General features: G+C 34.2%; 5 protein-coding genes, 2 long non-coding RNA genes and 1 other non-coding gene across 10 annotated transcripts in view; 6 read left to right on the top strand and 2 right to left on the bottom strand.

The window, feature by feature from the left end:
- Nucleotides 1-5737, top strand: part of LOC130987920 (auxin response factor 19-like) — a 6632-nt gene extending 895 nt beyond the window's left edge. Inside the window, exons 1-13 of one of the 2 annotated variants that reach the window (XM_057911630.1) lie at nucleotides 1-5; nucleotides 878-990; nucleotides 1073-1168; nucleotides 1459-1515; nucleotides 1621-1776; nucleotides 1857-1941; nucleotides 2021-2111; nucleotides 2190-2354; nucleotides 2451-2646; nucleotides 2720-2858; nucleotides 3048-4795; nucleotides 4984-5174; nucleotides 5253-5737. The exon at nucleotides 1-5 is cut by the window's left edge and continues 895 nt beyond it. In XM_057911630.1, the coding sequence (XP_057767613.1) occupies nucleotides 1-5; nucleotides 878-990; nucleotides 1073-1168; nucleotides 1459-1515; nucleotides 1621-1776; nucleotides 1857-1941; nucleotides 2021-2111; nucleotides 2190-2354; nucleotides 2451-2646; nucleotides 2720-2858; nucleotides 3048-4795; nucleotides 4984-5174; nucleotides 5253-5433 (3223 nt within the window). In that variant the 3' untranslated portion in view covers nucleotides 5434-5737. Of the gene's footprint in view, nucleotides 6-877; nucleotides 991-1072; nucleotides 1236-1458; nucleotides 1516-1620; nucleotides 1777-1856; nucleotides 1942-2020; nucleotides 2112-2189; nucleotides 2355-2450; nucleotides 2647-2719; nucleotides 2859-3047; nucleotides 4796-4983; nucleotides 5175-5252 lie in introns of those variants that run through there. The other variant, XM_057911638.1, reaches the window with a different exon arrangement.
- A 465-nt stretch (nucleotides 5738-6202) lies between these two features.
- On the bottom strand, nucleotides 6203-8495 carry LOC130987936 (20 kDa chaperonin, chloroplastic). The gene is made up of 6 exons (XM_057911648.1): nucleotides 8304-8495; nucleotides 8002-8206; nucleotides 7305-7484; nucleotides 7069-7224; nucleotides 6796-6873; nucleotides 6203-6681 (listed from the first exon to the last, which is right to left on the bottom strand). The coding sequence occupies exons 2-6, from the start codon at nucleotides 8188-8190 to the stop codon at nucleotides 6508-6510; spliced, it is 777 nt and encodes a 258-aa protein (XP_057767631.1). The 5' UTR covers nucleotides 8191-8206; nucleotides 8304-8495; the 3' UTR covers nucleotides 6203-6507.
- A 17880-nt stretch (nucleotides 8496-26375) lies between these two features.
- Nucleotides 26376-27408, top strand: LOC130987911 (ethylene-responsive transcription factor ERF017). Its single transcript, XM_057911618.1, has one exon. The coding sequence runs from the start codon at nucleotides 26457-26459 to the stop codon at nucleotides 27087-27089; it is 633 nt and encodes a 210-aa protein (XP_057767601.1). The 5' UTR covers nucleotides 26376-26456; the 3' UTR covers nucleotides 27090-27408.
- Nucleotides 27409-28609: 1201 nt separating this feature from the next.
- On the top strand, nucleotides 28610-31321 carry LOC130987903 (uncharacterized). Its single transcript, XR_009089876.1, has 2 exons — nucleotides 28610-30777; nucleotides 30910-31321. It is a non-coding gene; the product is annotated as an uncharacterized LOC130987903 (long non-coding RNA).
- Nucleotides 31322-44016: 12695 nt separating this feature from the next.
- On the top strand, nucleotides 44017-44808 carry LOC130987886 (ethylene-responsive transcription factor ERF016-like). The gene has a single exon (XM_057911590.1). It carries the CDS (start codon nucleotides 44225-44227, stop codon nucleotides 44696-44698), a length of 474 nt encoding a protein of 157 aa, XP_057767573.1. The 5' UTR covers nucleotides 44017-44224; the 3' UTR covers nucleotides 44699-44808.
- A 502-nt stretch (nucleotides 44809-45310) lies between these two features.
- Nucleotides 45311-49368, bottom strand: LOC130987877 (beta-galactosidase 15-like). The gene is made up of 15 exons (XM_057911579.1): nucleotides 49192-49368; nucleotides 48914-49122; nucleotides 48738-48804; nucleotides 48555-48647; nucleotides 48314-48457; nucleotides 48121-48209; nucleotides 47906-48011; nucleotides 47742-47829; nucleotides 47523-47641; nucleotides 47280-47441; nucleotides 46990-47183; nucleotides 46780-46883; nucleotides 46581-46690; nucleotides 45783-46502; nucleotides 45311-45713 (listed from the first exon to the last, which is right to left on the bottom strand). Exons 1-15 carry the CDS (start codon nucleotides 49363-49365, stop codon nucleotides 45603-45605), a joined length of 2490 nt encoding a protein of 829 aa, XP_057767562.1. The 5' UTR covers nucleotides 49366-49368; the 3' UTR covers nucleotides 45311-45602.
- A 4327-nt stretch (nucleotides 49369-53695) lies between these two features.
- On the top strand, nucleotides 53696-57166 carry LOC130987896 (uncharacterized). 2 transcript variants are annotated; one of them, XR_009089875.1, is made up of 3 exons: nucleotides 53696-54410; nucleotides 56361-56420; nucleotides 56936-57166. It is a non-coding gene; the product is annotated as an uncharacterized LOC130987896 (long non-coding RNA). The 2 variants fall into 2 exon arrangements; XR_009089874.1 differs by lacking the exon at nucleotides 53696-54410 and having other exon boundaries at nucleotides 55599-56420.
- A 7297-nt stretch (nucleotides 57167-64463) lies between these two features.
- LOC131007466 (U6 spliceosomal RNA) lies at nucleotides 64464-64566 on the top strand. Its single transcript, XR_009096165.1, has one exon. It is a non-coding gene; the product is annotated as a U6 spliceosomal RNA (small nuclear RNA).
- Nucleotides 64567-72089: the final 7523 nt, after the last annotated feature.

Raw genomic sequence — 72089 nt, 5'->3', positions numbered from 1 at the left:
TGAAGGTTTCTTTCTTCATTCCCTTTTTTCGTTTTCGGATTTTCCATCGTTTTATATTACTGAATTTCAAGTGCTTAATGCTGGAAATCCCATCTTTTCTTTTAGGCTCAATTTTGCCTTTTTTGTGTTTACAATTTTGCACATATTTTCCTCTTGTTTGTTTCAAAAGGATGAAGACTGGAATTTTTAGCTTCTAGCTCAATTTTTTTTTTTTTTTTTTGTGCTGAGTCAAAACAGTAACACTATGTGAGGTTTGCAATTGGTTGTGATATAAGCACGATCTGCTTATGTTTATGTATTTTTTTTACCAGTATTAGTTTCTTGTATGTTAAAGAAACTAGGAGTTTTAAAGAAAGAACTTTGGCTTCTAGGATTTCGGTTTTTGTTCCTCTGCTGTAGAAATCGTTTTTTTTTTTTTTTTTACTCCTTCAAATTTTGTATACAAGTTTATCAGTTTTGGATCTGTTTTCATGGCTGATTCTTGATTTCATGTATTTGTCCTTTTACACTAAAGAATTGAATCCTACTGTGACATGTGTACGGAACCAGAGTTGGTATTCTTTATCTGGAGTTATGTTCTTTTATTTAGTGTAAGTAATTGAATCGCTAAAGTTTATTTTGAAAGTATAACTATTGCTAAATTTGATTGTATATCAAATATATGATCAATGAGTCTCTTTTGAGATGCACTTGACTGCCTTTGGCTTTGATAGAATGTGAACTCATTAAGAAGGTTGTTTCCAGAATGAATAAGTTTCTTCTGATTGAAATCTAAAATGATATAGTGTTTAGAATTAAGTGCTGTTTAAACTACTAAACAGTTATGAAATCTTGCGTTTCGCCGTTTAAAATTAGTACTTTTTTCTTACCAATTCAGGCGAAAAAAAGGTTATCAACTCTGAGTTATGGCATGCTTGCGCTGGGCCTTTGGTTTCTTTGCCACCCGTGGGGAGCCTTGTCGTCTACTTTCCTCAAGGTCACAGTGAACAAGTACGTTTCCTGTTCTCTCCGTTTCCTAAGTCTTACGTAAGATTGCTTTCAGTTTCGATGAATGATCGTTTTCTACGGACAGGTGGCAGCATCGATGCAGAAAGAGGCTGACGGTATCCCAAGCTATCCCAATCTTCCTTCGAAGTTGATCTGCATGCTCCACAATGTCACCTTACATGTATGGAAACTTCTTATGGCATTCACGTAGCGTTTATCAAATGAAAGTCCATCGTGATTAAATTTAGGTGCGAGTGCACACTTTAGCATGTTTTGATGCTCATAACTGGGATAGACTATGGTAAATTGGATTCTTGTTTTGTCAAAACTTAATCTTGTTGTCCGAGGGAATGGTCTTTTGTGAGTCATCTGCAATGCGCCTCTTCCCTTTTCTAGTTCAACGGCTCTTCACTCCCACCTGTTGTGTTGGTTGTGTTGTATGTATACGTGATGATATGATTGATTCATCAGGCTGATGCTGAAACTGACGAGGTCTACGCGCAAATGACTCTTCTACCGGTCACTAAGGTCTGTTACTTTGACATTGATCGAAAGTTTTGCAAAACGACCATCTTTTGATAGGCAATTCAGCGTAACTGATCAGAAACAACGTTTAACTCGTTTATACTACAGTATGACCAGGAAGCGTTGCTCGTGTCTGATATTGGCCTTAAGCATAACAGGCAACCTACTGAATTTTTCTGTAAAACTCTCACGGCAAGTGACACGAGCACTCATGGAGGCTTTTCAGTTCCTCGTCGAGCAGCTGAGAAGATCTTCCCATCTCTGGTATCTTTCATCACCATTGATGTGGTAGAATCTGATGCAGTGATAAATCTCTTAATCTTACCCGAGACTCGTTCCTGCAGGATTTCTCGATGCAACCTCCTGCTCAGGAGCTAACGGCTAAAGACTTGCATGACCAAACATGGACATTCAGACATATTTATAGAGGTATATTCCGTTTCAGATTCTGTCTCGTAGTCTCGTGTTTCTAAATTCGCTTACAGAGATATTTCGTTAACGTTTGCAGGGCAACCGAAAAGACACCTACTGACAACAGGTTGGAGTGTATTTGTGAGTTCTAAAAGACTTATAGCTGGTGACGCTGTGCTTTTCATAAGGTACCGATATATTAGATCGACGTGTAATGCATCGTTACATTCCTTCCTTCCCATAACTCAACACGCTCCACTATTTAGGGATGAAAAGTCGCAGCTTCTCCTTGGTATACGACGAGCAAATAGGCAGCAGCCTGCCCTATCCTCGTCTGTTATATCAAGCGACAGTATGCATATCGGAATTCTTGCTGCTGCAGCTCACGCTGCTGCAAACAACAGCCCGTTTACCATATTCTATAATCCAAGGTAAAATTACCTATCTTGAGACTACTATCCAACGCCTTGATGCTAATAATTTCGAGATGAAAAATAGAATGACGTCGATGTATATGGTCCTAACAGGGCTAGCCCTTCGGAGTTTGTGATTCCGCTTGCCAAGTATAACAAAGCAATGTACACACAAGTTTCGTTGGGCATGCGGTTCAGGATGATGTTTGAGACCGAGGAGTCGGGAGTGAGGAGGTACATGGGCACTGTAACCGGTATAAGCGATTTGGATCCTATTCGATGGAAAAACTCACAATGGCGTAATCTCCAGGTAATACTACTAAACTCACAAAAGTTGAACGTAGTTGCAGGAACAAAATGTTTTAACGAATCCTTGTCGTTAGGTCGGATGGGACGAATCAACGGCTGGGGAACGTCCTAGCAGAGTCTCGATTTGGGATATCGAGCCTGTCGTGACTCCCTTTTACATATGCCCTCCTCCATTTTTCAGACCAAAGCTACCCAGGCATCCAGGTTTCCCAGGTAAAGAAATGGTTCGATGTTGAAATGTGATAAGACGAGCTTGCGTTATACTATCATTTCTCAAAAGATAGTACTCGCAACGTGCGAACTAACACCTGTATGCAAATACGTCTAAATTTTGCAGACGTTCTTGCGATCCTTGTTTATTTCCTCGTCCCCTTCCTCATCTCTGACTCGTGCTATCTACAGATGATTCTGATGTAGAGAATATGTTCAAACGAGGCATGCCGTGGCTAGCAGACGACTTTGGGTTGAAAGATGCTTCGAGCTCGATATTTCCTGGTCTGAGCCTCGTGCAGTGGATGAATATGCAACAGAATAATCAGCTGTCGGCTAATCAATCGGGGTTGTATCCTAACATGGTCTCGTCCACTGCTCTACAGAGCAATCTCGGCAGTGATGATCCATCGAAACTGTTGAACTTCCAATCCCCCGGTGTAGCCGCACAGAATCTTCAAATGAGCAAAGGAAATCATCAAAACCAGCAAGCTAACCAGCTGCTGCAATCGAATGTTCCGTGGTCTCAACAGCAGCAGCAGCACCTGCAGCAGATGTTGCAGTCTCCAACGCCTGCTCAACAGCCGCAACAGCAGCAGCAGCAGCGACAGATGCAGCAAACGCAATCCCAGATGCTTCAGCAGACACAACAACAGCAATTACTGCAGCAACCCCTTCAGCATCAACATCAGCAGCAGCAGTCGATGCTGCTGCCTCCTGTAACGAGCGGCATGTCTTCTGAGCAGGCCGTGAGCAGGAATCTGCAGCAGACAGCCGTATCATACTCGAAACTGCAGCAGCAGCAACAGATACTGACAGGAAATGCACCAGTGCAGCAGCACGATGTCTCGTCTAACAGAACATCGTTTCCTGTGACGTCTCTAACTCAGGACCTGCCTTTCCAGCCGCACGTCGAACAGCCTTCTACTCTGCTGCAGAGATCTCAAGAGCAGCAGCAGCAGCAGCAGATGCAGTTTCAACAAGGCGGGTTGCAGCAGAACTTATCCCAAAGGCCCATAGTGCAACAGACGTCGCAACAGAATCTTTCCGAACAACAGCTGCAGCTGCAGTTTCTCCAGAAACTGCACCAGCAACAAATGTCTGCCCCGTTAAATCCGATGATGGAGCCGCATCTGCCTCAGAAACAGCAAGTTCAACAAATCCAGCAGACACAACATCTCTCTGCTCCTATGCAGCAAACGAATGGGAACTGCTTTTCTGCATCTACTCTTTTGCAGTCTCCACAGTTTCCCACGAACCAATTTCATAGCCAGCAAAAAACTCCACCTTTAGCCAGACAACAATCTAGCCATACTGATGGCGATGCTCCATCGTGTTCAACATCGCCTTCCAAGAACAATGTAAATGGCCTGCAACCGAGCTTCATGAAGAACCAAACAGGGACACCTGGGATGCTAGATAATACAATTGTTCATCCTTCTAACTTGGTACAGGAGAGTCATAACAAACTAGATGCTCGAATAAAGCATGAATTAGCCAACTCCAAGGTTCCGGAGCAGCCCAAGTTCAAGATAAATGCTGCTGATCACATGGATGCCACGTCGTCTGCTACCTCGTATTGCCTGGATGCCGGTGGTCTCCAACAGAGTTTCCCATTAACGGGCTTGGATGGCGATGTTCAGTCACATACTAGGAACGGCCTCCCTTTCACGGCTACTATTGATGGATTGGCGCCCGATGCTTTGTTGTCTAGGGGTTTCGATTCTGGAAAAGACATCCAGAACTTACTCTCTAATTACAGTGGGACACCGAGGGATATTGAGACGGATTTGTCCTCCGGGATCAATTCTCAGTCATTTGGAGTGCCAAATATGTCTTTCAAACCAGGCTCTTCGAATGATGCTGCTCTAAACGAGACGGGGGTTATGAACGGTGGGTTGTGGCCCAACCAGACTCAACGTATGCGAACATATACAAAGGTTGGTATCTTTCTCTCTACACAATCACACACACATACACATACTACTTACTTTTGTTCTTGAGCAAACCTTTTGGAAACTTACAATACATTTTGAAAATACGAAGTAACCAGAAGTCATGCATGAAGGCCGTTAGTGTTGTTACCCTTCACTACTGATTCTCTCTAATGTTTGGTGAAAATATGAAGGTTCAAAAGCGTGGGTCGGTGGGGAGAACCATAGATGTGAATCGTTACAAAGGGTACGATGAGCTGAGGAATGATCTTGCTCGCATGTTTGGCATTGAGGGTCTTCTGGAGGACCCTCAGCGCACCGAGTGGAAGCTTGTGTACGTAGACCACGAAAACGACATACTACTTGTGGGAGATGATCCTTGGGAGTACGTACTAGAAACAACTAGTCTTTTTGTTCGGGACATCAAGGGACAGTTGATAACAGTAAATGTTGTCTGTTGCAGGGAGTTTGTGAGCTGTGTGCAGAGCATAAAGATACTGTCAGCCGCTGAGGTACAGCAGATGAGCTTGGACGGAGATCTAGCTCAGCTGCCTGTGGCGAACCAAGCGTGTAGCGGAACGGACAGTGGTAACGCGTGGAGGGTGCACTACGACGATAATTCAGCCACTTCGTTCAACCGGTAAATGTAATGCTCTCACCGATTGACTTCATCTGACTGCGACAAAGAGAAGCTTGAGTTGTAAATGATGAGCCCTTTTGGCCGATGAGGGGCTGATTGGTGTAATTAATTTGAGGTGTTTAGGATTAGGTAGAAGATTTGAGACATATAGGTTGATGATGTGTTGTTGGTGGAAGACAAAATTTCTTCCCATTAACGTTGTATAGCTTCATGGGCTGAGACCAATTGAGGACTCTACTTGTCTCCCTCGCGCATTAGATTACCACGCTTTTATACACTCATTAAGTATTTTCTTGCTTCTGCCTTCATGTGCTCTTGTCATTTCATGTCTCTGTCTAATTTCTTGTAAATACATAACTATTACACTTTTTTTTTGTTTTTAAAGGTCATATAACCTTTGCCAAGATCTGAAAATTTTCAAGTGAATTCAAATTTGGGCACTGGATTTCAATTTTTGTCCAAATAAGGCACATCAGTATTTACTTCCTAGGCAATTCTTCAGTAACCAAAAAGTTGAACAATATGATTGGTTGATCCAACTGAACTTTAATTCAGATTACATTACCTTCAACTCAATGAGGGATATCACTAGCAGAGCTTTACCAGTTCGAGCATATTTTGTTCTTGAAATCTCTTGTTATTTAAGCTCGTTGCGCTTGTGCACAATCCAAGCTATATAAACAAAACGCCTTCAAAAGATACACTCATATAAAGTCATCAATTGTAATATAGTTCATCAAATTAATCATTTTGTGCAGCTCACACGCAACATATTAAATCGTCAAATAAAATGAACTCCAAGTATATAATTATTACGTCCAGCTCAGGCACAAAATATTAAAGCTGAATCAAATTCATGACTCGGTTTTAATACGGTAGTTGGAGAATGGATGAAGCAACACAAATCATGAGCAAGCAGCCTCCATCTAGTGTCTTGATTCTTGAACAATGCTACCAAATTCTCAAGAAAATTTCGTTACACTTAAATGACAATCGGCATTCGACCTACACCACCACGGTCTTCTCATTCTCACTTTCCCGGTACAACTTAACGTGCCAAAACTATGACTCGATATACCTATGAAAGGACAGCCATCACATCCGACGCCCTCAAAGCTATGTATTCCGACCCATCGCCACCCTTGAAATCATTCCCTGCATACTTGGAGTATAAAACTGAGTTTCCAGGTGCAACTGACAGAGGTTTCCTGTTGCCTTCCTCATCGAGGGGACCAGGCCCAACAGCAACAACCTGCAGTTGAAGACCAATTGAGTGATCAAGGACTCTCCTCCAGTCCGTTAACTATGCAGTCCAGAATGCACCACAAACTTAATGAATCCACTAGAGTTTAATGAAGCAACTTACTGTTCCGATGCTAGGCTTCTCCTTGCTCGCGTCGGTCAAGTACAAACCACCAGCTGTTTTCTCCTCAGCCACGGCTACCTGAACAAAATAATTGTTCCCGTTACTACAGCCTAAGACTAAATTCACACTCTTCAGAGGAATAACTTGGGAGTTCAAATTAGGTAAACAGTGATTCTCTCGGCAGCTAGCCCATTCTCATAAATTGACATAAATTAGTGTGAGAGCAGATAACTGATACGCTGGAATGAATAGAATGACCAATGCAAGACGTACCTTAATGAGGACTCTATCATTAAGGGGCTTCAAATCTTTAATGTCATCAGTTTCAAGAATACCAACAATGTCATCCTCTTTCAATATGAGATGATTGGTCCCATTGAATTCGACTTCAGTTCCTGCATACTTGGAGTATACCACTTGCGTCCCATTCTGCACAGAGGCACTACTTGAATAAGTCACAAGATCATCTCTATTATAAATAAAACCACCAAAGGAGACTATAATCATACCTCCAGACTAATCTCCACCTTGTTCTTTCCAATGGTCCGGCCCTCTCCTACAGCAACAACCTCGCCCCCCTGGGGTCTTGATTGTGCTACTGTAGGTAGCAAGATACCACCTGATGTCTTCTCCTCAGCTGTTTTGATCTTCACCAACACTCTATCGCCCAATGGCTTGAGAGTTGTGTACTGAATTGGTTCAAGTAAATAGGGTCAGCGGCATTATGACTCTTCTAAACACTGACAAAACAAGCAAAACGGTACCAGAATCATACAGAAGAAAAGGTGCACTCTTGATTCTATACCTATGGATATGGATTTGCTTCATAGAGGAACCGAAGATATCAATCAATTAGTAAAGATACATTAGAATGCCAATGCTTCGATTTTGGGATCCAGAGTAATAAGATACGTAAACAATTCTAGATAATTATGAACATTATTTAGCATAGGAAAGATTGAAGCATCCCACTAACCATTGTCTGATCTCTTATAATTCTTCTCGCACTAATTAGACTAATTACACGCGAAAATTTAAGCAAGTAAAATGGTGAAAAGCATCAAATTACAATCAGTAATTGAAAACCTAAAATATCACCACAAGTGCTCGGAAAATCAAGTCCATAACAGAATAAATTAGGAGAAGCCGCAGCGCCGAATTGAAAGCAGCACACATTAATTGAGTAGTTTTGAAGGGGAAATTTACCTTAGGGGCAACAGCTGTAGCCGCCTTGACAACAAGGCCACGGAACGACCTGAAAGATAGTCCATTCTGCTTCAGAGGTGAAAACGATGCAATATTCACAGACTGCGTAGCTCTCAGACCTTCAAATGAAGCAAATCCTTTTGCTGCTGAAATTGAGGAAGCAGCGGAGGTCAACTGTGCAGCTGCCATTTCTTCAGCTATCAAACTGACAATCAAGAAAAACTAGTTAACTATACATATCAATCAATTAATCAAGAAGCAGTTCAGAAATCCACTATGTTAAAATAAAACGAGATTGCTACCTGAAACAAATGAGAAAGGAAAGTGGTGATAGGCTAAGTGAGAGGAGTGTGTAGGAAAAGATATGGGTAGTAATGATAAAATGGTGGATTGGTTAAGAAAGAGGATAACAAAACCCTAGAAAGTTCAGGAGGGGGTTTTCTGCAAATAATAAGAGGGTTCTAGAATATTTTGGATGTGTTTTTAATGTTGGTAGGTAGTGTTCCGAGCCTTCGGTTATTCAACTGCGTTTGCGGGCTTTTCTGTTTGGACTTCAATGGGCTTATTGTAGTGAAAATGATAGTGGCCCATTTAGTCTTTTTGTAATAGCTTAAAAATTATTTTCATATCTGTTAGAGCCCGTTCAGAGGCGTAACAGCTTGGGCCGCGGGGACCTCTTTCTTTTTTTCTTTGTAGGATTATTGTGCACTTTTGAGCATTTACTATTATGGTGCGTTTTCTTTGGTTATAAATTTATCTTGGGAAAATGAGGGATAAATAAATTTTCACCCTTTAAATCCTTCATTTCTTTTCCCTCATTTCCTACTTAACCCTTATCCATTCCTCATTTTCACTATAAAGGAGGGATAATATTATCCCTAAAAAAATAGTGTGATAATATTATTCATCCTTTGTAGTGAAAATAAGGAATGAGTAACGGTCAAGTAGAAAATGAGAGAAAACAAAAGGAAGAATTTAAAGGGTGAAATTTTAGTTATCCCTCATTTTCTCATGATAAATTTACATCAAAGAGAACGCACCCTTATAAAAAAATAGTACATGTCAATATATTATTTACTAAAATAAATTGAAACTTTGTGATATTATAAGGTCCTTGATTTTTTTATTTTATTTTTACAATTTAAGCTAACTTGATTGATTCATATCCAATTAATAGGGACAGTGGAATAATCCTAGTGATAAAGATAAAAATACTCAATCATATATATAATCAATTATTAATAGCATAAATCCTCTTAGTTTGGGTATTTTATTTTTGTTTTAGTGCCCTTTTTCCTTTTTACTCCTGATGAGTGTGGTATTAGAGACTGGTGAATCAAAAATCAACATCTAACTATAAAACGATAAATGACTCGGGGATTTACGTGGTTCGATTGTATCGTTAGATCTACATCCACGAGTGAGTTTTGAGAGTTTTTCACTATACTTTGTGTGTTTACATTTTACATTGTGAGAAATGAATTGAAAGTCCCCTAAACTAATAATAAAATGTCATATTTATAGCCATATATAAGAGTAAAATTAGGGCACTTGGGTTCATTTGATCCTTAAGGCCCATTAATTTAAATAATTGGGCCTAAGCCCTTATTACACGAGTCTTGAGCTTGGAGCTGAGTCGTTGAGCTGCCAAGATAATCCTCGATTGATAAGGTCAACCTTGTCAAGTCAGCGCTGCACAAAATATTTGAAATAATAATAATAATTGTGTTAATAATAATATAGGAGAAAGATTTCAGCCATGTTAATTGCACAAGATTGATGCAGACTTTACTCCTCATCAGAGACTTAGAGTCCACTTTATTTACTATTCCCTACGTTCCGTGGAACATAAGTCGTTTCTTTTGGACACAAAATTTAAAAAAGTAGTATTTAGTGTGTTGAGTGTGATATGTGAAAAAATGAATAAAGGAAAAAACTTTTTCCATATAAGGAAACCTAACAAATTTTGTGGGAGGACCTAAAAAAAATACGACTTATATTTCGTAGAGTGGGAGTATATATATATATGAAGAGATTCAAGTAAGAATAATTAAATAAAATAAGAACATAGAACCATTTTTAATCCTTCCATCATTAAAATTTATCATCTTGGTTAATGAATGTAGAGTGATTTTTTTAGTACAGTAAATTTAACAGCGGATGCATTAATTTATATAATAAATACAGTAATTTTAATAATTCTCAAGTTCTTACGAAATTGTAGTTCTCACTTCTCACTAAAATTACATCCTATATATATAGTCCACGGTCTTCACTCTTCAGTTAATAAAATAATGTATGTTGGAGAATATAGAAAACACGTAACTTAGATTCCCCTTGTAATACAAAACTCAAAAAGCACATAAGATGCTATGAATATAATAAGATAGTTTCAATCTTCTACAGTCAACAATAAAGCATATAAAAGGAGATGAAAGTACAACGAAAGCTCATTTAGAATACTGAGTCGCATTCATATATTATGGACTATAAAACTCCGAATTAAGCTTTAAACAATTATGGGAGTGTGGCTGCAAAAACATTGTGCTTCATAAGAAGTGAATATATTTATTGAATGGGGATAAAGTTTTCTATAGCATAAACACCAAGTAGCATTCAACATGCGTTCGTCTAGTAGTGTCACGTGAGATTAAAATATACTTCCTTCGCCTCAAATGGGATTATTTGTCCCACAATTTAGTGTGTACCACTTTTAATTTTTCTATTTTATAAGTATTTGTTATAAAGATAAAAAAAATATTATTATATTATGTACTCTAATTAATATTTATAACTAAAAATTGAAATTTAAAAAAAATATATACCCTAATTTTGAATTAATTAACCCAAATAATCAATTATTAATTCAAACAAATATAAAAAAATAACTATAAACCCACCCTAATTGGATGAGTTGTTAATTATCTTCTTATTATATTAAAGCATAATAAATTAAAATTGAAGAAAATATAATTAAAAATTATAATAAATTAAGAGCGGTACACACTAAATTGTGGGACGGAGGATCCCATGTGCCCCCGTCCACCAATTCTTGACACATTTCATTTTTAGTAGTAATTTTTTAATTCACAATAAAGTGAAACCCTCATTACACTCACAATAACTCACTTATTTCTTAAAACTCGTACGTGCCACTGTGAAATGTGTCCATAAATAGTAGACAGAGGAAGTATATTTTAAATCAAGATATTGTGTACCGTCTAAATTATTCAGGGAATTTTTTCCGTAGATAGTCAAACGGGACCATCTGTTTTCAGAAAGTGCTTTGTAATTTGAGTATTCCCTAACCATTGTAGTCCCTTTTATAAACGGGCAACTCACCAAGCTAAAACATTTTTTTTCTATTTTTATAACAATGTTAAACTATTTTGTGAAGGTTATTTCATTATTAAGCTGAGTCGTATAAAAATAGCCTTCTCGACATATTAGACTGCTCCCAGAAAAGAGAAGAAAAAAATCTATATCTTCCACTTTCTTGAAATGAAAACTTGTCAAATCTATGGATGTTTATACGCTATAATAGTTTTTTTCCCCCTATATGTTTAATATGTTCACAAACACTCTTGGAGTTTGACTGAATTGATAACGAGTTTTGATTAGTTTAAGGATGAAATATTTGACGATTAAGATCTAACAACAAATATTTGGACCAAAGTATGGATCGCTGTCTGAGACGGGTCAGAATAAAAATACGAAATTAACGACGCGTTTTTACCAAAATTGGGAGTGCTCGTTTGAAACAAAGATTGTATCATTGTGGTACAGACCTTTTGGAAAAGGGCAATGTGCTGCCACGTAGGATTGCGACGCTTTCCTGTTCTCACGTCTTACTTGCTCTTTCTATTATTATCAATATTCGTGTGCTCATCTTGTCAAATTTTAGAGGCTGCCTGCAAGGCCAGGGAGGGAACTTGCATATGCTAGTCGGGCGCGGAGGATTAATTACAGCATGCACCTATAATAATAGAATAAATATTAATTAAAAGCTTTTTAAATTATGCAAAGGTTATTTTAGTCCATTTTCAAATATAATTTTTTGCTGAAATATTTTTTTCCGATGACGTTTTCGTATACGGAGGTCCTTGTTCTTGCGTATAGTCAATGCATTGGAGTCAGGTCTTTACTTCCAACGGTGCCATAATGTTATTGGGACAACCGGCTTCACATCGTTACATAAGCGCACAGTGTCAATATGAGTACTCGCGAATGGAGGTGCCGCAAACCAATACGACGAGTATTTGCAGGAATTTCGAGCGTATATAGCTCGAGACTTCTCCATTCGCAATAAACTAGTCCACAAGCGCCTCCAAGAAGATTTAGAGGGTGTTTGGCTGAGCTTATTAGCTCTTTAAAACAGCTTATAAGATGTTTAGGAGATTATAAGTTCCTTCAAAGTGTTTGGCAAAATAAGCTCCTGAAGAGCTTATAAACTATAAAATTAAGCTCCAGAAGCTTATAAGCTCTTTAAAATAAGCTTAGCCTAACACCCTCTTAATTGAGCACATTTGTGCATGATTTGATCATATTTAGTCGTTGTTCAATTAATGTAATTTTTTTTAATTATTGTACTTTTTAATTAATATAAGGTAAAAGTTTAAATTTAATACTCTCTCCATCCCAACGAAAGCGGTGCACTTCTTTTCGGCACGAGATTTAAGGAGAATAGGATTGTAATGTAAAAGTGTATGGGGCCATATTGTTTGAAGTGTAAAATTATTACCAAAAAAGAAAATGCACCACTTTTGTTTCATATATAACTTTAGTTCATAAAGAAATACTACATATGTCTCGCAAAAATATAAACATTTTGTCATTATGGACCATCTCACAAAAATATATTTCTAATTTTGTACATTATTCCATCACAATCTTTTTACTTTTTATCTCTATTTTTTTATAAAGTGAAACAATTTTTCACTCACAATACATTTTTATCTAATACTTAATTTGTCCTATTAGTAATGTCTTATTACTTTTAGGCACGAACAATAAAAAATGTGTAGTTAGTGCGAAAAGTGAATTGATGGAAGATAGTATTTTTTATTAAGTGTCATATTTTAACATTTTTCTTGTTTCCTATTAAGTGTGCCATTTTAGAATTTGAGAGTATAATTATGACATCATTTCCTATTTTATCCTTATTTAATACTCTCTTTGTCTACGAAAGAACTTCTTAGGAGGGAGTGATACGGATTTTAAGAAAAATATTGTTAAGTGTATTGAGAGTGGAGAAAAGATATTGTTAAGTGTATTGAGAATGATGAAAATGTGTTTTATTTTTTGATAAGTTACATAAATAAATAAAAAATTTTAAAGACAGCACGACGAAGGACTCGAACCCAAGACCTTAAGTCTCGGACATTAACCTCCTACCACTAGGTCAACACACGCGCACAGATGGTGAAAAGGTGAAAAGTAGTAAATGAGATATTTATAAATAGTGTGATATAGTTCAAAAATAGGTAGAAAATTCTTTTGTGGACGTCCAAAAAAAAATAGAAAGTTCTTTCCTAGATTGAAAGAGTGTTTATTAGAATACAATAATTAGTTGTACATATGCATCAATTATGATAATTAATAAGGTTACAAATGTAAATTTATTATTTTATTAGTATGTGTAATTTGACAGCTGTAGACACTTAATAAAAAACGAAGGACGAAATATTTAATAATTATTTTAAATGATTTAGTGTATAAAAGTGAGTTGAGTTCATCATTAATAATATTTTAAATAGTTAATTTTTTTAGTATGAGGCATTACTAATGAGACGTTCTAATATATTGAGACATTACTAATAGGGTAGACCACGTACTTCTTAAAATTCGTGTAATTTATAAATATTCATATCTATGTGAGATGGAGAGAGTAAAAGACAAGAAGACTCACTCCTTTGTAGAAAGTAATCGAAGAAAATAAAATAAATAAAAAGAATTGGGTGATAGTGTAACTAGAAACTGTATGAAGTTAACGAGTGAGATAAAGTGTTCAGAGAAAGGCGGCTTTGAAATTGGGTTGAGATTTTGAATTGAATTGAATTGAAGTGAGTTTGAAAATATAAGAAACGACCGCGTTGAAAACGACCCTTTATGTTTCTAGTCCGAGCTGAGTAACATATCAAATCACGTTTTTCTCTTCTTACTTGTCTATTCCTTAAACTCATTTTCCATTTATTTCTACTTCATGTCTTGGTTCATTGTAAACTAGCACGTATCAAATTTTAGACGAAACACATCATTCATGTTATAATGGAGAAATAACTATATCACTATATATATATATATATATATATATATGGTGTGGTTCTAGAGAGAACTACATTATTTGTGAGAACGGGAGAACCATCAAATCTAATGCATTCGCTGTTAAAATTAATGCACTCAAAAAAATAAAAAAAATTGCTCCCTTCAGGATTCGAACCCAGGATCTGCATTCATCCAACAAGATGATGTATCCACCGTAGATCTTGATGATCGAATGGCTGAAAATGGTTCTCCGTTCTTTTTTTATTTATGGTTATTTCCTGAACCTCTCCCTATATATGTATATATATATATATATATATATTAAGAATGAGCTAACCATACATAAAAATAAGCCCCATTACTTAACAACATTTTCTTATTAGTGAAGTTTGAATTAGCTAATCGGAAAATAAATCATATTCTTACAATTTTTTAAAATACTAAGAAAAGATTAAGTAATTATTTGATACTGAAAAAAAAAAAAAAAAAAAAAACTCCAACAAAATTTAGTGACATGTTAATTTAATGGGTTAATTACGCCAAAAACCATGAACTATACCTCAATTTTCAACTTTTCCATGAATTTTTTTTTTAATCAAAAATTCCATGAATTTAAAGGGTTGAACAATTTTTCCATGCTTTTTTGCTCCGGTGAAGCTCCGAGCTGACATGGCAATTACGAGCTGACATGGCGCTGCCCTTTGACTTCTGCCTCTGCCACTGCCCTGCCGCCCTTTTCCACCACCACACCAGATCCGCCACCTTCATCTTCCCCCTCGCGCCACTGACCTAGGGTTTGCGCCGCCTAGGGTCTTCATCCCCCTCGCACCACTGCCTTCATCCGAACGTCGTCGTGCCGCTCTTCTCTAAGGTTTGCGCCGCCTAGGGTCTTCTTCTCCACCAGAAATTCTTCTCCCACAGACCTCGTGCCCTAGCGCTCCATCAAAGACGTCGCCGCCACCTTGGCCTTCGAACTTCGGCGCCATCGCCACCTCCCTCCCTCCTCCCACACTCAAATCGAAACCCTGGGACCGTGAAGGCGGCAACGCGCGACCTGGTGGCGAAAAGAATAGGCCGCGCTGTGCGATCTGGCATTCAGAATCGCGGCGTTGCAGCAGACCCAAGGCTGGAAATCTGATTCCAGCAACGTCTAGTGAGTTTTCCGGCTAGGAGGCATGGTTGGGGCTCAAAACGACGTCGTTTTACCCCCCAACTAAACGACATCGTTTTGATTCACTGCCGGCGACGCCATGTCAGCATTCAATTTGGGGATTCTTGAAAGTCATGGAAAAATTGTTCAACCCTTTAAAATTCAGGGAATTTTTGATTAAAAAAAATTCATGGGAAAGTTGAAAATGAAGGTATAGTTCATGATTTTTGGCGTAATTAATCCTAATTTAATTAAGGATGTAACTAAATTTTGTGATGTTTAAATGTGTAATTATTCTTGTGACATGTGAGAATGTAATTATTTTTTATGACAATGTATTTATAATTAGTATTAATAATAAATTTAAAACAAAATAAAAAATAAAAAATGTAAAAGGCGAAAATAAAATGTCAAAATTTGAGAGAGAGAAAGAGAGAGCAAATATTTATAACACAAATTCTGTTACATTTATGGATATATGTTACAAAATTTATTACAATTTAAAATATGATAATTAAAATTTATGTGTAAGAAAAGCATTATATAGATGCATGTGTATAGTTAAACTTATTATATTTAAAAAGATAATAAATTTTGTACTCCTTCCGTCACACTGTATCTGAGACTATTTCTATTTAAGACGTCCCACTGTAAGTGAGACTCTTTTCTTTTTTGGTAAAGATTTTACCCTTTAAACACATTTTCACTTTTTCACCTACAAACAAAATATATTTTTCTTAATTTCCTTGTCCAAAAAAAAGGTCTCACATACAGTGGGACGGAGGGAGTATTTACTCCCTCCGTTTCATTATAAATGTCTCATTACTTTTGTGTTCGAAGATTAAGAAGTGTATAATTAGTAGGTAAAGTGAGTTGGTGGAAAGAGATAAACAAATTGGGATTTATAAAAGTAAGTACAGAGAGAGAAAGAGAGAGAGTAGAGTGGGTGGACCCATTAGTTAATTAGTTCCTTAATTGTTTGTCAAAAAATGAATGAGACATTTATAATGAGACATTCTGAAAGTGTACTAGATTAAGATATATTTGATACAGTATATTCTAATAATATAATTAATTAGTAAGTAGTTGAACTATTGGGCTAATTGATTGAAGACATAAGAAAAGGCCGGCCCATTTAACCTAGGGTTACAAGTGTGGTTGGATTCCTTTATAAGATAAGGGATATAGTTCTTTTGTCTTACACACAACACAATACACACAAGTCTTACACAAGTTATTCTTATTGTTGTGTGTTCATCTCTACGCACGAAGCAATTATAGATCTAGATCTAATCCTTGAATGTATATTCCGCTGCGAATCATTAGATGATGTCAAGGATTACTAACACATTCTATTATGGAAATTGAGATATTTATAATGGAACTGATGGAGTATCTTTTAGTGTTACTATTGGACAATTTTATTGTAGTGATATTAGCTTTATCTTGAAAGATTTTTTAAAAGGGATGGAGGGCCATGGGTTTGAAGTTGAACTTCATCATTTACATTTATTTATTCTCTAGGTAATTTTCTTAATATATTGACAACAATACTTTATAAGTCCACTATAAGTATGAAAAATAATGTGTATAAGTGTATTGGTGTAGTGGCAACAGAGTTGAAATCTTTATTTGCTGTCCGGGGTTCGATACCTATTTTATCCATTTGTGTGCGTGTGTTGGTCAAGCAGTAAGGGGTTAATGCTTGAGGTCAAAAGTTTTGGGTTCGAGTCCCATGTCACGCGATCTTTAAATTTTTATTTAATACTGTTAATTTATCAAAAAAAAAAACACAAAAACCGGTTCCGTGGTGTAAGTGGTGATAGTAAAAATATTTAAAAGTCTTTAAATTTTTTTATTTAATACTGTTAATAATAATAATAATAATAATAATAATAAATAAATAAAAAAAAACCGGTTTCGTGGTGTAAGTGGTGAGAGTAAAAAACATTTAAAAATGAATCAGATTGAAAAAGAAAGAAAAGGACCATATTAATAGAGAGGCCGTTTTTTTCCTAATGTTGTGCTTCTGTATTGGTACAGGTAATGTCCTAAGCTAGTTTGTAGAGTTATATCGAATTCAAACACTTTTAAATTGGCTCTTGACGAATGATTTATTTAAGTTGTACATGTCTATCATATCTATATCAATTAATGTGCAACAATATCTAAATATATAAATTATAAAATTGACAACCAATCTTTCAACATTGTCATAATTATATTCTGATCGATGTGATTTTTCCGACACCTGAGATCTCACGCAACACAACAGGGTTTATATGTGATCAGTCGAAAAATACCACCTTGTGACATAATTGTTGAAATGTTGAAAGATTAATCAAGTATCAATTTATAACATCTTGTTTAACATTTAATTTAATTTAATTTAGACGTGTTGAGAAACATATTTGTTGAGCCTTGAGCCTACTGTAATTACTCTCTGAATTAAATTGCAAACTATGCTATCTAACTATCTTCATAATTAATGTCTATGTTGTTTGGAAATTTATATGCCTGCAGTCGGCCCCTGTGTTTAGATATAAAGCTATGTTTATTTTATTTTCCCTTTTTCCTTAGGATTATGATGGTATCTACTAATGTTAGATTCTAATTAGTAATATAATCCCATGATGATATCTACTAATGTTAGATTCTAGTTAGTAATATAATCCCAATTAGTTTACATTTTTAGTATATTGCGTAGTATTTTTTTTAAGGAAGAATATATATTGTTGGGCAAAAACTTGGGTGAGACAAGTTGGAGCAGGACTGGATTGCGGATCAAGCGGGCTGGCGCGGGGTCGCGCGGGTCACATGCTGGTAGAAAAACACATATAATTCAAAGTAATTATAGTTGTGATATATGAAAAGTAATAATCGACATGTAGAAATGTAATGTTTGTCAAACGTTATTTTTTTGTAGCAATTGTTATTTTTACTCACGAAAACTTATACTACTATTTGTCTATTTGGTTATTTATCAAAAAGAAAATTTTTTATTTGGTCAAGTAATTATTATCGTAAGAAAAAATAATCATTGATACGAAAAAAAGTAATGCTTCAATATATATCATAATGCTAAATAAAAGAAGCAAAAAAGCACTGTTGCTCCTGGGAAATCGCTCCTGGGAAATCGAACCAGTGACATTAGAGATGGTGGGCGAAGAAGCGTACTATAGTGAGTCTTATTTATAGAAGACTGGATAGTTTTTATTTATACACTAAGACGCGTACCACTCACTTATCTAGTTTTATTTTTAGAAGAATGGATACTTTTTATTTCTACACTGATACTGGAAATCGAAAATCAAATGGAAAAAAAAAAAAAAAAAAAACCAATCGAACTATGCGTTAGAAATGGTAGACAAAGGAACATACATCTCAGCTAGTACAAGTTGTATGTAAAATTACAAATATTATTTATTTATACGCTTTTGATAAGAATCAGTCTCATGGATGAACCGATTTCACGGGATACAGACTTATATTGCTGTTGTTAGTAGATATTCTGTCGCTTATACATAATTTATGATGTTACATGGTTGGAGTGGATTAGATCCATGGATGATTTATTACAAAAAAAAAATAAAAATAAATAAATCCGTCAGCCCCATGAAGCAATTCTAGTCACTTGTAGTGAAATTACTTTTCCTGTCATGGGGGCTATCGCTTCCTCAACTTCACAGGCACTGACACACATAATAAAAATGTGCAATTCTATTTTCATTGATAATGATTAGTTTATTGGCTTTAATTCGAAACTCAATGCTAGTCTTGGCTTTTCTACAAATTGAAAAATGTAGTATACAAAATATTTTCAAAATAATGATTCGCAATGCGCAGATTTTAGAAAATCATCAAGGTAGGTTTTAAAAAGAAAGGAAAGAAATTAGAGACTAATAATGTCCAATGTTGCGCGAAAGAACGAAAGCAATATTATCATTAATTAACTTGAATGAACTCCAAAAAGAAAAGCAACAAAAAAAAAAAGAAAAACAATTACAACAACATTGAGATAATAAAAGAGTAGTGATAAATGAACACCTGGTGTCCAGTACACCTCTCCAAAATCGAGTTTAAGCATAAAATTTCATTTGACCGATTTTTTGGTATTTTATGATTTTACTAAAATATCATTTCCTTATATTTTTCAACTACTTTTAATCTTATCTTAAATATATTTTATTTACATTTTTATTTTATCTAAATTTCTGTCTTTTTTGCCATTTTTTTTTCGAAAATTATATTTTATTTTTGAATTGTTTTTTATTTTTTTTCCTTAAATTTCTCAACTACTTTTAATCTTATTCTAAATATATTTTATTTACATTTTTATTTTACCTTAAAAAAAATGCCAATTTTATTTTCAAAAATTATATTTTATTTTTGGATTTTTTTTTCATTTTTTTGATTTTTTTTATTTTTCTTTTAAAATATCATTTCCTTAAATTTATCAACATCTTATCCTAAATATATTTTATTTACATTTTTATTTTACATAAATTTCCGTTTTTTTCTGCCATTTTTTGTCTAAAATTATATTTTATTTTCAAATTATTTTTTATTTTTATTTTATTATTCTTTTTTCCATTGATTTATGAATTGTTGTATAAATAATCCTATATTTCTTTGCATATATTTTTTTTTGTTTCGAATTTATTTTTCTGAAATTAATTTTTGTTATTCGAAATTTATGTTGGAATTTTTTTTATTTGTTTCTAAAATTTTGTTATTATTTTTTATTTCACTAATTTAGAGATTCTAATTCTCCTAAAAATAATCCTAGATTTGTTTCCACTAATTTAGAGATTCTAAATCTCCTAAAAATAATCATAGATTTGTTTTCATTATTTTAAAGATTCTAATTCTCCTAAAAATAATCTTAGATTTGTTCCACTAATTTAGAGATTATAACTCTCCTAAAAATAATCCTTGATTTGTTTCTACATATATTTTATTTTTCGATATTGTTTTTTTTTCGCCCAAAATAATATTTAGAAGTCGTTTTTGTAAAAAAAATGGAAATAAGGGTAAAGTTATTTTAATTTCGATAATTATTTATTTTTTCTGACTTTCATGTGCAAAAAACATTTTGAAGATTTAAAAAAAATCAAAATAAGGAAAAAGATGTTTGAGGGATTTGAACTTGAGACCTCTATAAAATGTGAATGATACTTTGTCACCTTGTCTGGTAGTGGCAACAACATAAGTCTTTAGTTAGAATTGATAATAAAATGATTCATGCGATTGGACATCGAGTGAATAATTTAAATAACATATTCATTATATTATTTCAACTCTTATAATAAAGTATTAATTAATTGAAGTAAATTAGTGAATATGAGAAAAAAAATGATTGATACGAATGTATTTCGCTCGCAAGACTATTTAACATAGACTTGAATGAAAAACTATGTATTATTGTAAATAATACAATGAGGTGAAATGATTCATATGAATATATTTCATTCGCAAGACTATGTAACGAAGTCGATTCAATTCAGCTATTCGTTATAAAATAAAAATTTATTAATTAATTTAAGTTAAATTAGTGAATTTGAGGATAAACGTAATAAAATGAGGTGAAATGGTTCATATGAATATATTTCGCTCCCAAAACTATGTTTAACAAGTCGATTCAATTATTCATTATAAAATAAATATTTATTAATTGTTTTAAATTAAATTAGTGATTTTGAGGAAAAATATAATAAAAGGAGGTGAAATGGTTGATATGAAAGTATTTCATTTGCAAGACTATGTATAACAAGTCGATTCAACTATTCGTTATAAAATAAACATTTATTAATTATTTTAAGTTAAATTAGTGATTTTGAGGAAAAATATAATAAAATGAGGTGAAATGGTTGATATGAATGTATTTCACTCGCAAGACTATGTATTACAAGTCGATTCAACTATTCGTTATAAGATAAATATTTATTAATTATTTTAAATTAAATTAGTGATTTTGAGGAAAAATATAATAAAATGAGGTGAAATAGTTGATATGAATGTATTTCACTTGCAAGACTATGTATAGCAGGTCGATTCAACTATTCGTTATAAAACTATATAACATATACTTGTAGACAATGTATTATAATATAGTATTGAAGTCGATTTGATAATAAAAAAAAAATGAACTACTATAGTGTAAATAATGAAGTCGAAATAATTATACTCAATGAAATGAAGTTGGATTAATTAATTGAATTAAATTAGTGAAGTTTTAATAAAAAAACGAATCATATGATGGGGTTTTTCTCGGAAAGCTATATAACATATACTTTATTAAAAGCTATATAATAGTAAGAAATGAACTACTATAGTGTGAGTAATGGAAAAAAAAATTAATTCAAGTGAATCATACAATGGGATTTTGCTCGAAAAACTATATAACATATACTTTATGTGAATATATTATAATGAAGTATTGTAATCGATATGATGATAACAAAATGAATCACTATTGTGTGAGTAACGAAGTCGAAATAGTTTATACTCGATGAAATGAAGTTTAATTAATTAGTGAAGTTGTAATAAAAATAAATTTTATAAGATATATATAATGAAGGAAATTTTATTAAAGTATAATCAATCCTACGTAGAGATTTTGCTCGGAATCTATATAACATATACTTGAATAAAATGAATTATAGTATAGTATTAAACGCGATATAATAATAAGAAATAATTATACTCAATGAAATAGAGATGAATTAATTAATTGAAATAAATTAGTGAATTTGAAAAAAAAAAATGAATCATACGATGGCATTTTGCTCGGAGAACCATATAACATGTAATATAATACAATACTTTATTATAATATATTACAATAAAGTATATGTAATATTGTTTTTCGAGCAAAATCTCATCGCGTGATTTTATCGGATGTCCCGTTTCTGTTTCGTTACTCACACTATAGTAGTTCATTTTCTTATTATCATATCGCTTTTAATAAAGTATATGTTATCGTGTGATCAATAAATTATCTCTCTTCTCCCTAAAAAAATAAATAAATAAAGTATATGTTATATAGTTTTCCGAGTAAAATCTCTACGTAGGATTGATTATATTGTATTTTTGCTTTCAACTTCACTAATTTATTTCAATTATGTAATTAAACTTGATGAACGTTGAGTTTAATTATTTCGACTTCAATAAAATATTATAATACATTCTCTTAAAGTATACGTTATATAGTTTTCCAACCAAAATTACATTGTATTCACAATTTTTTTTTTGAACTTCACTAATTTATGTTAATTAATTAATTAAAATTTATTTCCTATTGTTATATAGCATTTACTGGATTATTATAATACATTTAATCCAAGTATATGTTATTTATTTTTTCAATCGATGCCCCATCATATGATTAATTTTATTTTTCTTTCTAACGCTTCACTAATGCGGTTGCCACTACCGGACAAGGTGGCAAAGTATAACTCACATATTATTGGTGTCTCAGGTTCAAATCCACCAAGCACCTTTTTTCTTGTATTTCGCTTTTTTTTTTAAAATCATCTTCGAATTTTTTTATTAAATATTTGAAAAAAAATATAAAAATGAAAACAAATCTAGGAATACTTTGAAAGGAATCTCTAAATTAGTAGAAATAAATAAAATTAACATATAATTCGCAAAATAAAAAATAAAAATCGAAAAATAAAATAAATGTCGAAATAAATCTAGGATTATTTTATAAGAATCTCTAAATTAGTGGAATCAAATCAAAGATTATTTATTGGAGAATAAAAATCTCTAAATTAGTGGAAACAAATCAAGGATTATTTTAGAATAATATCTAAATTAGTGGAAACAAATCGAAGATTATTTTAGGAGAATTTCTAAATTTGTGGAAACAAATCTTGGATTATTTTTAGGAGAATATCCAAATTAGTGGAAACAAATAAAAAAAGATATAATTTTCGGAAAAAAAAATTCAGAAAAAAAATATTTTCGAAACAATAAAAAAATAATATGTGGAAACAAAAAAAAAAGAATTTTTTTTAAAGAGAATCATAAAATTAGTGGAAACAAAATAAAACACAATTTTAGAATATAAATAAATAATTTAATCATCAATAAAAATAAATAATATTTATTTTTTTTGAAAAAAGTTGGAAAATATAAGGAAATAAAAAACCGAAAAATTAGGAAATAAAAAAAACCATAAATTTCAAAAATCATAACACAGAAAAAAAACAAAATAATAAAACAATATATCTAATAAAGGATAAATTAGTAAATCAATAAATTACTAAAAATCAGCCCATTTGGAGTAAGTAGGAAAACCGGCGATTTTTTGGAGGTGTATTGCACACCTAGTGTCCAAACATCATTATTGATAATAAAATAGCCACAAAAATTTACAAGTTGCGGTCCTTGCGGAATCTGCGACCCGAAAGTAAGGGTCCCATCCGAAATAGTGAGCTATTTATACTATCAAGTGAAATACTATACTCTCCCTCCGTCCCAAACGAAATGTCCTGTTTTCCTTTTTGGGTTGTCCCAAACGAAATGTCCTGTTTTCCTTTTTGGGTTGTCCCAAACGAAATGTCTTGTTTCCTTTTTTGGCAATACACTCTCTCTATACTTAATATTTAAATAATTTCCACCAACCCACTTTATCTATTTTATACACATTTCTTAATCTCCGTGCCGAAAAGAAATGAGACATTTCGTTTGGGACGGAGGGAGTATTTTCCAAATGAAATGGATAAAAGTTTACTGTTAGTCTGTTACCATTACATAATTTTTCTCATTTAAGTATGAAATTTTCTAGTATTATACTCCCTCCGTCCGCTAAAAGTGGACCACTTTTACTATATCGGACGTCCGCAAAGAGTATACCACTTTTCTTTTATAGAAATAGTCCCACCATCCACTTTAATCTTTTATACTTACAAACACTCTTTATTTACAAAAAAATCACCCTAAATTCAATCTCAACCACACATCTCATAAAGTGGTGGGACTCTTTCTCCATTACATCAAAATTATCACCAATTTTATTAAATCTCGTGCCTAGCCAAAGTGGTCCACTTTTGGCGGACGGAGGGAGTATTTAATGTTATATTTTGTTTGTTGCATATTATAATAACTATACATGCATTATTCATTGAATCTGAGATGACGTATCAAAAATAACAATTGAAAATAATGGCTTCAACTATTGGCTTTCCCCACCAATGAGACCTTTGCTCTAGTGGCAAAGCTGAGATATTCAAAGACTCTTCTTTGGGAGAGGTTTTGGGTTCAATTCCGCTTGACGGTGATGTTTTCCCACTTTAGGTGGTGGTGTATTTTTGTTTTATATTGTATGGTGTTGTGGTCTCATACGCATGTTTTCCCACTTTAGGTGGTGGTGTATTTTTGTTTTATATTGTATGGTGTTGTGGTCTCATACGCAGGGCATTCTCGCCTGCGTACGGTGATGTTTTTCCACCATTGAGTGTGGTGTTGAGGTCCCGCCTGTGTGCGGGTTGCATAGTTGATTGTATTCAGATACCTCTTGTAACTTCAAAAAAAAAAAAAAAAAAAAAAACAATTGGGTTCACCCCAATTAAGGGGGCCGAAAACACTTCTCATCGGTTTTAATTTAGGCTCAGTTATTTTTATTTATAAATTTATCATGAAAAAATAAAATAATATATATATATATATATATATATATATATATATTTCTTATCATTAATAAAATAGAATTTCACCTTTACTCACTCCTTTATTTTTTTTTTCACTCTAAAGAGAATTAATATTATCATACCAAAATAGATGAATAATATTGTCACATCTTAAAGTGATAATGGTGAAATTCTATTTTGTGAAAAATGAGAGATTTAAAGAATATAAGTTTGAAAAATGAATTTATATACTCATTCATCCACGATATTGTTTTCACTTTGTGGACAGTACGAAGTTTAAGAAAGAGATGGTAAGTGTAGTTTGAGTCTCACTATTATTGTGAGCGGAGTTTGTGGACCATAATTTTTAAAAAAAATGTTACACTCAAAGAAAGAAAAAACACACTCACACTCTAACCTTCTAGGTGACTCGAACCTCCCAACCTATTGGTTGGAGGAGAAGCGTCTTACCAACAGACTGCGCTTCATAGTCTTTGTGGACTATAATGAAAATGATATAATGGATGAATTAAAATGATAAAAGTGAAAACGATATCAAGGATAAAAAAGTATGAATTTGTAAATGATAGCATATAATAATTAATTTGAAAAAATAAATTAATGTAGATTGAGAGAAGGAAGAATATTGAAGTGACATTTGATAGTATATGGAAAAGAGCAGTGCTATTTGGACAAAATTTGTCCGGACAAAAATAAGATTAATTTTTTTTAAAAATTAATTTATTTATAAATTTTGATTCAAGTTTAAAAGGATTTAGTTACTTTTATTGTTTTCCCCATATTATAATTTTTTGTAATTTTTTAACATTTTCTTTATTTTTGGTTATTTTATTTGTAGTTTGTGTACTTTAAAAATAATAATAATTAAAAAGGTTATTAAAAAATTACAAAAAAATGCAATATAAAGAAAATAATAAAACTAGCTAAATTCCTTTTTATTGTGAACCAAAATTTGTAAATAAATTTATTTTATAAAATATTTTATCATATTTTGTCTGAATAAATTTTGTTCAAATAGCATTATGAAAAATATAATCTGGGGCAGTGGTTAGTATATAGTGGATCCCACAGTGAGCAGCAAAGGAGGTTCCTGGAGTCGAGCAGTCTTTATTTTGGAGCACGAGGAAGTTGAATTCCCCATGTGCTCTCTAGCAGTAGCACCGCGTAATCCAAACATTTCGTTATTAATATTATTTGAGTTTTATGACCCACGTGTCCATTGTTTTTATATTCAACACGCGCCACATTGACCCCAGGACCCCCCCGCTATATAAAGACCCGCGAAGCCGCCATTTCTCCCAACTCATGCTCATCTTCATCCAACTCCACTTATTTTCCCCTTTGACAAAATTCAAAATTCTCACTCCTAAATCCTAATTGACATGGTGAAATCACCTGAGAAGCAGCACCAACCTTCCTCCGCCGCCGCTTTGGAGGTCGTTCGAGAAGCTTCCTCTTCCTCCTCCTGCAAATACAAGGGCGTGCGTAAGCGTAAGTGGGGGAAATACGTCTCCGAGATCAGGCTCCCTAACTGCAGGGAGAGGATATGGCTCGGATCCTACGACACGGCGGAGAAGGCGGCGCGTGCCTTCGACGCCGCCCTCTATTGCCTCCGCGGCGGAAACGCCAAGTTCAATTTCCCCGACAATCCGCCGGAGATCGAGAACGGCCGCTCCATGACCCCCGCCGAGATCCAGGTCGCCGCCGCCCGCTTCGCCCATGCGGCCGCCGGCGCCGAGACCTCGGGTCGGGTCGACGATCTCGACTCCCAGTCGGACTCGTCGGAGGCGCTGCAGCACGCCGAGTCGCCGTGCCCGTCGGTCTCCGATATGACTAATATACCCCTGGATAATGTCTTCTTGGATCAGTTTTTGACCCTCAGCACCGATAATAACATTTCGGATTTCGGGTTATTTCCGGGATTTGATGATCTTTCGGGCGATTTTTTGGCGCCACCTGATTATTATTGGCCTGATAACACTGATGAATTATCTTCGCAGCTTTGGAATTTTTGAGACATTATAATTATAATTATAATTATAACCACAATTATTAATTTGCCTGTCTTTTCGGGGGTTCGATTTTCTGGGAATTTTAGCTGCTGGAATTTCTTACCCCTTTTTCCAAATTAGGAAGGATATACAATACTATTAGTTAAGTCTCCACAACTTTTTTTTTCTTTTTCTTTCTCAATTCTTCTTTTCGTGAATATTTTTGATTTATTTGGATAGAGTGAAACGGTACAGTTTTGTGAGACCATCAACTCTTCTGCAATTCAATATGTCATGCACCTTTTTACTATGTAAAGATATATACTCCACATTTTAAGTTGAATCTCGTTGTATTTGTCAAATAATCTCCTTGTTGTATCACAACTTTTTGTTACCTTCCTTATTATAGTAAATATGACACCAAAACTAATTTGGAGAGATTACATTCAACAATGAAGAAGAAGAACCTTCCAAAAAAAAGAAGAGGAAAAAATCATACTCCCTCACTACGCCAAGAATGCACATACATAACGCCTCATAGATAACGGATTTTTGAAATATCCGTTATGTATATTTCAAAAATCCGTTATGAGAAAACTGTTACCTATGATTATTTATAACACTTTTGAGTTTACCGTTATCTATGAGTGTTATGTATGCTCATTTTTAATAACGCGTATTTATTACCATTATGCTTTGTGTTATGTATGAATACACTTTAATAACAGTTATTAAAACCGTTATGATGACTGTTATGTATATGTGTATTTTTTAAAATAAATTAAAAATTATTGATTTAAAATTATAATTTAGTGCTTGGCTACTTGCACTCCCGTTCCTCTCCACATCTTTAACCCTACAAAACAAATCGCCGCTGCTCCCAAACTCCAATCACTCCTCTGCCGCCTCCTCCTGCCGCTGCCGCCGCCCGCTGCAAATCTCAAGCGTCCTATCTTCTCCTAAGCCACAGACCGACAAGCAGGAGGCCTTCGTCTCCTGATTCGACCCCGACGAGCCGTGCAAGGGCAGCGACGTCCTCGTGGAGGCGCTGGAGCGCGAGGGCGTCACCGATGTCTTCGCCTACCCCGGCGGCGCGTCGATGGAGATCTACCAGGCGCCAACGCACTCCAACATCATCTGCAACGTCCTCCCCCGCCACGAGTAGGGCGGCGTCTTCGCCGTCGAGGGCGACGCCTACGCCTAAGGCGTCTGTATTGCCACCTCCGACCCCGGCGCCACTAATCTAGTCTCCGGACTCGCCGACGCCCTGCTCGACAGTGTTCCAAGAAATCCCACTACTACAAAATTATACATACATAACACTCGGGCACTTTTAGGTATAGATAACGATTTGACAAAAAACCGTTATCTATGTAGTGTTGTTCATTCTCATAGATAACTGTTTAAGTTAATTCGTTATGTTTGTGCGTTATCTATTAGTTGCATACATAACGGTACTATAAAATCGTTATGCCGACCGTTATGTATTAGCATTTTTTTATAATGGTTGTTTTAATCGTTATATATAGGCGCCTTAAGACTGTTATGTATTATTTTTTATATTTATTTTTAAATTTAATAATATTATAAATAATAAAAAATAAAAACCCTAACCACCACCAAATTTTCCCCAAATCGAACCTGGCCTCTCTCTATCTTCTCCATCACGCTCACCACCGCAATCCTCTCTCTGTCCGCCTTCCCACCGGCTCCGGCGAGGCTATGTCCGGCCTAGGGCGCCGCTCTTCGACTACTTCCTCCCGTCATTCATTCTTCTCTCTCAAAAATCACGGATGAAGACAAAAGGGGAGCCCTTATTTCCTCCCCAAATCAGGAATCGCCGCCGACTAAGCCGAAATCCGGCAACGCAGCGCCCTTCTCTCCGGCTTTGTCGATGCCTCCACGCCGGAGGCTTTCTCCTTCCCTTTCCCTTCCGATTTTGAGCCCTAGCTTTCATAGAAAGAAATACCGCCGTCGCTGCAACTGGAACACCAGAGAATGGTCGGGCTTCGTCCGTTCTCCTCCTCTTCTTCTCTCTGAATCTGGCACCGCCGACTGAGGAACGTCGATGAACGCCGCTCACTGCCATGGTCTTCGAGGTTCGGGCAAGTGGTTGTCACCTCCGCTCTCTCGTTACCTCTCTCACTCACTCTCATGAACAGATCTCCCTCACACACGAAGAGAATAGAAATCGAGTCCTAGCTCTCTCTCGACACTTTCCCAATCTCTCGCTGCTGTTACATTTCTCTACCGAGCAGGTGAGGGCCTGCCGCCTCCGTCGATCCTCCGAGCTCCGTCGTGCGTCGGAAGTTCGTCGTCGTGCCGCTCTCCTTGGTTACAGAGCAAGGTAGCCGCAATTCTCCCCTTTCGAAGCTAAGTTTCCTGTCCCATCTCTTTTCTATTGATGATAGTGTTTTCTACGTCGTTGCATATCGACTTCTTAGTGTAGTGGATTTCTAATGATTGGTTGCAATTAAACGTCAGTAAATTGCATTATGTCCTTGCCTTGTTTTTCTCCACATATACGAAGCATTTCATACTTCTATGATGATGAGTTATGGCATTTGATGTCCATCTAAGATGTTGAAATCATCTCAGTTCTAGAAAACTTGGAGCTGTCATGACTTGTTATTTACTGGCTATATCTACTTCATCTTGTATTATTCCAACTTGGCTTGATTTGTAGCAGTTATGTATGCTTCTTTCTTAAAACTTGTTGCTTTCACATTTAATCTTTGGAATGATATTGCTAAATTTCTTCTTTTATCTCATGAGAATCTGTATATACTTCCTAGCATCCATTATATGATGATATATATAGGATGTCATTTCAAAAATTGCTCATGGCCTCTTTATTTTGTTTATATCTATATATCTGCCTATCATACTTTGATAATTCAAAAAAAGTTGATAAAACATTAGTTTATTTGATTCAGATCTTATTTATGTGAAGTTCTTTCTATTGTCGCCCGCTTATTGATAAAATGGGTTTTATGTTTAGTTAACACATTTCTTTTTAGTTTCTCATACCATGGATTCCTAAATGAACTGTTCTGCAATTAATTTTATCCAAGATTTGGAAAATATTAAGAAGAGCAATGGTTTCAAATGAACTCTAATGGTTAAAAGAATACTGCTGTAACATCTGTGGAATTTCACTTTGTGACTTCTATATCAGCTCTTTTCATCCTTTACATTTCTTTTATTTGGTCCTGTCTGGCACCTATAGATCTAACACGAATCTTCTTGCATCAGATTTGTTCTTTGCTCCATCAGAGGTATAAAGAATTTGCTCCTAGTCTTGTTCGAAATGTAGCCCATCATTTTAACTAGCAAGTGCAATTGTGTCTCACTAGCTAGAGAAAATGTAGATGCGCAAACTATCTCTCTGGTCAAGTCACTCATTAACAAATATTGTGAACTATGATGGATCTGGATGGTTCCTCTATTACTTTTTGACTGCGTATAGTTACATGCATGAATTTGGTATTGAGTGCCTACGATTTATAATTCTAAAGTTGTATTTATTTATCGTGCTGGTGTCCATGACTTACAGCTTCTCAAGGGACTTAATATTTATTTGCTCTACTTTTGTTCTTCTTTTTCTCAAATTTAATCCAAGTATTCGTTTTCTTGTTCTAAGTTTCGAAATGGAATCTGTTGTGCTGGGGCACCTGCTGCTGTTTTGAGCAAAGTGCTTAAAGATAAAGAGGTAAGCTATATCCCATTTGTGTTTTTTGTCCAATAGAACAAGATATAGTCTATACTAACTTTATGTGCTATGATTATCTTAGCTTTTGAAATAGATAATTATTGATTGTTGAAATGAACTTTAATGAAATAGGTCATTGGATAGATGATGTTGGCGAAGACCCAGCAAGATGCCCCTTTGAGCAAACCTGGGACAATTTAATTTTTCTTGGTGTCATCTGATTCTTGGTGCTTCTATTTACTTATATTTTTAGAGAGATTGCATTTAATAAAAACCATTTATGTTTCACAGGGAGATTGATGGGAGTTGATGCACCATTTTTCAATCGAGAATGCAGCCAAAAATTGAGCTATGAGTACTAGTACTAATGAGAAGGTTGATGTAGAGAACGTCGTTTAAAATATATAGCAAGTTGCGCTCATTTGTAATATGTTTTTCTTAATTAAGCATTTAGCTAAATAGAATATATATGATGTTTTCATTATATTTGGACGATAATGTATGAATATTTTGGATGTTATATATGTTATCGATGACAATGTCATTTTGTTGTTTTAGAATTATTAATTTAATTTTCGAGATAAATAACAAAAAAATTAAAAATATATATTGTAGTTATAAAAAGTATAAAAAACTGTTATAAAAAGTGCAAAAAATTGTTATGTATTTCTATCAAAGATAACGGATAAAACTGTTATAAAAAGTGCAAAAAACTGTTAACTATGATGAAAAAAATATGTATATATAACTAATACATAACGGTAAAATTAATAACAGTAGGAACCGTTATGTATAACTTGTAAAGATAACGGATATTTACCGTTATGTATGAGCGCACATACCGTTATCTATACGATTATACATAACGGTTTTATTACCCTTATGTATGACCGTATCATAGATATCACCACTATACTTATCGATTTTTTGGGGTCATAGATAACGGATGTCAACATCCGTTATCTATGAGCGTTTTTGTAGTAGTGGGCCCCATCGTCGTCGAAGCCTGCCGCCGCCGCCGCCGACTTCTGTAATTTCTGCCATCAAGGTAGAATCCCTAATTTTATTCATCCCCTTGAGCTAATCTCACTCTAAAGCCCTAATTTCATTCATCCCCTATAGCTACGCCCCCATTATATTATTTTGTTGTTAGATTTATGAACTTAGAGCTGGTTGGTAACAATATGAATTAGTTTAGGGCTTTTGCTTGAATTTTTGAATGAGTTCTAATGTCAGGACTGGGCTGATTATATTGCAACCTGAATTCATCATGCCATCCTTGATCCTTCTTCTTTATCTAATTGCTCTCTCTATCTAACAATGTGTCTTCCTTACCCCCAGCCGATTGCAACTGCTTCACCATTGACCAGTGTGATTTTTTTTTTCCTTGCATTATCTGTCTCTAAATGTGAGATTGAGCTATTTTGTGTTAGATTTATGAAAATTTGCAGCTTTTCTTTGTGTGTGTGGATGAACTTGAATTTGGTGTTAATGAATTTGAAATTGGTGTTGTTGTTGAGGCTATTGTTGTTAATGAATTCTGGAGCTATTTATGTTGATGCTATTGTGTTTTGATGAATTTGAAATAGGTTTGATAAATTTGAAATATGTTTGCTAAATAGCTTCTTATGTAGGGAGAGGAACCGTGTAAAATTATAACCCCAATCCATTGGTTGGGAGTGCAATGTTGTTGTCACTGTTTTCACTTTTCAAATTTCTATCAAAAGACTTGCTTAATGCTGTTTTGACGTGCATTTTTTTGTATTTGGGATTGCTACACTAGCATAAGTTATTCATATGGACTATATCTTATTTAGCTTAATCATCTGATTCTCTTATGGTTATGGGTATATATCAGTGCTTTATTATAATGTTCTATACTTCCTCATCATCATAGTATTAAACAGGAGCTGTCATTGGGTGCATTTTTCTATTACTTGCTATATCATCCTCATCTACTTGGTGTTTTTCTAATTAAAGTTTATTATGTTTCAGCATTAAGTTTGTCACTTTTCTCACATTATGTTTCGGTAAATTTCCTAGTATGCCCATATTTATTATTTAATGATATATTAAATTGGGAGTAAATTAAAGAATTAAATAGGGATATAATAGTAAATGAGTAAAAAAATATTATTTTTTATGGAAATAAGCCTATATAAATGGGACATTCAAAAAAAGAAAACAAGCCTATATATATGGGACGGAGGGAGTATTAATTGTATTTATACAAATAGGGGAGCATGAAAACCACGTACTGAATAACTAGCATTGTGCATCCAAATTTTTTTTTAGTACCGAGGCCATTTATTGGAGGATTAATTAGCCTAAGTATATATAATAATAGGTGGACTAGTGTTGAGCTTGATGCTCAAATGCCAATCAGAAAACACTTAATTCTATTCAAATTGTTGTCAATATTGATGTCTTCACCTCATCTCAATGTGCACCATGGTTAAGAAAAATATGAGACGTGTTTCAAAATACATATGAAGAGAACTCAAAGGTGAAATTAAGGTCAACATCTTCAATAATGGGCTACTAGGTTCGAGGAATTAAAGATGGATGAAGATGAACTATTAGTGAGTTCCATGTTAAGTTACTTGCTATAGCCAATGAAAGTTTCTCGCAACGAGATAAGATGTCAACTGAAGAAAAACTTGTTCGCAAAGTCATGCAATATCTTTAATAGATCTAATAAACAAAATAATACGCGCATCTTCAAGCAAGCAAAGTTTGTGCCATCAAGTAATGGTGGTCTAACAACGTATCCACCTTATCTTTGAGAGGCAATCGAGCACACAAAAACAATAATAGGATAAGCGGCGGAAACACATGATCAACACCGATAATTTGGGTGACCCGCTCTAATATCAATTGAAATTGTCACTTATCCAAACACATAAAATCTCGCATACAAGAAAAGTAAGTATGGGTACAGATACTGTATCACAAAATGACTAAAACAAGAAAGAACAGTATGTCAAGAATGGTTACTCAGTTCGGTGATAAAACACCTACGTCTAGGGTGTCTGGCTGAGGGTAAACGATACTCTATATGAAGTTAAGATATACAAGGACCTTTACAATAAGACTCGATCTTACTTAGCTTTTATATCTTTCCAAAACTATACCAACGGTGGACAATTGGGATCAAGATAACAACTCACTCCCAACACATTTACCACCTAAGCCTTTAAGAAATGTTCACCAAAGACTTAGTGAATGAATCTAGTACAAATTCGCACAAACTCAATCAATTGCTCAAGAACACAGTGAAAAAGCAATTGACAAAGATCACAGACTCAGGCACAGTCACAAAAATATTCTCCTCAACATTAGTAAAATAACAATGAAAGCTGCCACAAGAAACATACTCCTCTTCACACTTATATAGGCGAACCGTAGGTAGATCTTTAACTCGAATAGGACTCAAACAAGGAGAGCAGATGCAACTTTTAATTGCGTTTCAATAGGACATCAATAAATCTGGAGATTCAAAGTCATACATATCTAAAAGAATCTCCTAAAGACATCTCTTCAAAAAGTTGCTAAAAATTCACAAAGATAAGCATTAATATGTTCCAGACATCAACAAGTACAATGGATGATAATGTACTAACTCCAGGAAATACATTTGTTGATACTTGCTACTTGCATATTGTCTACATAATGTCAATATAATTGAGTGTATCCTATACTCTAACAATAAAGTTAATTCATTGATTATTGAGATGAATTGAAACTTTAAGATATTCTAAGATCTGTAATAATTTCTAGCAATTAATTTAATTTTGCTTGTTTCAATAACCCATTTAAAAAGTGAGATCAGAGATATCCTAATTAATGATGATAAAAATGTCCAATCATGCTTCTTATTAATCATAAAAATTAAATGCTCCCTAAATAGATTATACTAATATTTCCCTTGTCAAGATTAGCATTGATTAAATGAACACTTGAGTTTTGATTAAGCAAATTATGATTTAACAAATTATTATGTGAATAGTTATGGAATATTTTTTAATTATTGCATATTTCTATTTTACTTATATCTGCATTGTTAGTGTTAGGACACAAAAAGATATCCAACCTCCTAATTTTGATGATACCAAAACCATCAGAATGCTTCGCTTGTCTTTATTTCTCTTGCAGGTCCAAGTGTGTTGGTCCTCATTTGCCTTGACTGAAGCTGTAAAGACTGAAGATCAGCAGGTCAAAGAACAAAAGACTGAAGGTCGAAGACAGCACAACTGAAGCATACCCAGCTGGACAAATAGAAGGATGCATTCCAACTGAAGTCATCAGTCACCAGTTGAAGATGTTCATGCAATGCAATACCAGCATTGAACTAAAGCGTGAATCAAGCATCAGTCGACTTTCTGCATCTAACTGAAGTAAAAGAGTACCAGACAAAAATTTGGAGAAGAACTTGCAAGAAAGAATCAAGAACGGAATGCATTTCTCTTGATGGTGTAAAATTCTGAGTTTTTGTCTCTAGAACTTGCACGGTGTATTGCATATAATTCATAAAGAATTGCATTGGTGTTTGCTTGGACATATGATGATCAAATTCAAACCCTCCAAATACAACCAAGTGACCAACTGGAGGATTGATCTTTATAGATCGTTTATGTTAATTTGATTTTGATGTTTTAAGCATTTTAAACCAAAAATTAAACATATTTGGATTCACGGTTGATTATACAAGCAGCTAGATCCAATCCAATTGTAAGTTTGGGAAAAAGACTTTTTTAAAAAAGAAAAGATCAATAATAATTTCTTATTTCTAATTCAATTATAAGTTTGGGGAGAATATTTATTTATTTATTTATTTTTAAAAAAGAGGATTACTAATTTTTCATTTCTCCTTTATGCATGGTGATTCAAACTCCCAATCTATATTTATTGAGAGGGAAAATGCCTACCCAACTGAATTGCGTTTCATTATGAGTTTTGAATGAAGATTTTAACGTTGTAAGTTTGGGCTTTAGATGCTATTTGGCATGCTATTGTTGAGTTTGTAGGAGCTTGATTATATATATAATTATGGACATATATTGTCATATAAAATTCACACACTTATATTTTTATATTGTCAAACAAAAACACACACGCACACATAGGAGAAGGCTATAATAAAAACACATTTTATTGTATAAAATTCATACATTTTTGTTGATTTGTAATTTTTATTTTAAGAGTTGTTTTTATTGTAGTCATTCCCTATATATGTGTGTGTGTTAGTTGTTAGAAGAATTGTGCTTATCAAATTATGATAATAGTAAATGTCTTACAATTTTTGTGGAACATATCTCAATTTTCCTAGAATATGCATGAAAACACTTCAAGAGTAAATTGCTTTTTCACATAATTTTTAGAATTAAATTTCACGCGAAAGGAAATTACCCTAATTTGAAAAGGAAATGCTCATCCACACCACACACCCACAAAATATTTTTAATAATCTTTTCCGTTTTTCACATTTTAAATATTCATGATGGGATGAGATCATTTAATTTCCTAATAAATAATGTAAAATATAAATTGTGCACGACTTTATGCAATCGTCCATATTGTGTGTAGCGACGAGGGAGAGGTACTGTTATCAGTAATAGCCTTTTTGAATTTTTAGGAAAATTAGTGGCGATCAATTCAATTAATTAGGTTGGGATTAATTAGCTACTTAATTGATTGTACAATGTGTTTCTTCGATCGAATCATTCAGCAAGGCCCCCCCACTAAACTTACTACGTAATCTAATTTGGTAGTCATTACGTGTGATTATTTCATCCGTGACAAAGACTTAGACTTGCATGCTATGATGCACGGATTCTTCAAAAATTAGCATGTACGGCGAATCGGATTCTTTTAGGGTGCGATTCTCTCGGATTCGCACCCGATTCGCCACGTAACGTATCTTTTAAAACAATTTATAAAAATAAATCGGATACGCAAATTTCATAGGCGAAATTCACGTATCTCGTGCACGAAAGGCCTACACAAGGTTATTTTAATAATTTTATTTTCAGTTATGACTTATATATTGGATTAATAATATTTGAATCGTTATATTGTTGCTCAATTAACTTATATAATTGAAAATGCTTAACTTTTGGGTAAAATAAAATGTAAATTACATATAATTAATTTAAGAAAATTTAAATTGTATATATTTTATAAGCATTATATATCATAAAATTTTAATAATTAGATATATCCTTGCCTAATCGCACCCTATAATTTTTAAAAACCCATATCCCCGTACTCGTATCGTATCGCCCCCGCATCCGCACCTCCGTACCTATACAACATAGCTTGCATGTCCATTTAGATCGATCATAGGTTCTAATTAAAATTTCAATCTCTTTTATGAAAAATTAAGGAGATAACATATATATGTCTCAGTCTTACACACAGAATAATCTCATCAGTTGCAAGTCCTTGGAGGGTCTCATAAAATTTAATGACTTTAGAACTTTTTGAGTAACAGAAATGAATATATGATCATATTGAAATCCATTTCCAATAAAAGATTTAATCTGCTAAAGCATGCATATGTTATCTCTAATCTGAGAACTTCAACCTAGCAAAGACTTAAACACAATACATCACCTAACTTTAGTTGCAGAAATTAATAAGAGGCTATGTGTATACAAATACTACATACGGTAAATTCCTAATTGGCTCTTCATCCATTTTTAAAATGTGATAGAAATGTAGAAATTAGAATAGCCTTTGTTCACTGAATCTTAATTATCCATCTTCTACATCACACAGCCCAACGAGAATAAAATACATTCGTATAGAGCTACCATCTATATAATATATAAAAGAGCAGTATAACGGCTACTTTTTCCCATCAAAATTTCTCTCTCCTCACTTTTCTTTTTTTTGTTTTGATTCTCTTTTAAAAATCATAAACTTTGATTCATAAAAAAAATATTCAATATGGATGTTAAATTAAAGATGATGACAAGATCTTTAATTTGATGTAAAAATTATATAAAATAAATTTAAAATAAATAAGTTATTAGTATCATTTAAAGTCACAAAATTATTTTTTTCTCTCTTCTCTCTCATCCATCCTCCTCTCTCTCCTATCTTCTTTCTTTAAATGCTATGGTTCTTCATTTTTTTTTTCTATTTCATTCATTTTTCTATTTTTATTTATTTTATTTTTTTGTTAGAAATTATTTTTGATATTTTTTATTTATATTTTTTTCTATTATAAAAATTTAAGGCAACTAAAAAGATTAAACTTATATTTGTTCATTTTTATCAATTATAAATAATTAATTGGTAGTTCAAAAATTGAAAATTCAAATGTTTTCAGATTCATGTGTTTATTGAGATTATGTTGTTCATAACTTCGATTTTTTTTTTGAGATTTATGTTTGCATTTATTTATATTTAAATTATATGTAATATATGTATTTATTTATTAAAAATATCGTTCAATTTCAACATTGATCGTGCATCGCACGAGCGGGCATACTAGTTGATATAACAAAATAATATTCTAAACCTCTAATGGTATACGTGAGTAGGCTTAGCATAGAGTTATTTGGGTTCAAATCCACCATAAAATTTCTTTTTTTAATTTTTAATTAATAAAATAAAAAAGAAAATCCAAACCTTTGGAAATTCCTTAAGATGAAATTTTAAAATATCCCATAATCCTTAATAATTTATATTATTTGAGCTAATTTTCTTTATTCATATTTTAACAATAAAAATAAAATTATTCAATTAAATATTTTGATAGTCATAAAAAATAAACACTCTCATAGGAGTAGAAAAAAATATATATACTTCAAAATGTAAAAATTTTGACGAGGCTCGACCCTTAATCAGTGTCTATGTGCTTTTAAGAGTTTTTAAAGTTTTTTCTTTTTTGTCTCTTTTATACAATTTCTAGGCATAGCTTACAATTACAATCAAAGGGAGAGTTGGGCTTCTGGCGGCCCGAAAATTCAGTATAAATAGTTCAGCAAAATAAAGCCTTCAAAACTAAACTTTAACACTAACGTTATTTTGCTGGTCCCTTTAATAAACAGAAAAAGGTAGTTTCTCCCACTTTTTCTTTTTCATCTTTTTTGTGCAACAACTTTTTGTTAGTGTGTACAAATATAGACGATTAAAGGATAATTGCCTCAAGAAGCATGGGTCAATTTCAAATTTGTCCATAGATACATACGCGTTACCTTTTTTTTTTTCTTCTTATTCTTCTTTGTACATGAATTTTTGAACTTGTCTCATAATTTTACCTTTTTTTTTGGATTTTCTCACAAATTCGAAACGAACATGGTAGTCACGTGAAAATTTAAGTTTGATGTTTGGAGCTAGAGTTTGTGAAAAAATCCAACCCCCCCACCACCCCAAAAAAAAGTATTTGTGTGGAGCAAATTTAAAGTTGTTGCGAAAAAGTAAAAATACCAGTAAACTTCGTGTGTTAAAAAAAATTATAAATTCAATTAAAAAAACGAAAACGCTTAAATATTCGTGTATTTTAAGATATTTAACCCGACCTTATAATCACAGGAACATCAAACCACGAATTAGGTGTCCATTTATTTGCGAAAATGATATTGCTTGTGATTAATGTTCCTCAACTTGACGATGAAGCGTAATATAGATAAGACGTTTTTCCTTTAATCAATAGATCATAAGTTTAAGTCACCTAAAAAGCATATATATATTTTCTTTTTTGAGTGTACTAATTTTTTTTTTAAAAGAATGTTTCTCAACTTCAACTATTTATAGTTTGGCACCCTACTCATTAGTCATTACACAATTTAAAAGGATTCTGATTATTTCCTTCCTTGAGGCGTCGGGTGTATAAAAGATGATGAGATATATTGTTTCATAATTTTATATGTGCTATTTTATTCTACTATTAATTATATCTATTGTTTTAATAAAATATTATAAAATAAAAATTTATTATAATATTATGAATTACATTTGATTTTTATATCAAAACTATATATTTTAACAAATTATATATCTTAACTTTGAATTTGCTAACTTACTATTAACCAATAAAAAATTAAATGATAAAAGTAATTATATACCATAATTGTATTGAATAAACCCTAATTAATAACAAAAAAAAAAAAACTAAAGTATATAAAATTGAGAACGAAAAAGAGATAAAAAAAAATTAAAAATAAAACATCAATTATAATACACTGGATCTCAAGTGCAGTGTATGTAAGATATGCCTCTACATTATTTTTCCCATAAAAAACGAACATACCTTTGCAGTGAAACTCCTATAAATATTTCTTATCTTCACGTACGACACATTAAAATGCACACTCTCTCCAATATTTTAAGGGAACGTATACTTTGCTGGATGATACAGATAAGATTGATAGAATTAAATTGGTGACTAAATAATGTACCAAACTCAATTGGATATTAAATGTTAACTTAATTGTCAATCACGAGCTCAATCATGCAAATCAAGCATTTGATTAAAATGAATTATTTTATTAATCATATCTTATGATCACTCAAATCAAACGCCTCCTAAGTGACTTGAGCATCAAAACTTTCTCGCGAAGCTCTCTCACTCTTTCTTGCAAAATAGTCTTTTCTGCAAGCGTTTGCTTATTTATCAACACCCATTTTAACCTTCGAAAATTCTCCTGTGAGACCAAATATATATATGAAATGAGTTTCAACCCAGCCCGACCCGACCCGTGAACTCAACCCGATGTTAAAAGAATATATATAAGTTAATTTTAATCTTCTTAAACCCTAATGTTCAGTCACACCCACCACCCTCGTCTTTCTCTCCCTCTTCTCCCTTCCTAAGCGCACCCTATCACCTCTTTCGTCAATGTGGAGCTCTTCCACATAAAGTTGCGGCGACCAGACCACACCATACTCGACACCTTCAACACCTTTGATGCCACCGGGGCACCATCAATTCCACTTTACATATTTTTACTACACTAATTATACTCTTCTTAATAATCGTGGCCAAAAGTAATGGGATGGAGAGAGTACTTTTTTCACGACAATTGTCATTTCTACACGAGAACTTGTACTTTTAGTTGTTCTTAATTTAAAGTAGGGCGTTGTCTTTAATTCAGGTAAATTAACCTGAATTCTCTACTAAAAACTTGATAAGTGTGAATTATAGGCAAAACTATAATTAAATCACCGTTGAAAAATATTTTAATCATAAATTATACGTAAAATATGGTAAAATCACGGCCAAAAGGCTTCGTAGTTTTAAATTGTAGCCAAAATTTGGTAAATTCACGACTAAAGAATTTCATGATTGCGAATGATTAACTATTACCAAATAAGAATAAAATTATAACAGTAACTTATTTTAGTTTAGCAACTAGTATTTTTTAATAATATTTTATTAATTTAGTCGATGGAAGTGTAAGATTATTGATAATCCATTAACAAAAAAGTGGATGGCCACATATCTACCGCATATTAATGCCAGGTTTTGGCACATTTAGTTTTCCCGCCTAATCACACATCTATTAATCCAGTGTGCAATCCTGATTAGTTTTATCTGTTGGATCATGTAGGTTATATTTTATTGCTTATTTAATAATAAGTAATGTAGGTTATATTTTATTGCTTATGAACAATATAACAAATTTTCTTGGGCCCATTAACAAATTCTTATGTATAATTTTCTTGGGCCCATTAATTAATATTAAATGTTTTTGGAAACAATTATTAGATAACTAATTATTTCCCCTTTGAAATGTTTATTGAATGTTTAGAAAGGCTCTTGAATGTTGGTCAGATTATGGTAAATACGTATGTTTAATTAAACATTTTTTTATAATGTCATTTATATGATTGCCTTATAAGTGATGTGTTTAATGTTTGTATGCTCTTGACTTATTGTTATAAAATGGAATTCAATTTAAAATGATAGGTTTCTTTGCTAAAAAATGAAATAAAATGGTCGTTTCTTAGACATCAAATCCACAAATTATGCTGCTTTAAAAGTTATCAGTTAATATTCAAATTTGTATATTGGGTAATATTTGGATATTTCAATAAAATTGTTCTTTTTTGCTTCATACAAGTAGTAAAAATGATTTTCACGAAATTGATAATTAATTATGATATTGCTCGAAATTGATAATTAATTATGATATTGCTTGATAAAATATATTTTTCTTGTATTATTCAAATATTAGTATTTACAAATTTGATGATGGGATGGTACATTTTTATAATAAAAATAGATTTGTATTACAAGATAGGAAAATATTATTTTGCATGTATTTATGTGTATACTATATATTCTTTTTTTCATGTAATTTAGATAAATTGAGTTAGATGATTTCTTTTATTCAGTTAGTAGAAGTATAAATTTTTTAAAAAAACATTTCAATATAAAAAAAATTAGTAGTTAAAATAATACTAAAAATAGTATAAATAATATTATTTTATAGGTATAAAAAAATTCAAAATATTATAATTTTGTTTAAATATTAAATTTGCAACTATTAAGAAATGGATTGAGCCCATCATTTTATAATTTTGTTAAAAAAATTCAAAATATTATAATTTTGTTTAATTATTTTAACATTTCAGTATTATCATTAAATTATTTAATTATGACGAGAGATAATATGTATATATATAAATGTCAATTGTTGGGTGAATAGTATTTTTAGATGAAAGAGGGATTGTTGGGTGAATAGTATTTAATATTTTGATTTGATAGGAATTAAATGTCAATTTATTGGCTGTAATGTGGTAGATGAATTGATGACATTCTTAGATTTTTTTTTTTTTAAATACAACTGATGTATTGATAATTAAAACTTTTCCTAATTATACAAGATTATATGTATGAATTGATGACATTTTTAGTTTTACAATTGTGCTCTTCAGGAAACCTATACCATGATATTAGAGTTGTTTAGTAAGACAATATTTGTCGCTTTATAATAAAAATTGTATAATATGAAAGTTGCATTTTTTATTCTCTTTATGTATTTTGTGTGATAAAAATATTAGACTCGGTAAAAAATAATAGGGTTAATAGCCGCTAAATTCTTCAACTATTTTTATTTTCGTGTTTTGCATCGTTCTCAGATATTCTGCCTCAGTATATCACAACTAATTAAGGAGTCGCGATTTGCATCATGCGAAATTTTCCGACAAAATTGAAGATGACTTGGCAGCCGGACTAATCTACGTGGCATAGAATTCCGATGCCTTACGTTTCTTTGAAATTATTAGTCACAAAACGACGTCGTTTTGTTGAATTATGGTTCTGGGGTTGGAATTGGGAACATAGAGATAGATGAGAGGGAGGAAGCGGCGTCTCCGCCGTGGCCGGGGAAGGAGACGGTGCTGCGTGGGGCGGCGTCAACCCAGATCGGAGGGGGGGGAATAGAGAGATAGATGAGATCTGCTGAATTAGGGTTTCGGCCGGTGAAGTACAGCGACGCCAGCGTAGCTTGAGAGAGAGGTAGCGGCGGCGCACAGTGAAGTGGGGTTGGATTGGGAAATGGTGAGGCGGATATGTCCGCGGATGAGAGTTTTGAGAGTAGAGGGAGGAAGCGGCGTCTCGGCCATCGCCGAGGAAGGAGACGGTGCTGCGTAGGGCGGCGTCAACCCAGATCGGAGGGAGGAGAATAGAGAGATAGATGAGATCTGCTGAATTAGGGTTCCGGCCGACGAGCAACGACTTTACCAGCGAAGCTTGAGAGAGAGGTGGCAGCAGCGCACGATGAATTGGGATTGGATTGGGAAATGGTGAGACGGATATGCCCACGGATGAGGGTCTGTGAGATGGGAACGAGGGCAGCAGCCTTCCGGCCGGCGGGCAGCAACTTCGCCGGTGGAGCTTGAGAGAGAGGTGGGCGGAACTGAAAACGACGTCGTTTCGCTACACGTCATTAAAAAAAAAAATTACAGGTAATTGCCATGTAGATGATAATCACCCTTGTCTGCAAATAAAATGCCACGTAGATTAAGTTATGTTGCCGGAAAATTTCGCCGGATGCAAATCGCGACAGGAGGATTAGTTGTGATATACTGAGGCAGAATTTCTGAAATCGATGTAAAACGCGAAAATGAAAATAGTTACAGGATTTAGCGGCTATTAACCCAAAATAATATCGCATCAATTTATTTTGTATACATTACACCTATTATATATGATAAACACGTAAGAATTATTGGACCGTGCTACTAGTCCATATAATATAATATCGAGAGTGAAGTCGAGGAGATAATAGTAGCACACGTGTCGAGATGGGCGCAGACCAAAACCTCATCACCGTGACAGCTGTCGCGGCGACCGTGATTCCTCAATTAAACCACCCGCTGTCACTTTAACCACCAACACACGCATCTCCCCGCCCCCTCCACGTGCCCCCCCGCCCTTCCCGTTTTAAGTAATTCCCCTCTTCTCAAATAATCCCTAACACAAACCAAAATGGTAAGGCCTCAGCCCAGAAGACAGCGGAGCGACGGCCGCTACAAGGGCGTCAGGATGCGCAAGTGGGGCAAGTGGGTGGCGGAGGTCCGCCAGCCCAACAGCCGCGATCGGATATGGCTCGGCTCCTACGACACCGCCGAGGAGGCCGCCAGGGCCTACGACGCCGCCGTCTTCTGCCTGCGCGGCCCCTCCGCCGCCCTCAACTTCCCCCACGATCCTCCCGATATTCTCGCCGCCGATGAGCTATCGCCCTCGCAGATTCAGGTGGCCGCCTCCAAGCATGCTCGGAGGTTGGCGGCGCAGCCCGTCGTGGAGAATTTTTTCTTCGGTGAGGCGGCCGGTGCATCGTCTTTCGGTGAGTTTCGTGTTGGGGAGGGTATCCTGGCGGCGGAGGAGGGAGAGAGAGGCGGCGACGGGGCTGACGACGGCGGAAGTGTGTTTTTTGATACGTCGCGGATGTGGAATTTCTAGCTTTGATTTATAGGGTAGATTTTTGTGTAGAGTTTTGTTTTTTCTCATTTTGGGAGAGGAATTGTGACACGGGCTGCTTTGCTTCAATGAATCTATGTTCAAACTTGAAAGCCGTTGCTTATTTTTCAACCTTTACCTTAGTAGCGAGTCGAGTCGGATATCGTTTCGTTAGTTTATTATTTTACCAATAATTTTGATGCTAGAATATTTTGAATCTTGAATTTCATTTACTGAATTTTGTTTAAATTGATATTTATATTAAAATAAATTATTAATTTTCGTTCACACTAACAAGTAGTCCAATACTGTCAAGTTGAAGTTCCCATTAACTTGTTTGATAACATGCTTTCTCTATTGTTTCTAATATACAAAATTTAGAAACTGGACTAAAGATAGTTGGAATTTAGATCTGGAATGAATGATTATTTTCGATGGAAGATAGTACTTTTGAATGAAGTCAACTCTTTCACCCCTTGAGGTAGTAGGGGATGAGGGAATTTAGGTGTGTAACTGATTAAGGGTGTAACAGATAATATATCTACTGTTCACAATTTTCTTTGGAAAAAGTTATACCCAACGACTTTTTGTGGAGCTAACAAATAGCTAGGTTAATTTACATATTCCGCAGACTAACTATTGGAATTCGCAATTTTGGATTTGTAGTTATTTAGAGGATTGAATTATGGTAAAGAGTTTGTTTGGAGACAACGATATTCTATCTTACATTTCAACAAGAGGTGCCTCAGAAATAGAAGCGATGGAGATGCAAAGTAGAAATGAAGTGTTTGGGGTGAAACAAAGTTTAAAATTTCAAGAAATATCAAAAAGAGGAAGACAATATGAGCCAACAGAGTTGCGTCAGAGTCATAAAAATTGAAGGATGCACAAAACATGATGAAACAAACTAGCACAGAGCTTCCACTACAAGCCTCTTCCAAATCCCTTCCTCGCAATCCCTGGATCCAAACACGCTTTCCGCGGCCACTATTCTGCATTTCTCTTTCCCAACGCATTCCTACCAAAAAATACCGATTTACAATATTTTTGCAACTAAATTAAACAAAATTAATAGGGTACAGCATACCTGTACAACGGGCAGCGCGTCGTTTTGGGAGGTGCAAGCTCCCTTGCGGAAGGAGCCGCAACTTCCGCGCGCGTCGCCGAAAGCGGCAAACCCAATCGCCGAAATGGTCCGCCCCGGCGAGCACGACAGCTCCATAGTCCTATTCTCGTAGGCGGTGCCGCACACGCTCCCCACTACCTCCCTTCGAAACCCGGCCAACGTCGGGTTCCCTCCAAATTCCTCAAACAGCACCACCTCGTTTTCCTCTTCCACCAGAAACGAGCGAGGCACGTGGTACCATCTCTGCGAGGGCTTGCCGCACCCGGACACGCATTTCTCTGCAGAGTATTTGCCGCGGTAGTCGCACGGCTGCTCGGACTCGGAGCAGTTTCCTTTTCCGGCGATGTAGCTGGCCCAATACCGGCCGAGGCTGTGGCCGTTCACCCACGCCATGCCCTTCCCCAACCCGATCAGGTCTAACACCACCGGCTCCTCTCCTAATGGGGCCTTGAAGCTTGCCTTATACCAAGTCATCCTCCTATTAATAGGAAGCTCATCCCATCTCCATGTTGAGGTAGATTTGAATTTGAATAAGTGGTCGTCGAATCCTCTGAGACCGCTTTGGTACCACCATTTGTGTGTGGATAAGTCCTTGATGAGGGTGTCGTCGCCTCTCCTCCCAATTATCTCAACGGGGCCGGCTAATCCTGTTCTTACAAGATCAAATCGAGCACCGTAGTTCTGTAACCACAATCAATATTGTAAGAATACGCTCATTTTAATTCATACTAGTAAGAGATTAATTGTTATAGTGAAGACCTGCAGTCCGACTGTAGCACTGAGTAATGATATTTGGTTTTTGCCGTGTTTCAACTTGACGTTCGTCTCGTAAACATTATCAACGCTGTCGTACCCACCCCATTTTGAACCTATATATGGAATTAATGAGTTCTTGTGTAAATCCACCATATTAAAAAAAAAAGAAAAAAAGAAAGATGATTATAGTTTATAGACATACCAACGTATTTTCCGTTAATGTAGGCATGCAATATATGGCCAGTTCCATTGACTCGAAGGCTCATATTGTGGCTCCACATGATATCGTTCTTCTTCAGATCAACACTACAATTTGCAAAAGCAGGATCATTTAATTTATAATTACAAGATTCAAATTATATAAAATAATAGTAATAAATTGATAAATATATACATATAATTATATACGAACCTCGTCATGTACCATAAATAATCACTAACATCATTCATGACCTTTTGGTCCAAAAGTTGTGTAGCAGAAACATGGCCCTTCCCATACACCACAGTTGTATCTAATTCTTCAGGTCTCCATCTCCATTCAAGAGAAATGGGCTCATTTTCACCATTATCAGACTTCTTTACCATCACTGATGTCTGAGTGTTAACCTATATTACGAGTTTTAATTAAAATAAAAATCAAACTTTAATTTCATAAATTATGACTAATAGTTTAATGTCGTAAATTGGGAGAATTTTAATTACCTTAGCTGTGTTATATACTTCCTTCTTACAATCTGGGAGTATGCTAACAGACCATGCTGGAATTTTGTAGTCAACCCCTTTGTAATGTATTGTAGCATCCGACGTCGAATTTTCGTTGCTGAAAAAACAACTCGAGTTGCCGTTGTAGGAATAAACAGTTCCCTGCCAAAATCGTGATAAAACTTCATTTAAAAACAATTTAATTATCGAATATTCCGAATTTTGAGAAAAAATTGGACTTACATTTACAGAGTTCCCAAAATCGATGGTTGAAATATTGCCATAAGTGAGAATCTTCTCAATTGAATGCAATGCATCATGAAGCTCCTTCAAGTGTCCATATTTGGGTTGATTCAGACTCCCTGCACGCAAAAACAAGTGTAATTAAAAAGAAAAAAAGAAAAACACAATTTAAGAAAATATACTACTATTTCCAAAAGTAATTATATTAGACTTAATTACCATATTCGTTGAGTGGAGCATCATAGTCGTATGTTGTTGTAATGTACGGACCACCAGACGTTCTCCCAAAATTTGTTCCACCGTGGTACTAAATGTAAAATTTTAATAATTGGGAAATCATTACAAAATAATAATAATTGAAATGAGATGTAATTAACACAAACCATGTAATAGTTGTTGAAAGTGCCACCATTTTGGAAAAACCGAGCAACGCCAAATGCGACATCCTCAGCAGGTCTATATGGATGTTTATTGCCCCAAGCTTTAAACCTATATATACGTAAATGCCAAATTACTAGTATTATTTAAAAGAATTAATCAACATCTATCAATTAAAACAAATGTTGGTTGATTAATTATTTCGTGAAACTTAACTGACCATCCAAGCCAATTTTCTGTCCACATTTTGGGGCTATTTGGGTTATTTGGTTGGAATTCGTGGCAGTAAAATCCGTTGCACGTGTTTATCTGTAATTACGAATATAATGTGAAGCACGTGATGGGTAAGTTAATAATTAGTATAATAAAGTTTTAAAGATAAAATAATAGAATAAAATTAGGTAAAGAAATACCATAGGTTGTGGTGCATCAGGTTGTTGGCACATAATCCATGGAACCCCAATACTAAGTGAATCAGCCATGTTTGCGCACCAATTGATATATGCTTTACCGCCAGCTCCATATGGACCCATAATATTTCCATACTCGTTTTCAATCTAAATATGATTAATTACAACTCAAATAAATTTCACTGAAGACTAAAAATGTGTGAAATTAAATAACTGTCTCATTCAGATGTAAAATAATTTTAACCTGTGCAAGAATAATTGGGCCTCCCTGTGATGCAAATAGTTTCTCCTGTTTCACCATATCCACTATTAAAGTGGTGAAGTTTTGCATCTCCTTCTGCAAAATTTTAAAATCTTCAGTTTGTTTTGTTTTGCTAAAAAAAACATCTTAAACTTTCTAATGTTAACAAAAGTAAACAATAATTACCATAAAAACATCATTTGCCGTACGAAGTTGAATACCAGGCAGATTATGCAACCAAACAGGAAATCCTCTATTTCAAAAAAGAATTGAAATTAAGAATAATATCTATTTAATGAGTTTTAAAAAATAGAATGTAGACGTTGTTTAATACTACTAGTAAATATATTTAGGTAGGGTACCCGTAGTTCCATTCGGCGCAAGCGTATGGTCCAATTCGAAGGAAAACATATAATCCCTCATTTTGAACAGTTTTAATAAACCTTATAAAATCCAAATTTCCATTAAAATCATACTGCCTTCGAACTGGCTCGTGCGCATTCCAGAAAATATATGTCTCGATAGCGTCTAATCCACCGCCCTTGGCTTTCTTAATTAAATCAGGCCACATCTAATCATCATTAACAAACAATTAACCTTCAATCAATATAAATACACAAATAGCGAGAGAGAGAGAGACGTGAGTGGTGCTTCTAGGATAGTGAATTGCGCCGGAGAGGATAATTCTGCGCTGGCCGTCGATCTTGAGCGCCCTTCCGTCGTGAGAGACGTCGACGGCAAATGCGCATGAATTCAAAGCTATGATCACCACCCAAATGCAGAGAGAGCTGAAACAAATGCGCATCATACTCATTTTTTTTTTTTTTCTTTTTGGATGAATGATTATGAAATCAGAGTAGTGATTTATATAGTTAGTGATTAGTCGTTTAGTAATTAGTGTGATGTGGATAGAGTTATACGTGAGATGATTTGTGATACCATATTGGGATGAATTAATATGACAGACCGAAACGCATTTCGGAAGTTTGAACGCATGTGTGTTTTTGGAGAGACATCGATGCATATTTTCTTGTTCTGGTTTCGAATTACTAGGATAAGGATAATGTATGATGGAAACTTACCCATTTCACTTAATTATTATTTACTGCCACGCATAATTAGAAGGTCGAAAAATAAATCCACAATTATGTTTGTGGATTCTATGGATTGCTCGTATTATTTGACTGCATAAAGCAATGAATACTGCAGTTACTAATTAATTACTTGGGAATTATTTATGAAATTCTCCGCATGAAAGAATTGGTATTATTTCCACATATAATTATAACTGACAAAAATATATTTGAACTGTCATCTTTTAGCCTGGTGTATTCGATATTTACATTTGGAAAATATATCTGGTAAAGACAATTTCACATTGAGTTAGTCAGGAGGAAATCATATTGCGTATGATGTATATATATATGCAACCTGATGCAGTATAAGATAAAATAAATCTTAAGTAGAAAATTATTGTGTGGATTATATTTCCACTCATAGTTATCCATTGATTTATTAAGAGCTAAGCAATAGCCGGAGTGATCAATTAAAATTGACAACCAAGCGCAATGTAATTGGTAAGACTCTTCCCCGCCAATTATTAGGTTGAAAATTCAAGTCATAGATCACATAGGAAATGATGCACTATTATTGATCATCTTTTAATTAAAGGAGATAAAAACCTCATCCAATATAATGGGTCAAGATTCTATATCATATTTAAAATCTATACCTATTATAAAAGAGCCTTGTTTTACAAAATTTGATTTGCCTATTATGTCCCTATTTTTTAAATTTATTTTAAGGGCAATAATGTAATACTCCCTCCGTCCCGCGAGTCTTGACACGTTTGGGTTCGGCACGGGAATTAAGGAGTTGTAGATTAGTGTTTTAAGTGTGTAATTAATAAAGTATAAAATTGATAAAGTAGGAGAGAGAAGATAATAAAAGTGATAAAGTAGGAGAGAGAATATAATAAATGTGATAAAGTAGGAGAGAGAAGATAATAATTATTGACAAAAAAGGAAACGTGTCAAGATTCGTGGGACGGCCCAAAAAGGAAAACGTGTCAAGATTCGCGGGACGGCCCAAAAAGGAAAACGTGTCAAGATTCGTGGGACGGAGGGAGTATCATTTTCCTATTATAAAAGAGCCTTGTTTTACAAAATTTGATTTGCCTATTATGTCCCTATTTTTTAATTTATTTTAAGGGCAATAATGTAATATCATTTTATTATGATTATTGTTGTTATTATTAATATTATTATTATTATAGAAGAAGCCCACACTAATCACAATTCTTTGTATTCTTAACAGATGCTAATAAATATATATTATTATCATACATATTGTGTACTAATTGAATTCTAAATATGATTGGAATCACTCTTTTTTTTCGAAAATCTAAACTTTAACCTAATACTATTTAAAGAGTGTTTATAAATAATAGCTACGGATGGCTCTATCCTCGCCGCGTTCTGATGTTTGTCATCCTCCGCTGCCGGTGATAATTGAATCTGTGAGTGTATCGAGTCGTGCCTGCCCTCCATCCTCCGTTGCCGACAATTATTGGTATGTCCGGTTCTTTGTAGTGTTGAAAATAAGCATGGCGATTATCAGGGCCAGCCCTTATGTTAAATTGGTGGGGCAATGGCCTAGGGCCCCTAATTTTTGGGGGCCCCAAAATTTAAGCCCACTTGTATTATAACCCTATCATAAAAAAAAATAAAATTATTTACCTAATTCTAAGTGAATAGCGGCCCTGAGAACGCAGCAGCATAAAAAAGAAAAAAAAAATTCAGAACGCACAACGGCTCTCTCTCTCGATCTCTCATCTCTGCTCTCTCACGCTCTTCACTACTCTCTCAGTCTCTCAGTCTCTCTAACTCTCTCTCTCTTTTCCATCTCTCAACTCTCTCATCCATCTCTGACTCTCAACTCTCTCTTCGACTCTTCCATCTCTATCTGTGCTCTTTCTGTCTCTCAATCTCTGTTGTTCTGCTCCTGTCGGCTGTCTGGCTTCCAGCCTCCAGTGGTCGCCGGTGCTCCGGCCTACTGCTGCGTCGCCGGTTATGCAGCAGAAATAAGTCAATAACGCGGTGTGTTGTTCCAATTTTAAATTTAATTTCTTTGAGGTTTATGGTATTTTTGGTGGATTTGTGTTTGATTGTGAAATTGTGATTCGAATTTATTTGTTATAGTGGATATTGCTAATTGTTATTGTTTTATTGAGGCTGAATTTTTTTGTGGTTATAATGTTGCCTTTAGAAAATATGCATCGGGTAGTCAAAAAAGAAATAAAAGAAAACGAATTGATGAGGTGATTAAAACTCAAAAAGGAGCCATTCATAAGTTTCTTATACCTAGTTCTAGTTCTTCCGTGAAAGAAGTTGATGTGATTGAAAATGAAGAGGTTGATGCTACTATTAAGAATGAAAATGATGCTTTGAATGGATTAGCGGTTTTGTGCTTTAAAATTAATAAAATCATATTTACGTTCTACTATGTCTCAAGAAAGGTTGAATGGATTAGTGGTTTTGTGCATTGAACATGAGGTATTAGAAAAACTTGATCTTGAAGAAATTATTGATGATTTTGCTTCTCAAAATGCTAGAAGATCTAAGTTATTTTTGTAATTATTTCATCATTGTTTTTCTATAGTTTATTGCACTTTATAATTAATAGGGGCCCCATTTTTCCTTTTCGCCTAGGGCCCCCGGAATGTCAGGGCCGGCCCTGGCGATTATGCAAGAGTCCGACGTCGACGGCAAGTCGTAAAAAACGATGTGCATGGTTTCCGTATATTTCGCATGATTTTTGGTGATCAAACTTGAATGTTCCATGTAAGATTTCATGATCTTGCGAATCTTACAGATCGAAGTTTTTTTTTTTTTTTTTTCTTTCTGGTGAAAGAACCAATCCAACATTGTGGCGGAGAAGGTGGATAACCCGGTTCGTTCCACTCAGTCAATGTAGAAAACATGATGGTAGTTCAAGTCCTTTTCTATAAAGGGGCCTTCTCTCTTTTCAAGGTGCAGCTGGTTGATTTTTCCGTAATGTTAAATTGAACTTTCAAGTCCTTCAGCTAGACACAAAGGTATCAAGAAGGATATTTCTGGGGTTGTGAAGTCACAACCAAGGTAGGAAATCAAATACACTATCTGATATTGGTGATATTGAGGAGTGTAGTATTATTATGCATGGATTGCTTTAGGTTGATCTTGGGGCAATGAAAAAACTAACAAAGATATAAGATAAAAACATGTTTTTAACCATTCAATTACTATTTGAAGTAGATAATACGATCAATCAAATTATACATTATCACATTCATCTCATTCCAAAAAGTAAACAAGCTAGCTTTGACTTACAAAGGAATCCCTTATAATTAATACAAATGCTTGTTCCTTTGATTTTTTTTCTCAACAGTAGTCATCGTTACGTTTCTTTTGCTTTTGTAGCTCTCTTTGTCCATATACACATCATTAGCTGTAATATATCTATATCTATCTATACTAATAGAAAAAGAGCCTAAGCATTCTATGAGACAACTTATGGATTGCTTATTTTACCCCTCTTCATATTTTATATTATGTATAGTTTTAATATTAGATTAAGCATGTTCCTTTATGTTTATTGGAATTAATTATAAAAGAATCCTAATTCAACTCAAACATGGAAGTAGTGACGGAAGATTCTATTAGATTACTCCTAATATAATATTCTACTTAAATTTCTTTTTCATTCTTATCATATTCTATTAGATTACTCCTAATATAATATTCTACTTAAATTTCTTTTTCATTCTTATCATATTCTATTAGATTACTCCTAATCTAACCTTATCATCACTTCTTTTCCTCTTCAACATCTTGCTCTCTTTCGTGCTTCGCTCCGATCAGCAATTTCTTGCCTGGTCTACCAACGTCGTGCATTCGTAAGCAATAAGATTTTGTTGTTCTCCTCCCGTCTACACCTGTAGTGACCCGCTCTTTTATTTATTTTAAATCCAGTAATGAGTGTTTATTTTTGTTCATCAGTAAATGAAAACGGTTATTATCCTGATATGAATTCAGCTTATGATCCTGAATTCATATTATTAAAGCAGTCAATGATATTATTTCAGAGTTATAACTGACTTAGCAAAGTCACGTTAATTAATTAAGCGAGATGAGACTATCGATTCTATTATTTATAATTACTTAAGTCGTGGATTATTTCCGGCTTGTGAGGAGAATTAAATCTACGGATTTAATTTAGATTTAATTTACAGTCCATCGATGCTAGCAAGCAAGAAATCAAATATCGTGCGAGTATATATATATACGCTACATTAGTAAGAATTCAAGATTAGTATTTCATTAAGCGCATTACTGTACTACAAGTTATAATTCCCAAGAGGCAAGAGCTTTACTTCAGCCATATCCCACATTACTACACATCAAATGCAACACCATTCCTTGTTTAATACCATGAGCCGACAAGGAATCAATAAAGGAAAATCATTAAAGCAATAAAGGAAAATCATTAAGGTTAGTGGAGAGAAATAAGTGTGCTGCCACCATCCTTTGATCCCCACCTCTTCAACCACCAAAAGCCATGCTTTCCTCCCTTTACAGCCACCAACTTCACTCCTTATTATATCATCCACCAAAAATCCTTCTCTCTTTACGCATCAACAGCTTGAGGAAGTTGTCATAGTTGCTGCAAGATTCGAGAGGTAAGATTGACCTGATCCTCTCCAGTTTCTTCCTAAGTTCCTCCTGCATTGTTAAGCAAACAAAATACACAATTTGTTTTCAGCTATTTTCTCATTGAACTCAACATCACCGCAGCCAACCAAAAGCACAAACATTCAAGGTAATCATGCTATCCTAATATTCAATCCAGTTCACATCCATATCTTACATATCACAGTTCATCTGCATCAACATCAAATAGGGAAGATATGTCTTACAGTAGAGAGATCATAAGTTTCACAATCTGATGCACTCTAGAATAGCAAGTTATAAGCATCTTGAACTTAGTAAACACCCAACTATGCGATCATGAACAAGTGACAGATTACATAGGAGTAAACGAGCATAATTTGAGTTATGCAAAACAAGAAGATTTCACCTTGTCTAGTTCACGTTTTCGAATCGATAAAAAGGAAGAATGACTAGAGAACTTAGCTTTAGGATGAGTGGTACTGGACTGTCGGAGCTCTGCGACTCACGGCGACAGCGGCTCCGGAAGAGGCGACTGCCGGACTCTTGCTGTTAACAACAGCGGCGGCGTCGAGCGGTGAAGGGTAGAAGACTCCCGACCTCAGCGGCGAATCTCGCCGATTCTGGAGTGCAGCGGCACGGCGAAGCCGGCCTTCCAGTAGCAGCAGCGGCGTCGGGGCTCGGCAGGAAATCGGGTGACAGCGGCGGCAGCATCGTGAATGGGGCAACGGCGCTGAATCGCCGGTCTTCCACAGACGGTGAGACGGCGGCAGAACCATGGCGGCAGCGCCTCGCCGTTGCCAGCAAAGGGAGATGGAGAGGCAGCTAGCGGTTGTGTCACCGCCGGAGGAAACGATGGAGGTGGTGACGTCGTGCTGGCCGGATTTGGTGGGCTGGGGACGAGTTCTCGACGAGAACCAAGGAAAAGATAGAGAGAGATCTGAAATTAAGGAATTGAAGAGAGGAGGAGGTGTCGGACTTTGGCGAGGTAGAAGCTGACTCGCCGGATTGTGGAGCGGCGACGGCGGGCGCCTCGGCTGGAGATGGATCGAGAGAGAGAGAGAACCGAAGGGAGAGAGAGCTCGACTGATATGAGAAAGAGAGAGAGTTTTCGACTGATCTGGGAGTGAAAGAGAGAGAGGCGAGATTGGATTGTGTGGGAGAGAGAAAAGGGAGGAACGAGAGTTGTGAGAGAAAAGAAATAGAGTGGGCTTGATTTGGGCCTTTTCATTTAATTCTTTGGGCTTGATTAATTTTAATTGTTTGGGCTTTCCTCTAAATTATGTGGGCCGAAATTTTGAGCTTATTTTTAATGAAATTGGACTTCCAATTTTAATTGCTTGGGCTTTCATATTTAAATTCGAATTGGGCCAGTCTTTTATTTAATTGGCTCTTCTCATTATTTTTATTGAGCATGAATTAATTTAAGGAATTGGGCTTTGTCTTTTAATTCTTTGGGCTGCTGTATCATATCAACTGAGCCGAGTTTTATTTAATTTTAAGCTCAGAATAATTCATTCTATTCTTGGGCTAATTTTAAATTATGGATTGAAATTTTATTTAGTTGGGCCTTACATGATTTATTTAATTGAGCCCAACTATTCATTATTTAATCATTTGGGCCAAGATTTATTTAATTACTAAGCCCAATGAATTATTTCAATTGGACCTTTCATTTTAGCTATCCAGGCCCATTTCTACTTAATTAATTATTGGGCTACCTTATGTTGAGCCTTTTAATTATTCGAACTCATAACATTTCAAATTCTCATTATTAAGCCCGGTTGATTATGAGTTATAAAGCGAATAAGCTGAAGTATTTAATTATTTTCTATCGACTACGAGGAGCGGGATTTATTTAATTGGCGGATTAGAACAACCTAAGAGAACGGATTAATTTTTATTAATTATCTGGCTTCATGAGACGAGACTTACTTTTGTTTAAATCCGATAGCCTGGATTAACAATAGAAATTCCCTGATTATTATTTCAGAATAATAATTCATGCATAAGGATCATGCATAGTTAAATATACATTCTCATTTGAGGATTTTTATTCGAGCAAATATCTTATATATGTACATATATTCTCGTAATAAAGGTCAAGGGCGAGATTGATAATCTGTTGAGGAGCTTTCGTATCACAGAAAATCACTATCAGGTGGGTTACTTTCATATATATCAAATGAGTTTAATGTTATGTTTGAACAGTTATTTCATTGCAAAATCTTTGAACTGAAAATTATTTCAACTATTGTCTTGCCATAAATGTTTCAATGTTTGGTATGATATCTATCTGATGTGGCTTTGCCAGTTATTATGAAATCGAATTCGGGTCCTGAGCAGTTGATAGCTATCCTGCCAGGGCTAGTGTACACCAGTGACCGTGAGTCATCTAGCGGGTTGGCCGGTCAAGTGTCCGTGAGAGGTGGCCACCTCTCCGGCACACAGTTCCAGATATGATAGATTACAAGAGAACTTAGTCTGCAGACGAACTTTAAGAATCACAAATGAATTTAGTAAGCTTGGGCCTTTTTAGCGAAAAACTCCCTTGCTGTACTGTTTATGATGGCATGACAATTTACAACTTTACGAAGCATGTTATATTTCATAGTAGGCATATGTGCCCACTGAGTACTTTTGTACTCAGCCCTGCATATATTTCTAAATGTGCAGGTTGAGCAGCTGCCGATGGTGATGAAGTGACGAGCGGGACTCTTTTGTCTTATTATGTATTAATGAACTCTAGGGTTACATGTCTTCATACATGTAATCAGAACCTTATTCCGCTGCGTACTCAGAAGTTTTATGTTATCTTGGATAAGTCGGAGTTATCCGAACTTACTAGTTATTTGAGTCTATACGACTAAAACTCCGTTATATTATAAATATCCCTGTTGTTAACAATGATACTGCGATCCTTTCTTGTTTGATTATTCCCCTTTCTACCCCGCTTCTAATCTCCCTCCATTAGTCACGGTTTCCCCGGCTTAATTATCCTTAATTAGGTCCGGTCGTGACAACACCAGCTCCGATCAGGTTCTCCTCACTCGCTGCTCTGAGCCTCCAGTCTACCTTGCTCTCTTTCGTGCTTCACCACCGCTCTTAGTCTTTCTCCGGTTGCCGCCTCCCCTCTTCGAAGGCCGTTTTAGGTTAGTTTTGATTCTCGCTCCGTCTGTTATAAATTATTGCAATGCTAATTAACGTCACTTTCCAATTTGTAAGCAGACATGTTTAGATACTTTAACCATATTACATTCCAATGCTCACAATCTTATGCATTTATTCTTTGAGTGATATCTTTGATCATTACACATCAAATTTTCTATTAAAATGCAAAAAAAAAATCATGTCATTCGTCGAAAAAAAATGAACGTTATTTTACTAATAAAAATTGAACGTGTTAATTTATTTTTAACAATTAATCATTAATATTAATTTTAAAATGACTATACTAAGTTTAAATTTTTGAAGTGTTAGTCTTATTTTGGTGACCTGCAGCTAAAATAAAAGTAGAGATTAATTGTTTGGAAGGAATCTATAAAAGTAGTTGGCGTTTTTTCTAATTTATGCATTATTATGAGTATGTTTTAGTGTTACTATCAATTTAAATTTACTATGAATAGATCTATGACTTTGCACTTGAAAGTTGAAACTACGACACATGTATCCAAAGGTTCCGAATGTTCAGTTACGTCCTCAAATTTTTGTTTTGGTCATTTAGGCTGATTTATAAGTTATATGCAAATTTTTGCATAATGAAGGCATGTCTAAACTGTTGCTAAACCTCAACTAAATGAGGTTTAGAAATACAAAAATGTCATCTCAATATTTCTAAGCTTCAATTCTGTTCAAACGCAGAAGATAAAGAAAAATGCAACAGAGAAAGAAAATCAGAGGCAGATATGTTGTGGATTTCTATTACAATTCTAATTCTAATATTGTGGATTTCTATATATCACAAGTCTTTGATCTATTAAATTATTTTATTCTTATCCTAACCATATTTACAAAATATTTTGGGATTCAATAAATGTAAATTTGGGACAGACATCCGAACATCCATAGATTGATCCAACGGCTAACACAGTTTGGTGTAATCGAATATATTAAGATATTATTTTTGTTTTTATTTTTTAAAATATTGAGACATCATATTAGAATTTAAATGAGACAAAATAATTAAGAGTATTATATTTAATTGATTATTTCTTAGACAATTTGATCATTAATTTTAGGGTTAATTGCATCAAAATACCTGACATTTTCCCAAAATTTGATTTTTTGACAATTAACCCTTAATTTTATCACACGTTTTTTTTTACTTGTACTTTTATCACATAATTAATTATTGGTTAATTACATATAATTTTACTTCTACTTCATTAGCAAGAACCATAACTTCAAGCGATATTATCTCCAATGAAGAACAAGGTATGTCTATTAACTTTTTATAAATTGATTGATGATTAAATTAGTTAAGTATCATATTTTATATTTTTATAATGTTTATAATTGATTTTACTAATTTGATAAATTGTAGTATTAAACTTTTGGATAATTTTATTCTTCTAAAGTTCTATTATTCCAATCATGACATTATAATTCACTATGAGTAGAGAACATTCTTTTCATTCCCACCCATTAATTAACTTTAGCATACTAATCATATAAACAAAAATACAAATTGATTTTCAGAATTTTACAATTACAAATTGCAAATATTTATGCTCCACCTTAGCTTAAGGCTATTTAATTATCTCATTATGCATATGTCTTAATAAAATCCCTATTTAATCATAATCTATAAATCCTACCTATGAATGAGTTGAATCGATAAAGTGTTGATTTGTATTTAGAGTGTTTAGGTGATAATGAATATATTTAATTAATTTTTTTTAACATAAATTGAATTGAAAATCTTTTAGTTGTTAATTGGTTTGAGATTCTTTTATATAATTAAGCAATTGTTGACATATTTATTTATTTTGTATATTGTTGTATTTATTTCATTTCACAAATCACTATAATATAACTTTTTTTATTTTTATATTGTATTTTTCTATGTTTTTAGGTGTTAGAAGACAAAACGTTAAGAAGGTATCATGCCGAGAATATATTTGTTATAAGATACAGATTAGAAATCCAAGACAATCCATATTCTTATTAGCTGGAAGATTATTACAGCAATATATAGTGGATATGTACATAAAATTGGAGACAAAAAAATTGGAATTTTTTCGTCAAAATCAATCAAGTATGAGAGCAGAATTGTATCAAGGAATTGTGGATAGTGTCTTTAATGGAGAATTAAGAGGGAATGAAATTGGCAAAAGAATTGTTCTACCAGCAACATTTACAGGAGGACCTAGAGATATGCGTCGTAGATATCTTAATGCATTGACATTAGTACAAAAATTTGGAAAACCAGATCTATTCATTACAATGACTTGCAATCCAGAGTGGAAAGAAATACAAGAAGCATTATATGATGGTCAAACAGTTCAAGATCGTCCAGACTTAACTACACGAGTATTTCGAGCAAAACTGCAAGACTTGAAAGATCAATTATTCAAGAGGAAAATTTTTGGACATGTAGCTGCACATGTTGATGTAGTTGAATTTCAAAAGAGAGGGTTACCACATATCCACATGTTGATAATTTTCAAGTCCGACTATAAGTTGAATACGACAAGTGAAATAGATAAGTTTGTAGGTGCCGAACTTCCCGATGAAGAAAACAATTCTGAATTGTTTAAATTGGTGAAAAAACATATGATGCATGGACCTTGTGGAGAGCAAAATCTAAATAATAAGAAAAATGCAAATGTCATTATCCACGACCATATTGTGTGCTTTAGAATCCTTGTATGGTGAAAGAAAAATGCAAATGCCATTATCCACGACCATATTGTGAAAGCACACAACAAGGTAAAGATGGATATCCAATTTACAGAAGAAGAAAAAATGGATCAACTGTACGTGTTCGGAATGCTGACTTAGACAACCAATGGGTTGTACCATATAATGCACATCTATTGTCCAGATACAACTGCCATATTAATGTCGAGGTATGCTCTGGTATCACAGCTGTTAAGTATTTGTATAAATATATCTATAAGGGACATGATAAGGTGGCAGTTCATATAACCCAAGATGATGAGCCGCATCAAGTTGATGAAATCAAACAATTTCAAGACGCACGATGAGTATCTGCACAAGAAGCTTTCTCATGGACAATTATATGTTGCTCTATCACGAGGAACTTCAATGTCTACTACTAAAGTGTTGATTAAGCCGACCACAACAGATACAAGACAAAAAATATTGTCTACACTCAAGTTTTGATCGCAGGTAATTTTTTAATTTTAAAAATATTTTATATATTGTTATTATGCATCGATTAAAGTATATTTACATGTTTAACACGACAACAAAATCATGAAGAATCAGAAAGATGCAATTGATTCGCATTGTGTTGAAGACACTCGACATGCAGCTGGAATTTCAAATTTTTTTTTTTTTGGAGATAGCAATATGCATTTTTAATTTTTAAAATATTTGTTGATTTTAATATACATTTTTTAGTATGATTGTTAATTCGTTATTACATTTGAAAACATCGCGTGACAATCCATTTGAACTTCAAACTTTTGCTAAAAATTATAATTTAATTCATAATAAATACTAATACTTTTATTTATAAGAAGTATACGCCTGATTCGAAGTTGGATTAGAATCTGCACACGCATATGCATAGCTATGAAGTCGCCACGCATCACATATATTATAGATTAAAATTACACACGTCTAGATGTTCGTCCCTAAATTAAAATAATAGTAATAAAAATTAGTTATTCACGGTTATCTCATTGGATTCGATACAATTACAAATAATTCAAACTATAAAATAATATCTATATATTTAACTTTCAACATATAAAATGACATTAGTTGTGCAACGCACGTTCTGTCTGCTAGTTAAATAAAAAGAAGAGATTGGGTATCATAATGAAATTGAAAAATCAATTAAATTATAAATATCATGTCATTGAATTCGAATTTGATCAATCGTCTTACTGATTTCTATCTATGAGAAAGTTTCACTCACTTTTTTTTTTTGTTAGTATGTATAACGGCACCATCCGCACGACTCTTATTCATATCCATACCATTCTTGATTATACGCCGGAGCACATATTGTGCCAGTGGAGTTCTTGAATAAAGTCCAACATGCTCAGGATGGAGGTGCGATTCTACAAAATTTTGTGATTCATTCTTCTTCCGACGCTGCTCGAGCTATGTCGGCGGTGGTTTCTAAAAGATGGGGAGATATGTTGGACGACGACGACTCTTTGGATGAGGATGAATCTCTAAATATTTTCTCATAGTTTTGGTGTTTGTTTTCGTTTACCCGTGGTTTCTCGCGGGTGTTTAAGACTGCTTTTGTTTTGACTCTTGTTTTTCTTTTTTTCCTTTCTAATAAAATTTCTATTTCAGCTATTAAAAAACCAATTATGTCATAAGAAGTTTCATATTAAAAAGACAAAAAACTCTTGATCATGGATAATCTGTAAATAAAAAATAAAATACCATAAATATTAATATTGGGAAAAGTATCAAATAAGCCCCCGTCGTGGTGACCCTTTTCACGTCTGCCCCCCTATAGTCGAAGGGGTATCAACTAAACCCATGAACTAATTAAAATCGAATAATTTCCCCCCTCTGACCTAACGCCGTTAAGTGTCCGTTAACGTTTGGGTTTAATTGCACCCTCTACTTTAGTGGTGGATCCGTACCTTATTTTTTTTTTGTTTTTTTTTTATAATTTCAGCAACTCACCTCCGACATCAACTTGACCGCCCCCCGTACTCATCGGCTCCAACTTACACTTTGTCAGCTCGCACGCGCTCAATCTCTTGATCGTCGACTGCTTACCGCCGACATGCAGCAGCATCACCAACTCCAGATGTGGACCATGATCGAATCCTGCTTGGTCCAAATCCATATCCGTATTTTTTTACTTAGGTCAGGATCCGGTCCAAATCCATTAGGTCCAAAAAAACGAGATTCATGTCCAGATCCATTAGATTCACAGGTTCTCGAGTCCTGACCCGAGATCCTGACCTAAGTAAAAAAATACGGATATGAATTTGGACCAAGCAGGATTCGATCCAGGTCCACATTTGGAGTTGGTGATGCTGCTGCATGTCGGCGGTAAGCAGTCGACGATCAAGAGATTGAGCGCGTGCGAGCTGACAAAGTGTAAGTTGGAGCCGATGAGTACGGGGGACGGTTAAGTTGATGTCGGGGGTGGGTTGCTGAAATTATAAAAAAAAAAAAAAATAAGGTACAGATCCACCCCTGAAGTAGAGGGTGCAATTAAACCCAAACGTTAACGGACACTTAACGGCGTTAGGTCAGAGGGGGGAAATTATTCGATTTTAATTAGTTTAGGGGTTTAGTTGATACTCCTTCGACTATAGGGGGCCAGACGTGAAAAGGGCCACCACGACGGGGGCTTATTTGATACTTTTCATATATGTAAAATTATAAAAAGGACAAAAAAAACCCTTAATTTATAGTGCTGCTTTTGGTTTATTTAACTATGCAGGCAATTGATTTGCCAGTCCTTTTCAATATTAAGTTTTATATTTTTGTTTTATGAGATAACTGTTGATTAGAGTTAATTATTTATAGGGGTAATAGTGTTTTATGTCCCGAACTTTAAGAGTTTTTCATAAAATGTCTCAAACTTTCATTTTCTCCTAAAATATCCTAAACTTTCAATTTTTTCCATAAAATATCTATATGCAAAATTTAGTGACGAAAAGATGACAAAAAACTCTGAACTTCAATGTTTTCCAACAATGGTGGCTTCTCATATGATTTTCCAACAATGATGGTCCCCAAAATATTTCATTCGGCGAGATAAGTCATCTTTTCGTCATCAAATTTTATATAGCGGGACATTTTATGGAAAAAACCGAAAGTTCGTGATTTTTTAGGAGAAAATGAAAATTGGGGACATAAAGCACTATTAACCCTTATTTATATCATAAATAGGATCTAAATTTACTTTTTACATTTTTGTCAATATGGATTTATTATTTCATTGTATACTTTATAATTATTTCTATTTGTACGGTCTTAGTAATACTAGCGTTTATTATTAATATATATATATATATATATATATATTTTAAATATTATAATCACCAGTACTCTTGTAATAATCTAGTAGGAGAATTGGGAATGGTATGGGCTGGCAAAATGGCAATGAACAATGTAATTGTGAGACTTATTGGACTGGTGGATCCACACTTTTAATTGGATCCATGCAACTAAAATGCCAAGTAATTGGCAAATATATAGTTTTTTTTTTGGTCATGTCTGTAACAGTTATTCGATTAAGCACATGTTAATTGTATTGAATAAATAATAAAGACAAATGTAACAATCAATTACTCCCTTCATCCCACTGTAAGTGAGACATTTTTTTTTGGCACGAGAATTAAGAAATGTGTATTTTGTGTGTAGGTGAAAAGGTGTTTAAAGGGAAAAAAATTTACTCAAAAAGGAAAGAGTCTCACTTACAGTGGGACGCCCAAAATAGAAAGAGTCTCAGATACAGTGGGACGCCCAAAATAGAAAGAGTCTCAGATACCGTGGGACGAAGGGAGTATAAACAAACTAGATTAAAATGATATAGGTACGTATATTGCGTACAAATCAGAAACTATCAAGTTCCTTTTGTACTTTTCTTTAATCTTCCTATGTTACATAAACTACTAAACATTTGGATATTTTGCCTTTTATTTTATGCTTCCATTGTCGAAATTATGTGCAAATAATTTGTTTTTATTTTGCATGCACGCGTGATTAGATTAAATGAAAGTACAGAACTTTTCGGAAAAATAAATTTTAAAATTATACAAATGGATATATAATTTTCGGAAACCAATCGTCCATATTTAATTTAGTGCTTATTTGCTTCCCTTTTCATATCTGCTTTTGAAATATTTGTGTTATATGACATAATATTAGGATATTGAAGAAAAAGTTGAAAATGAATAGTAGGCAAAGGCAAAATAAAACATGGGGCTGTGAGGCCCATGAGCCCATTTTGTAGCTCAACTATCCCACATCGCACTTGCAAATAAATATATAGGCGTTTATAATGAGCAGAAACGCATGAGCATTTGTCCCTTCGGGGACATCCGATAAAATTGGAACGATACAGAGAAGATTAGCATGGCCCCTGCGCAAGGATGACACGCATAAATCGAGAAATGGTCCAAATTTTTTTTATGATCCATGTTATAGTTGTTTTTGAAAATTTAAATTTTGCGATCCAGTTTTAAGTTGTTAAATGTTGAGTTTTTAAATTTAATTGTCATATTAAATTTTTTTTTACTCATGATCATGTTAAACTTAAATGGACTTAAATCATGTTGTTCTTATATTCAGAATAGAGCATTTAAAGCCTAATTAATGGCTATATATGTAAAAGTTTACTTTTCATAAACTTAAATGGACTTATTTCAATAATATCATTAATAATACATGGTTTCCAAATAATAATAAATATTTTTAAAATTTTATTGTTAACCATTTCCACTCCACCGAGTAAAGTAGTAACAAGCAATGCCTAATCTTATATACGACATTAATATGAATTTGTTGAAGTGCTATACAACTATTCAATTCCAAATGATAATTCAAGTTAATACGACATTAATATGAATTTGTTCTGCTTATATATGTATTTCAAGAAGTTGATATGCAAAATCTTATATATGATACGATAACTCATTTAATTTACAACAATTCAACTACGTATCTTTCTTAATCTTTATTATTGTATTTTTATAAATAATTCATTTGATATTGTATTTTTAGTCCGAGCGAATTGGTCAAACAATGAGTTAATTAACCAGTAAGCTATCTGGTTTGGTCATCAGTCTAGTTTTAAAAGAAAAAAGAAAATCGAGCTTACATTGATTATGTTGGATAGTCTTATCTAAGTAAATTTTATATATATTCTGTGCGATTTATATAAGTAATGAGGTTGACACAAAACACATCAACAAATAGTGACATGTACAATATCTCACCAAATAAAATACTAGTCTAAAAAGCAAGAAGGCGATGATCAAAGTTGATAGTTGCGTTTTACCATAAATTTGCATAAAATGTGATAATTGCTTTTCAAATTACGTCATTTGATTCAATTTTTAAAAATTTCATGCAACATTTTAATAATTTCTAGGACATTTGTTTTATTTGAAGGAGGATAAGCGATAGAGTTTAAACTCTAAATTTTTTCTGCTAACATACTGGTTCAATGTCCACTTAATTAGTGACTTTCTAAGACATTTGATCATTGGAAAATGGGATTATGTTGATTATTCGAAACATTGGAAACAACTGAAATTTTGTTGTTGAAATCTATCCAAATAAAAAATGTACACTTCAGTATTCTCGACTCTTGAGACACAAGGTTTGACACAGTTCATGACATTGAATGTTTTTCCTTAAGAAAAATAATATTATACTATATATTTAATGCATGTTTGATATGCCTCATAAATTTAGATAGTAAAAAAGCCTCGTCTAAAAAAAATGGATAATTGCCTGTAAATTCTTAACGTTTACACCGAATTGGTTTTTGCACCTTTTTTTATTTTTCTACTTTTAAATACCTAACCTTTCGTTTTTGTCTCGAATTTATCCGGTGATCGGTTTTTTTTCATGCCGGTGCCGGAATTGACACTGTGGCAGCCGGAATAGATGAGGTGACAGCCGGAATTGACACCTAAGCACAATTATTACATGTGGTAAAAAAAATTTAAAAAAAAGAAGAAAAAAAATTACAACTCATCATCTTCCCAACCTAATTCACCTCTCATCCCTTCCCCCCACCCGCCGGCGCCGCCCACCGCCACCACACGCCGGCGTTGGCCACCCCCTCCCCCATCCCCAGACCCATCGGCCCTCCCCCATCCCCAGACCCATCGGCCCCTCCCCCAAATCACCAGATCCCGTCTGTCCCTCCCCAATCTCCAACCCGCCGCCGCCCATGCCGCCACCATCGCCGGCACCACCCCACACCATTCTCGCCACATTCGCAAGCACAGACGGCACACAAAGGGCAACAATTCGTGCCCTAGATCCCAGATCGCGGCGGTGCACAAAGGGCAACAATTCGTGCCCTAGATCCCTCGCCACCGTCAGGATTTGAAGGCGAATTTGTTGTGCAGGGATCGATTTCACCAAATCGCCATGAAATTGCCGATTTCAGAGGCTAGATTCGAGATGTGGGGAGGGGGAGCGTTGACGGGGGTCTTGGGAGGGGGAAGGGGGCGGCGAGATCAGGGGAGGGGGGAGGGGGAGGGCTGACGGGGTCTGGGGAGGGGGAAGGGGGCGGCGAGATCAGGGGAGGGAGAGGGCTGACGGGGTCTGGGGAGGGGGAAGGGGGCGGCGAGATCAGGGAAGGGGGAGGGTGAGGACTGACGGGGTCTGGGGAGGGGGAAGGGGGCGGCGAGATCAGGGGAGGGGGAGGGGGAGGACTGACGGGGTCTGGGGAGGGGGAAGGCCGACGAGTTTTGGGAATGGGGAAGGGGCGGCGCGCGGCGGGTGCCGCCCTGGTGGCAGGCGGCGGCGGCGGCGACGGGTGGGGAAAGGGGAAGGTAGGGTTTGGGAGTTTGGAAGGTTAGGGAAGATGATGAGTTGTAAATTTTTTTCTTCTTTTTTTTTTAAATTTTTTTACCACATGTAATAATTGTGCTTAGGTGTCAATTCCGGCTGCCACCTCATCTATTCCGGCTGCCACAGTGTCAATTCCGGCGTCGGCATGAAAAAAAACAGATCACCGGATAAATTTGAGACAAAAACGAAAGGTTAGGTATTTAAAAGTAGAAAAATAAAAAAAGGTGCAAAAACCAATTCGGTGTAAACGTTAGGAATTTACAGGCAATTACCCAAAAAAAAAAAGATAAATAAACTTATATATTTGGGACATCCGTAAAAGAAAAATAAGCCTATATAAATTAATAGGATGGAAGGAGTATAATTCTTTAATTTTTATGTCAAAGACTTTTACTAGCTCTTGGTGAAAATTAAATTATATTTTATAAGCATAAAAATCTATTACTCAAATTAAAAAGTAAGTTATTGAAGTTTGATAATCAAGTAGTAAGAAAAAATAAAGTTAATCGGGTCAACTCTATCATACTCGAGCTACTTTTAATTTGAGCAATTTGAGATTTTCTTTTTAGAATTATAAATTTTCGACTATAACCTTTTTTTAAATATATTCGGATTAATTCTTAGATTTCGAGCTAAATTGATATTCCTAGTCATTTGCATACTAATTCCCATTATCCACCAAATTAACCTTGCAAACTTGATGTCGTAATTAAGAGCTATACTTTATTTACACCTATAAATAGTGATTGTATTTTTTTTAAAAGAGAGAGAATAATAATACGTATATAAATTCGATTGGTTATACCTCTTGAAATTTTAATTAAAAAAAATATATATATACCATGCTAAAAAGACATAAAATCCATAAAGACCACATCCCATTAGGAAAAAAGATCATATAATTCATATTCGATTCACACTAGCTCAAAAAAGTTCGTATATGAATCATCATATACAACATTAATGTATGCTAAATTCTTTTTATATTAGTTTTTTAAATCACGCCCACAGGTTAACCATTTTAAAATTTCATCAATTCTCATGCCAACTTAATTTTACTGACAAATTTCAAATTTTATTATTGAACCTTCCCGTGTTTAAAATAGTAATAATAGTAACATTTAGAACAATAAATCTATGCAGTCACATTTTAACCATAAATTAGTTTAATAAAAAAAATTATTCAATTTAAATAATTTATGAGTGATCAGAATGTCACTCTTTAGCATCACTACATTTAGGAATTTAGGAAGGATATCCCCCTTCCCCTAAATAATTGCCAATAATTTGCATTAGCCAACCGATGAACTTTAAAATAAAAATATAAATGAATGTGCCTCCACCAGAAGAATGAAGGGCGGATCTCTTTTTATTCTACAATTTAGTTTATTGTAACAACTTATAAATCATTATTATTATTATTATTATTATTATTATTATTATTATTATTATTATTATTATTATTATTGTGTGTGCAGCTTGTGATGGTTGACGACTTGACGTTGATTGAAGTGAAAATTAAGGTTTAAAGAATGCTAGGAACCTATTCTACATAGAAAAATATAGTATTACATTAATTTTAGTGCTTTCATTGCACACGGCCTTACTCTAATTTTTTAGGTAGGCTGTCAATAATTTAGCCTCAATATTTAAGATGGAAACTGCAAGACGACCTCAGCTCCTATTATTCATAGGAGAGTTCATATATACACTAACCTATTAATTTTGTGAGAATTTATCATTGTATAAGAGTTATTTTATCAAAAGTCATAATCAAAAGCTTATATTCAAGCATGCACATACATATATATATATATATATATATATATATATATATATATATATTTATATATATAAATTATGTTTTCCCGCCAAAATCACTTTACTATTTTTTATTTAATTTTAATTTCGTCTACATCAGATTATATGAATATTTTTTTATTGTAATTTTTCATATTGCCCCAATTCAAGGTATTAGTTATTTTTTTATCTTTTAAATATTTTATATTTATGAATAAAATGTAAACAAACTATTCAATAAATAATTATAATATTATTAAAATATTTATATTGATAAAATTTATGATTAATACTGTACTTTAAGATATTTATTTATTTATTATTTCTTGAATATTTAATCAGCATATGTAAAACATTTGAAATTTAAGATTAATCAAACATTATGATTGTGTATCAATTATAATCCCGAAAAATTAATTATAACATAATCATAGCTCTATACGTTATTGCATTAGTTATTTTTAATCTCTTAAATATGTTATAGGTAATAGTTATATTATATATAATTTTTTTAAATGGAATATATAGTACATATTTTTGTATAAAATGATCACGCATGTTCAGTAAATGTAAATAAAATATTTAGTAAATGTAGGTATTAGAGATGTAACAAGTGGTGGTGATAATGATGATTATGCATATACCCATCTCCTTGAGGATATATTACTTAAATCATCTGATGTTCCAATACAAGACATCATTTTAAACACTTACTCGTCCTAGTCTAACAACATCAACAATATATATTTTTTATTTGAAAGAACGAGTAATAATTATTCCTACTCATATATTGTGTACAACATAAAATTTTTAACATTAATAAACAATTAAAATTTTAAAATTACATAATACTATAAAATAATATTTTATTATCAAAAAATAATATTTCTCACATGGGAGTCAAACTAGTATGTATATATATATATATATATATATATATATATACATACACACACATACATATGTATATATTTTAGTACTGTACATATTTCAGTAGAAATTTTGTATAAGTTATTGAGGTGATCTCCTGTACACCCGGGTGTACCATACAGCCGGATGTAAATGACACTAACACTAATACTAACACTATTTTATTTTACCAATGACACTATCATGTTAAATAAATAATATTATCTTGAAATCACACTAACACTATATTGAAATGACACTAACACTAAATGACACTATCGTATTATCGAAATGACACTAATACTCTGGATGTACCATATACTCGGGTGTACAGGAGATTTTGTGTAAGTTATTTTAATACGATGTGTATATTATATCATTTTTAATTTTATCATATATTTTTTAATTTGAACGAAATTAAAATTCAGGGCAAATTTTGAAATGAGTTAAATCCTCATTAGATAATTTTTATAAAGTCGAAATGGGCTTAGCCTCATTAAAACAAATCAGTAAAAAGTAATTAAAAGTTCCAAAAACTCTTTCAAGACTAATAGAAAATTTGAAAGAAAAATATCTAGATATTTTGGTGAAAATTTTAAATAAATAATAATAATCATTAGATAATTTTTTGTCAAAATCCTCGTCATTTATTTGATTAGTCTCCAACTATAAGATGGTTTCATCTTCATTTAATGTTATTATCGTTATTAGAGCTATTTTATAAAATAATATAAGTAATTTATAGAATTTTATAATCTAAATATAATATTTTAAAAAATATAATTTTTACTATTTTAATTAAGTAGGTATCACCGTGCATCGCACGGGAGTTTACTAGTATAATCAATAGCGGCAACGAAATTACCTGCGTTTCCATAAAAATATGTCGAAATAATGTGGTTTTATACAACACTAAACCTCTTAGGTTTGTTTTCCCGAGGCTTTTCCGGTTGTGTGTTGATAGAGAGGTGTCCATTGAGCAGTCTGGGAATTGGGTTGAGGGGACTTGGGTGTGGGAGTTTAGGTGGAGAAGGCAGTTGTTCGAGTGGGAGAAAGGTTTGCTTAATGACTTATCGGTGCTTATTTCAGGTGTTGTGCTGCAGCAAGATTCGAAGGATAGATGGCGGTGGAATGCAAATAAAGTTGGGAGTTACACGACCAAATCTGCCTATGTTGTCATCGCTGCAAAGGAGTCGGTGGACTCACCAAATGTTAGCTCGAAAGATGTGCTTGCTAAGATTTGGAAGGTGGTGGCTCCACACAAGGTTAGAGTTACGGCGTGGAGATGCTTGAAAAATAGGCTTGCAACATGTGACAACCTCCTCAAGAGAAACATGAAGTTGAATGTGGAAGAAACTTGGTGCAATGCTTGCATTTCAACGGAAGAATCGGCGGACCATCTCTTCCTTTGCTGCCCGAAAGCTGAGATGATCTGGAACACTATTCAAAGCTGGATTGGTTTTTGTACAGTTCGGCCGAGGACCGTGGTGATGCATTATTCGACGTTCTGTTACCTTGGAAGAGGGAAGAAGTGCCGCAAGTTTCTACAGATGCTTTGGGCTGTTACCATTTGGCTCATGTGGGAAAAAAGAAACAAGAGTAGATTTGAAGGTATTGTGTGGGATGTTGACAGATTGGTGTTAGAGGGGAAGGGTAGATCATGGAGTTGGGCTAAAATTTTTAAGGTGGTTGATGTGGGGGTCAGTTTCGATGCCTGGTGCTCAAAGAGCTTCTCGTTGACGGAATGTATTTTGTCATAGGAGGGATGGCGGTCAGATTGAGAGGTGGAGGTTTTCCTTTCAAGCTCAAATGATTGGTGGCTCTGGTTGTTTGATTGGGCTTGCGGTGGCGCTGGTTTGTTTGTTTTTGCTACTTTTTTCTCCCTTGTTTCTCAACGGGCCTCCTCTGTTTTGAGGGAGGGCTGTTGATGGTTCTTGTGTTGGGTGACTTTCGTAGGTGTATGGTTTGTTCTCTTTTGGATCTTTCTTTTCCCGATCAAAAAAAAAAATATGGGTTGGGTCAGGATATGGATTTAAATTGCTCTACAAAAGATTCTTGCGAGTTTGACGTAAATAAACTAGTGAATTAAAATTTTATTAAAAAGAAAAAAAAAGCTAGCGACCCATTGAAAACACAATGACGCAAACTAAGGGCTTAGCCTCATTAAAACATTTCTAGAGAAAATCTAGCAGAAAAAGCATTGGTAAAGAAAAAAGGATACCCGTCTTTACAAGCCAAAAAATAGGAAAATGAAGCCAATCCGAGGGGGAAACAATGTTGGATCGGGCAAACTGCCAGCACTGAAAGAGTGAAAATTGCAGGCGCATAAGGTTGGAATTCGAACTCCCAACCTACGCTTCATTGAGGCTGAGCTAGCTGCGCAGTTATTAATAATGAACTAGGCCAAAAA

The sequence above is a fragment of the Salvia miltiorrhiza genome, chromosome 1, assembly GCF_028751815.1.
Source record: "Salvia miltiorrhiza cultivar Shanhuang (shh) chromosome 1, IMPLAD_Smil_shh, whole genome shotgun sequence".
NCBI classification, from domain to species: domain Eukaryota; kingdom Viridiplantae; phylum Streptophyta; class Magnoliopsida; order Lamiales; family Lamiaceae; genus Salvia; species Salvia miltiorrhiza.
The sequence above is the reverse complement of the archived record's forward strand: the minus strand, read 5'-3'. Positions and strand labels throughout refer to the sequence as shown.

Excerpts from the sequence above, each read along its gene's own strand:
- LOC130987936 (XM_057911648.1), bottom strand. The coding sequence starts at position 8,190 with ATGGCAGCTGCACAGTTGACCTCCGCTGCTTCCTCAATTTCAGCAGCA. Across the intron at positions 7,485-8,001 it reads CTACAGCTGTTGCCCCTAAG|TACACAACTCTCAAGCCATT; the intron begins GTAAATTTCCCC and ends GAACCAATTCAG. Across the intron at positions 6,874-7,068 it reads ATGATAGAGTCCTCATTAAG|GTAGCCGTGGCTGAGGAGAA; the intron begins GTACGTCTTGCA and ends TATTTTGTTCAG.
- LOC130987911 (XM_057911618.1), top strand. The coding sequence starts at position 26,457 with ATGGTGAAATCACCTGAGAAGCAGCACCAACCTTCCTCCGCCGCCGCT.
- LOC130987886 (XM_057911590.1), top strand. The coding sequence starts at position 44,225 with ATGGTAAGGCCTCAGCCCAGAAGACAGCGGAGCGACGGCCGCTACAAG.
- LOC130987877 (XM_057911579.1), bottom strand. The coding sequence starts at position 49,365 with ATGAGTATGATGCGCATTTGTTTCAGCTCTCTCTGCATTTGGGTGGTG. Across the intron at positions 48,458-48,554 it reads GCCCAATTATTCTTGCACAG|ATTGAAAACGAGTATGGAAA; the intron begins GTTAAAATTATT and ends AATCATATTTAG. Across the intron at positions 48,210-48,313 it reads CTGATGCACCACAACCTATG|ATAAACACGTGCAACGGATT; the intron begins GTATTTCTTTAC and ends TCGTAATTACAG.